The sequence below is a fragment of the Arachis ipaensis genome, chromosome B8 (genome assembly GCF_059453495.1).
Source record: "Arachis ipaensis isolate K30076 ecotype BB chromosome B8, ASM5945349v1, whole genome shotgun sequence".
In the NCBI taxonomy this organism is placed as follows: domain Eukaryota; kingdom Viridiplantae; phylum Streptophyta; class Magnoliopsida; order Fabales; family Fabaceae; genus Arachis; species Arachis ipaensis.
The window spans coordinates 107,300,791-107,372,879 of NC_142443.1; the positions used below are offsets into that span (position 1 = coordinate 107,300,791).

At 35.4% G+C, this 72,089-nt stretch overlaps 6 protein-coding genes, 1 long non-coding RNA gene and 1 pseudogene across 8 annotated transcripts; 7 read left to right on the forward strand and 1 right to left on the reverse strand.

Moving 5' to 3' along the window:
• Positions 1–11,226: 11,226 nt before the first annotated feature.
• LOC110265980 (uncharacterized) lies at positions 11,227–13,140 on the reverse strand. The gene is made up of 3 exons (XR_002352732.2): positions 12,892–13,140; positions 12,540–12,714; positions 11,227–11,543 (listed from the first exon to the last, which is right to left on the reverse strand). It is a non-coding gene; the product is annotated as an uncharacterized LOC110265980 (long non-coding RNA).
• A 6,509-nt stretch (positions 13,141–19,649) lies between these two features.
• Positions 19,650–21,504, forward strand: LOC148549161 (caffeoylshikimate esterase-like; annotated as a pseudogene).
• An 8,864-nt stretch (positions 21,505–30,368) lies between these two features.
• On the forward strand, positions 30,369–31,372 carry LOC148549162 (uncharacterized). Its single transcript, XM_088495692.1, has 2 exons — positions 30,369–30,860; positions 30,995–31,372. Exons 1-2 carry the CDS (start codon positions 30,369–30,371, stop codon positions 31,370–31,372), a joined length of 870 nt encoding a protein of 289 aa, XP_088351818.1.
• A 1,330-nt stretch (positions 31,373–32,702) lies between these two features.
• LOC148549163 (uncharacterized) lies at positions 32,703–33,338 on the forward strand. The gene is made up of 2 exons (XM_088495693.1): positions 32,703–32,974; positions 33,053–33,338. Exons 1-2 carry the CDS (start codon positions 32,703–32,705, stop codon positions 33,336–33,338), a joined length of 558 nt encoding a protein of 185 aa, XP_088351819.1.
• A 2,798-nt stretch (positions 33,339–36,136) lies between these two features.
• On the forward strand, positions 36,137–50,966 carry LOC107612827 (glycoside hydrolase family 2 protein). 2 transcript variants are annotated; one of them, XM_016314580.3, is made up of 17 exons: positions 36,137–36,512; positions 37,424–37,663; positions 38,527–38,673; positions 39,056–39,134; positions 39,506–39,689; positions 40,239–40,304; positions 42,098–42,337; positions 42,731–42,937; positions 43,326–43,629; positions 44,031–44,190; positions 44,328–44,436; positions 45,014–45,149; positions 45,258–45,313; positions 45,391–45,690; positions 45,804–45,926; positions 48,363–49,028; positions 50,628–50,966. In XM_016314580.3, exons 1-17 carry the CDS (start codon positions 36,365–36,367, stop codon positions 50,799–50,801), a joined length of 3,339 nt encoding a protein of 1,112 aa, XP_016170066.1. In that variant the 5' UTR covers positions 36,137–36,364; the 3' UTR covers positions 50,802–50,966. The 2 variants fall into 2 exon arrangements, with proteins under 2 accessions (XP_016170066.1, XP_016170067.1); XM_016314581.3 differs by lacking the exon at positions 37,424–37,663 and having other exon boundaries at positions 36,163–36,512.
• Positions 50,967–52,314: 1,348 nt separating this feature from the next.
• LOC107611196 (uncharacterized) lies at positions 52,315–54,141 on the forward strand. The gene has a single exon (XM_016313151.1). It carries the CDS (start codon positions 52,315–52,317, stop codon positions 54,139–54,141), a length of 1,827 nt encoding a protein of 608 aa, XP_016168637.1.
• A 329-nt stretch (positions 54,142–54,470) lies between these two features.
• On the forward strand, positions 54,471–54,968 carry LOC107611195 (uncharacterized). The gene has a single exon (XM_016313150.1). The coding sequence runs from the start codon at positions 54,471–54,473 to the stop codon at positions 54,966–54,968; it is 498 nt and encodes a 165-aa protein (XP_016168636.1).
• Positions 54,969–62,609: 7,641 nt separating this feature from the next.
• Positions 62,610–63,527, forward strand: LOC148549164 (uncharacterized). Its single transcript, XM_088496492.1, has 2 exons — positions 62,610–62,711; positions 63,147–63,527. Exons 1-2 carry the CDS (start codon positions 62,610–62,612, stop codon positions 63,525–63,527), a joined length of 483 nt encoding a protein of 160 aa, XP_088352618.1.
• The last annotated feature ends 8,562 nt before the right edge of the window (positions 63,528–72,089 follow it).

Here is a 72,089-nt window from a genome sequence, read left to right on the forward strand (position 1 = left end):
TTCGGCTTTCCCAGAACATTACATGTTAGATATTTGGGCACTGTTACCATGCTGAGAACCTCCAGTTCTCACCCATGCAGATTTTGTGATTTTCAGATGCAGGACATGAGGCCTCTCGCTGAGGCATGCTAGAGACTTCTATTTTGGCGAAGATCCTTAGCTCTCGGGACTTTATTTTGATCTTATATACTTGTTTAGATACTTATATTCTCCACTGTATATTGTATTAACTCCTCTTGGAGGTTATGTTTGGAGAAACAGGTTTTGTATCTTGTGTTTTGGGTTCTTTTGGGATTTCCTACTTTATATATATGTATACCTTTATGATGGTTTATGGCTGATAATAAATTATAATTTTTAAGCCGGATGGCTGAGATGAATGTTAATGTATGGCTGAGATTGAATGCATATATGCTGAATTATTGATATTGTGATTGTTGCACTCCACCTATTTGAGATACAAGTTTCCCTGGGTGAAAGCAGTGGCTAGCCACCACGTGCTCCAGGTGAAGACTCGATACTCTGCTGACCCTATGTCGTAAGTGTGGCCGGATACTGAAAGTTTCGGATGAGCTCGCCCCCGTGAATATACACCAGTGAGGGTGTTGGATGTGAATTATGATTTATCCACGACAGAAGGACAGTCCAATAGTTAGCTACCAGGACATGTCGGGTTGGCTTTATAATTGACAGATGAGACTTATCAGCCACTAGGACAGGCATACACATTTGCATTATATGTAATTTGTTTGGAATGCCTAATTGATTGCATCATTACTTGCTAATTGCCTAACTGTCATATCTGATTCCTACTTGTGCATTTCCTTATGTGAAATAATTGTGTTTGCATATCAAGTTACTGTTGGCGGTTGGGAGGTTTGCAGGATTTGGAAAGGGAAGTTTTAGTTAGACTGAAGATCCTTAGTTAGTCGCCTATTTTTATTCATCATTGTTTAGTTGTAATTATACACTTTGATTTATAAATTGGGAGTTCTAGGATTGCCTTCGGCTTTTCCAGGACATAACATGTTAGATATTTGGGCACTGTTACCATGCTAAGAACCTCCGGTTCTCACCCATGCGGATTTTGTGATTTTCAAATGCAGGACATGAGGCCCCTCGCTGAGGCATGCTGGAGACTTCTATTTTGGCGAAGATCCTTAGCTCTCGGGACTTTATTTTGATCTTATATACTTGTTTAGATACTTATATTCTCCACTGTGTGTGTGTGTATATATATATATATATATATATATATATATATATTGTATTAACTCCTCTTAGAGGTTATGTTTGGAGAAACAGGTTTTGTATCTTATGTTTTGCGTTCTTTTGGGATTTCCTACTTTATATATATGTATGTATACCTTTATGCTCGGACCGGTTACCTTCGAAAACTGAGTCTCAAGCCTTGATATCTGTATTTTTGGCACTCTCTTGTATATCTTCTCGTGTTAGCTTATCCTTTATCTGTTTCGCTTATATTATCAATCGGAGTGTTACGCTTTTCGATTTAACGATTTTGATTTACCCTTTTTTTAAAGGCTCCTAGTTATAAACATTTTTCACACTACTATATATAATAAATTTATTTCTAGAGGTCGTAATACCTCGCCACCTCTGTTTTATGACTTAAGCATAAGACTCTGTGTGGTAGGGTGTTACAAGCACAAGCCAACTTTAAAAGCTCTCTCTTAGGTGCTTTCAAAAGCATCTTAACTTTTAAAAGCCGCAAGCAAAAGCAGTTGGGCTTTTTAATTTACCAAATGTAAAATGAAGTGTTTGTGCTTTTAAAAAGCACAAGCACCTCTTCAAAAGACGTTACCAAACCAAGCCTTAGTTCGGAAATGCTATTGTGTTATAACTTATAATCAACTCTTGATGAAGTTGTTTAAATAAGATAAATAGTTCTTACCTAAATAAGATTGAAACTAGAGGTGGGTGTACGAACCAGCTCAGTCTATTTAGCCCATACCACAATGGGCTAAATATTAACAGACCGAGCTGGACTAGCTTGCAATATATAGGGGCTTCTTTGAGAAAAGCCTGTGTCCGTATCACGTTGGTCTACAGTTTTACGGGCCAGTCTAAACCGCAAATTTTTTTCTTTGTCTCTTTTTTTTTTTTTGCAATGCTATTATCAAATTCATGAGTTATGACGAAAAAAAATTATATTAATAGCATGAAGAAAAGAACTTCACACTCTAAATTAGGAAATTTAAGAGAAAGAAAAACTCCTATAAAAGCTCCAATAAAAATTATTAATTTTATATCAAAAATTTCAATCTCTAAATCAACATAATGAAAACTCCAATGACAATTACATATCAAAAGTCTATAATATGCATAAATAAAAATAGATAAGAAAGTGCTTCAACTTCAATTTTAATTTAAGAACATAAATAAATTAAGAAATATAAATGCTTCCAAAATCTACTACTCCTCTATAGCCATAGTTGAAGAATCTTTATTATGCTTAATCTTTTTGTCTTTTATTGACAAGGTTGAATTTTCATCTTGCTCTATAACATAACCAAAATTATAAATTAAAAACACAATCAATTACAATATATATACATAGAAAATAAGAATGTGATTCATTAAAAGTAAATTAATTACCTTGTAAATCAAACCCATGTAACCAATTCCTAGTGCTTATCAAAGCTTGCACATTTTTAGAAAGAAGTGAACTTCTATATTTATTGAGAACATGAGAACCAATGCTAAATACCGATTCAGAAGCCACAGTTGTTATTGGAATGCTCAAGCTATCACAAGCTAATAATGCTAAATCTGGAAATCGATGACTATTATCCTTCCAATATTGCAATACACTGAGATTCTTATTGGATTGAAACTCAAACTTTTACTCATCCACATAAAGATCCAAGTGAGACTTTTCAATTTGTGAAACGTCATGACTCTCAAACTCAATATAATCCTACATTAGTTTTTAAACCATAATAATTAATAATTAAAAAGATGTTGGAAAGAATAAAGAATTAATAAAATACTCAAGTAAACACAAAAATTTATATTAGAAAACCATACTTACAAAATGAAATTCAATTAATTACTTAATTAAATGACTTAGCGCCCGACGCTCTGCTAGGATTTCACTGCGCCGTCTCCATGGTTACACCTTTCTTTGTCTTTTCTTTGTCAAATTCTTTCCATCTTCTTCTACTTTCTTTTCTTAATTTCTTTTCCACTTAGCTCCCTAATTTTTATTTTCTCTCCCAATTCATTCCTCTTTTAATTCATTCCGTTTTGTATGTATGTATTATTATTATGTGTGGTCTAGCATTGGAAACATATAAAACACACACAGAACACGATGTGATTAGATTATCATTGGTTCCGGTTAGTTTATGTTTGTTGTCTGGGAGTACCTAAGGAGTACCTAATTAACAAGAAAGCATGAGGGAGCGATCAAGCATAGCGAAAGACCCCAGAGTCTGGAATCGGGAGGAGTACGTTCGGCTTGAACGAGATTCATTCAGTGTTTTCGTGGACAGTTTACCAGCGGATATCTCGAAACGCGAGTTGTTTGGGTTATTCTCTTGGACGGGACGGATCAACGACATATACCTCTCAAGAAAGACGAGAAATGGGAAGATCTACCTATTTGCCTTCATACGATATACTACGAAGGGAGGAGCGCTGAAGGCTATTGCTGAAATGAATCACATGCTGTTAAGGGGGAAAGAGCTTTATGTAGGGGAGGCTAAGTATAGGAGAGATGCTTCTAAGGGACGAAGAGTGGCAGAGGTGGTGGCGGAGGGAAGGCCACACCACCGCCAGGCTGAGGTCAATAATGCGGTAAGGGAGCACACAGTTGGGATCCAGCCATCTCCAAACATGGTGCATGGGGCACGGCCGAGTGCTCTAGATATTGCAACACATGCCATAGAGGAGGATTCCAAGAAAATGGGGGCAATGTTGCTGAAAGCCTCTGTTGCCAAGACCAATCTCGAATGGTTGCAAAGGAGTGTGATTGGGAGTACTGTGAGACCAATTGACTTCAGACTATTGAATGAACTCAGCAGGAAGGCTTGGCCTCATGTTGTTAAAATCTGTGAGCTGGGGAGGTATAAGGCCTTGCTGATATTTGAGAGTACAAAGAGTGCGGAGGAGGCGTTGGAGGGTTGTGGGGATGGCCGCTGGCAGTTTTTCCATAGTATGTGCCGTTGGAATGATCAGGAACGGAGTGTGAGGAGAAGAGTGTGGATTGAGTGTTCTGGCGTTCCACTACATGCCTGGTCCGAGGATACTTTTCGTGCGATTGTTAGCCAGTGGGGTGAGGTTGTGGCTTGTGCTAACATTACAGCCCCAAGTTTGTCGCTCCGGGCTGGTCGCATGCTGATCGATACCTAGAGGGTGGCATCTATCTCGGAAAGGTTTTATTTAACTGTAGGGTCGACGGAGTTTGAGGTAATTGTTGAGGAACTTGGCAGTGATGAACATGGCTCTTTGGAGGGGGTGGTGGTGACTGATGTGATGCCAGGGGTTGCTGGGAGCATGGAGGGCATTAACGGTACTCGAAATCCGATGAAGAGGGGGTGGCCGGGTCCGGCGGCTGAGGAGGTAGCCTTGCCGCATAGGATGGAAGGGGATCCGGAGGGCAGAAGCGTAATTACGACCGATATTTTGGATGAATGGAGCAACGGTTCTTTGAATTCAAATTCTGTAACGGCCAAGAATACGGTTGCTGAGCTCAGGGGAGGAAGTGCTGAGATTGAAGAAGATGCGTCAGAGAGGACTCAGTCGTGGGACTTTGATGCGGACCGGGTGGTTGCTGTGGGAGAAATCACAAGTCAGATTTGTTTGGGCTCTAATAGCTCTAAGGCCCAGCTTGTTTACTCTAAGCCAAAGGGGGCAACGTTGGGCTTGACTTCCCGAGGCCCATCTACTCCTCATGCTGGTTCCGTGAAGGGGATGCAGATTGGGCCTGTTGCGAAGCGGGTTGTGGGTAATGCGGAGGGAGGATCTAAATCGGGTAGGTATGGGAGTGGTGATCCGTTTACATTGGGCGATGAGGCTGGGGAAGGAGACCATGGCGGCGTGGTCAGGTGTGATGCGGGGAGGAGAAGAGACGCAGATCGGGGCTTCGCCTTGGTGAGTACGACGCTGACTGTGGAGGCGGATGCTCACCCTGGGTCGCCGTACATGATGATGGGGATGGGTGGCGTGTGCAAGGCTGTTGACGTCGCGGGTGAGGTTGCTGAGGCGAGTCTGGGGGCACGGGGGTTGAGCGGGGCACCGGTGAGGGAGGTAGGCAATGCTCTCGCGGAAGGGATGGTGCTGATGATGCCGCGGCTGGTGGAGGGAGGAGGGGCAGTGGATCTCGTTGGGGGGAATCCAGGTCGTGCAAGGGATGGCACTAGTTCTTTTGAGGTCAGCGACAAGGGAGTGTCGCGCTCTCCGTTGGAAGGGGATGGGGCTAGCTTGGGAGATGAGTTGGCAGAGGGTAGGGACAGTGGCTGTCAGGGAGAGTTAGATACTGGTGTTCAGGGGAGAGTTTCAGCGGGTGTACAAGGGGCCCCTTCTGATGCAGTGAGCGAAGCTGAGACGGAAACATTAGAGAACAAATGGACAGCTGATATGCAAGAAAACCGGGAAGCCTGGAAGTTTGCAGTAGAATCTGGAGCGGTGCAGTATGATGAGGAAGATGACATCATGGCCATTCTAGAGGCACAGAATGAGTTAATTGCGCAGAAGAAAAAAATAGGCTAAGCGAAAGGAGAAAGCACGGAGGAGTCGACCGAAGAATCGGAAAAAGGTGTGTATAAGTGCTATACGATGATTTTTAGTTCTTGGAATATTAGGGGGTTGAAGGGGGTTGGTAAACTAAGTATGATTAAGAACTTTCGGAGAAAGTTTAATGTGCATATGCTAGGCTTGATAGAGACTAAGACAAAGATGGTGACAAATTTTGATATAGCACAACTGTGGGGAAATGGCGCAGTTAAATGGGAGTTAGTTGGTTCGGTTGGTGCTGCGGGAGGACTGGTATTAATGTGGGACGACATGGTGTTTCGGATGAACAACTGTTATAAAGGGGCTCGCTGGATATGCTTGGAAGGTGTGCTGCTAAAAACTAACTTTCCCTATGCTTTCTGTCTAGTTTATGGGCCACATGAAAGGGCGGAAAAACTCATTATGTGGGAAGAGTTGAGCTTCCTATCTGGGTTATGCCAAGTATCGTTCTGTTATATGGGGGATTTTAACGAGGTAACTCATGTAGAAGAGAGAAAGGGTGCTACCTCTTTAACAGTGTCCGCAGAAGAGTTTAAATCGTGGATACAGGATATGGAGTTAGTGGACTTGGCAATACCTGATCGCTTATTCACCTGGTTCAGAGGGCAATCATGTAGCCGCATTGATAGGGGATTGGTTAGTTTAGAGTGGTTAGAAGAGTTTCCTGATACAAGACTGAGAGGGGACCTAGAGGGTTATCAGACCATTGCCCAATGATCTTGGAGGTTACCCGGATTAGCGGGGGACCAAGACCGTTTTGGAGCTTGGATTCGTGGTTTACCCATGATGGGTTCTTGAGAATGGTGAAGGAGGAGTGGAGGAACTTGGGGGAGGGACAGTTCATTGATAAACTAAAGGCTCTGACGACTCCGCTGAGCAGATGGCATAGAGCCAATTTTGGGAATATGGACCAAAGGATTACACAGCTGGAGGATGAAATTAAGAAAGTAGATGACATGGTAAGTACTGGCACGGCTGATGGGACTACTGAAGCAAGAAGGAGAGCGTTGGTAAGCTTCTGTAGAAAATGGTATATCAGGAAGGAGCTTCATTGGAAGCAAATGTCCAGATCGCGGCACGTGAAGGAAATGGATAAAAATACCCGCTACTTCCACAATCTAGCCTCAGCACGAAGAAGGTCGAATATGATTGATTCCTTAATGGTTAATGGGAAGTTGATAAGGAACCAGGCGAGGATCAAGACGGCTATTCGAGACTTCTATAAGGGGTTGTACCACCAGGAGACATCGCCAGTGATTGGGTTCAGGGACGGGCTTGTAAAGCAGATCAACGAGGAAAAGGCACTGGAGCTAGAGATGCTGCCAACTGTTGAAGAAATAAAGGAGGCAGTGTGGGATTGTGAGTCAACAAAGGCGCCAGGTAGTGATGGGTACAACATGAACTTCATAAAAAAATGCTGGGATGACTTAGGAAGGGAGTTCACTGATGCGGTGCTAGGCTTCTTCCTTTCGGCTACACTTCCTAGAGACTCGAATGTTACGTGGGTTACGCTGGTGCCAAAGTTTACTGGAGCCAAAGAAATAAAGGACCTTAGGCCGATTAGTATGGTGGGGTGTGTCTATAAGGTCATATCCAAGGTGTTGGTTAGGAGGATGCGAAAGGTAATGCCGGGGTTGGTAGGAGAGACTCAGAGCGCCTTCGTTAAGGGCAGGAAAATCCATGATGGGGTCCTGATCGCCTGTGAAACAGTGCACTGGCTAAAAACACGAAAAAAGAGTGCCGCAATAATAAAGCTGGACTTCCAAAAGGCTTATGATAGAGTCAAGTGGGGCTTTGTGGATATTGCCTTGCAGAAGATGGGGTTTGGCCAGAGGTGGAGAGGTTGGATAAAGGAGTGTGTCACCACTGCATCTATGTCATTGCTTGTCAATGGATCACCTTCAAAGCCTTTCAAAATGGAACGGGGTCTACGGCAAGGTGACCCGTTGTCCCCATTTCTGTTCGTGTTAGTTGTGGATGTTTTGCATCGAATGATTGGAGAGGCGGTGAGGAATGGCCGTATAACTCCGTTACTGCTTGGTAGAGATAATATTGAGTTGTCTCACTTGCAGTTTGCAGATGATACTATTCTTTTCTGTCCGCCTGATGAGGGGACCATCAGGAATTATCATCGGCTACTCAGATGCTTCGAGCTCATGTTGGGATTGGCCATTAATTTTGAAAAGTCCAGCCTTATACCGGTCAGCTGTGAGAGGATGTGGGTCCGGAGGATGTGTCGGTTACTGGGTTGTAAAGAGGCTTCATTACCAGTCAGATATTTGGGCATTCCCCTGGGAGCAAATCCGAGAGTGGTTAAGACATGAAAACTGGTGATTGATAAGGTGGAAGACAAACTGAGTTTGTGGAAAGCAAAAACTCTTAACAAAGCAGGTAAGCTGGTCCTAATTAAGGCGGTTCTTAGTAGCTTGCCGATTTACTACCTCAGTTTATATAAGATGCCAAAGACAGTGGCAGAGAAGCTGATTTCCCTGCAACGATGGTTCCTGTGGAGTACTGAGGATGGGAGATACGGGGTACCGCTCGTGAAGTGGGAAGTGGTTATGGCTCCAAAGAAGGCAGGTGGGTTGGGAGTTGGGGATGCGGTGATTCGAAATACTGCATTGCTGTTTAAGTGGTGGTGGAGGTTCTCGAAAGAAGACTGTCCCTTATGGAAGAAAGTGGTGTGCTCTTGTAATAATATGCATCCTGCAAGAATGGTGGGAGGACAGCCTACTCCCACGCGAGGGGGTCCTTGGAAGGATATATGCCAGCTACAAGTTAGTAAGCCGGGGCTGAGAGATCAGATGATCAGTGGGTTTTCGATGGAGTTAGGGAATGGCAGAACAATCCGATTCTGGGAGGATAGATGGCTACCGGCTGGAGTATTGAAAGATATGTTTCCTAGGCTTTTCTCGGTCTCAACTCTTCATGAATCTGTGATAGCAGACTGTGGCTTTTGGGATGGCCTAGTGTGGATTTGGAGTTTCCAGTGGAGGAGAGAGTTGTTCCAGTGGGAGTTGGACTTAGTACACCAGCTTCATGAGATCTTACAGTCATTCAAGCTTACAAATGGGAGGGAAGATAGTGTGGTATGGAAATTTGATAAAACAGGTGACTACTCGACAAAATCCTTTGTGCGAGTGATGCAGGAGGAAGTCCTACCGGAGGAGGTTCCCAGATATAGCTTCACTAGTGCTGTTTGGAAAGGATTTGTCCCCCCGAGGGTTGAACTCCTTTCTTGGTTTGCGTTAGTCGGAAGGGTCAACACAAAAGATCGACTGTGCAGATTACGGGTTATTGACCAGCAGGACAATAGGTGTCTTCTCTATGGTAAGCCTGTGGAAACCGCGTATCATCTGTTTCTTAGTTGTAAGATTACATGGAAGGTGTGGTGTGCTTGGCTAATGGCCTTTCAGCAAAGGTGGAGCTTTCCAGGTACTTTGAAGGAACATTTTGAGAGTTGGACAAGCTTTACAGGAAGGAAGGTAGATAGGAAGAGATGGTTCACTGGATTCTTTGCTGTTATCTAGACAATTTGGCTAGAAAGGAATGACAGGCTCTTCCGAAATAAGAGTTCAAGAGTAGGGGACATTATTAACAGATCGTTTACGTTCTACGAAGAATGGAGTGGTGCTGAGCCCTTTGGGTGTTGATGGTCGGGTCACAGTGTCTAGGAGTTGTATGTTATCTTGTTTTATTCTTATTATAGTTTTGCTATCTGCTCCACTCTGCTGTGTTGAGCTCCCTTTGATTCAAAAAGAAGAAAAGCATGCTTACATCCATATCGAGCCAAGGTGATGGATCTTGAATACGACTTCAACTTGCTGGTTAACTAACTTGGCGAGTTGGGGTTGACTTGGATTTGGCCATCAGAAGGACTTGATTCTTTAGAAGAAATTTGAACATACTCATTGAAAAGAGTAGTCAATTTTTGTTTTACCATATAAGATTTTCTTGACATGATAATACATTAAGACCAAGCTTATGGTAACAAAACTCAAAAATGAAAACTTCATACGAGGATCAAGAACTGTTCTAAGAGCAAGCACAATGTAACATTTTTACTATTAGAATGTCATGCTTTCGGCTACGCCACTCTAATAGCGAGGATATATATTACGACGACTTCTATGTACTAAATAATAAAATAGGAGCCTTTAACATAAAATTTTTTGTTTGAAAACGTAAATACTTTTTCTTATAAAAATGTACATACATACATACATACATATAAATCAATCATAACACTTTATATATATGTGTGTGTGTGTGTGTGTGTGTGTGTGTGTGTGTGTGTGAGTGCGATGCACCTTTTGTTCTATTATCTTCCTTCACAGGTTCCTAGTTGTATTTATATCTTTCAACTATATGTATGTATTTTTGTTTCTAGAGGTCATAATGTCTCACCACCTCTGATTTACGACTATACCGTAAGGCTTTGTTTGGTAGGGTGTTACAGAATTCCCCCCAAGCTTGCATGGTTCGGCCAAAGTGAGGAGAATGTGGAGTAGCCGATTTTCGATGTTTTCTTCTTCAATTGTTCGGTCAAAAATATTCCATGGAGCTTCAGTTGTTGTGATTGTCGTACGGAGGTAGGTTTTGGTAAATTAATTAAGAATTAAATGTGTTCTTGAAGTTTTATTGATGATTGGTTGCCTAGTGATTGAAATTGAGTGGTTATATGTTGATTTGACATGTTTCTTTGATGAAATAAAGCTTCGAATTCAAGTGACTTAGAAGTCACTACTGCTGCTATTGAACCGTGAGCTTCCAAGACTTGAATTCAAGCTTAATTTATCTATTTTGTTGTGTTTATGATGGTTGAAATGTTGCTCTTTGTTTTGAAAAAATTTGGGTAAAAATCAGTAACCGAAAAGTTCAAAAATAGATTAAAAATCAAGCATATATTTTAAAAGATTACAAGAAAAGATTTTGGTTCTGAGAAGAAGTGTTAGTCACTAACACAAAAATTATTTTTGAGTATGAAAATGTGGTTTGATAAAAGATCAAGATTAAAAATAGTAATTATATAAGTTTTGGAGTACTGTAGATAATAAGTAAAAGTTCAGGGGTAAAAGGAGTATTTTATAAAAATATGGAGTTAAAAGTAAAAATATTTAAAAATTTAGAGTTAAAAATATAATTTCTAAGAGTTTAAGAATAAAGCTTTAATAAGATAAGTTTTTAATAATTAAAATAAAAAATTGTTAATACTCTATATTTACTAATATAATTTTGCTTATACTAAATTAATTATTATCTTTAATTAAAGATATTATTTTATTAACAATAATAAAACAGAAGGATAAGACCGTAACAAATCCTAAAAGTTTAAGAAAAAACTAAGGTTTTGAGAATTGGACCGGTCATCAAACCACTCTAATAACTGGTTCACAAGTTTAACTGGTCCAACCGAAAAAATCGTTTTAGAATAGAATAATAAATAAATTATAAATAAACATCCTAAAATATAATTATAGCCTAGTATAAATCTTAAAATATCTTCGACATTTAAAACACTACATAAAATATCATCAACCAAATCCATATGATCTTATCAAAATACAAACTCAAAAGTTAAATAGTAAAAAAACATAGCTAAATATTAAATGCCAACATGAAGATTTATCAATCATCAAAATTTGCAAGAACTTGTTGCAAATTTGCTTCGATGGGATCATCTTCACCTTCATTTCTACCCTCTTGAGTAGAAGAATCAAGAGATGCACCATAAAGACCACTGCTACTACCGCCACTTTGATATAAATCAGCATCAATATCACCTAACAAAATACACATTACCATTAGGAAAAGTCTAGGGGGCCAGCAACTTTTGTGTTTTCTGACAATCACTTAACCATCAAAATAAAAGTGAGTGATCTCCCACCATTAGATGTAATCTCACACCGTTAAAAACACTATTGATGGCCAATTGATGGTTACAAAACACCAAAATTGCTGGCCCCTAGCATTCCTCTTTATATTATAAACTAACAACATTCTAATAAATCATTAGAAAATAAACTATAATACTCAAGCAATAAGTCATCTACATATTTAATTGTATGTACCGTAAGAAATCGAAAAAAAGTTTATACTTTATACACATAACAAATCATGAGTTTATCATATTCACAAAAATGTCTGATTCAACCAAACAAATATCTCAATAATGAACATAAAATGAATCATAATGAAACTGAATAAATGCCCTGTCCCTTAATAACTACCTCAGAGAGTGGCTGATTCCAACAATAAAAAAAACATGCATAAATATAATTCTCTCAAGTGTTGTTATCACTTGAAACACTTGAAAAGTAACAAATGTATATGTATTACTTAGAAAAACATGCATTATCCAGTAAATTATAACAATGTTTCACTAGCCTTAATTCTTTGAAGTTTCTCATGAACTAGATGTTTAGCACATAAAGTAAGATAAGAAATGTGACTACAAGTGTAGAAATAGAATATAACAAGAGGCGGGGTAGATCTTCATAGCTAGGATAGATAATTTCAAAGGCATATAATATATAGGACACACAGTATGAAGACGAATGGGTTTATCTCCTCTTAAGTGCAGCCTTTGGCAAGTTGCACTTTAGAGCATAAAGTACATCATCTAAACTTTAGATGTAATAAGATATAAACATATCTTAACTACCCATATAATCTAAAATTATATTTTTTCATCAATGGTTTAGATGCTAAACTTCAGAGAAGCTAAAGAAATAAAGATATTTGATAGGGATATCAGATAGAACTACTGACATAACTACCTTAAAATAAGTAATTTTGCAGTTGCAATCTTCCCTCTAAATTGTAGGAGCAGCTCCACCATTCCAGCATCAAATACAAGGCATGCCAAGTGAAGCACAATTAAGCCATCCTTTATGTCCTCCATTAGTTGGCTTTCAGATTCAGATAACATGCTTGAGCAAAATAGTAATGACACTAAATTAAACAAAGCATTAGCAAGGCAGAAGAAGAAGAACGTTAGCAACATTAGCAACATTATTTGAGCAAAAATTTCAGAAATTAAAAGGAAGAAGAAGAACCAAGCATTCAGTAACCAGAGCCATCGGTAACCAGAGCAAAATTAAAAAGAAGAAGCAAAGCACGGCCACTCACCTTCGACGGAGGCACGGACGGCAACCGGCGATAGACGAGACGACGACGACAGGTGAGACGACGGCAAACGGCGAGCTGCTCCAAGCCACAAACAGAGAAGCCAGTGGACGAAGTGCCGAGCTACCTGGGTTCCGGACCTGGGGAAGAAGAAGAAGCGGAGGTGTCGAGAACGGAGAACCTGGAGACGGCGGCGGCAAGGAACCTAGGGCTAGGGTTTTACTTCAAAGGGGATTTGCACTTTTCTAGTGTGCACGAATGAAGGGGAAGGGGGGTTCAGGCGAATGGTTTTGGGGCTTGTTTGGGTGAGCTTTTAAGAAAAGATCTTTTTTCGAGTTATCTTTTTTTAAAAGATCTTATAGAAAAGTAAAAGTAATTTTATGTTTGGATATCTCATGTAAAAAGGTCTTTTTATCAATCAATTATGTTTGAGTATAACAATATAAAAGTACTTTTTTGTTTATTTATTACATGAAAAACATCTTTTTATTAAGAAAAAAAGATCTTTTAAAAAAAGATGTAAATTACAGCTTCTCAAAAAAGATTTTTTTTTTATTTTATTAGTGCTTTTACTTTTACTACTAGAAATTTGTCAAACACGTTAAAAAATAAAAAAAGATCTTTTTTCATTGAAAAAAGATCTTTTTTTAACAAAATAATGGCACCCAAATATGCACTCAGCTTGTTTTGGTTTTCTTTTTTTTCTTTTTTTTTCAAAAAACACAAAATGGCATTGTTTTTATAGAACCGGCCGGTTACCGATTCGGTTCAACAAGCAGATTCTCGGCCGGTTCAACGATTTTCAAACAATTTTTTGATCAGTGGTTATTAGTAGCAGGCCATACCGTTTTCATTGCCGGTTCCCGGTTAAACCGGTTCGACCGGCCGGTCCAGTCCGGTTTTCAGAACCATGAATAAAACTTTAATTAACAAGTTTTGAATAATAACATAATAGTACCATTACTCTTTTATTATTAATATTAGGCATTAGGCATTAGCTTACTTATATCAATATAATGTACTAGTATTTTATTTGAAAGATATTATTATATTTATAATAATATAGCAGAAGAGTAAAATAGTAATCTTTCCTAAAATCTCTAGTAAGACAAATCTAAGCTAAGGAAAAGAACCTTAGGATTCTCTTGTCACAAAACACCTAGAGCAAGGTCTGAGCAAGGTTTTAAAAACTGGATCGATCATCGAACCATTCTAGTTATTAGTTTACTGGTCCTACCGGTTTAATCATAATTCATCCAAAAAAACTATTTTATAATAAACTAATAAAAAAATTATAAATAAACATCCTAAAATATAATTTCATAATCCAGCAGCACATCACTATATATAAAAATCATAACATAATAGCAGTATAACAGAGTAACCATCCTAATCAATAATCAATTAATCATTCAATCTAAGCACAGTTAAATAAATGAACATCCTAAAATATAATTTCACAATCCAGCAACACATCACTATATATAAAAATCATAACATAATAGCAGCTTAGTAGAACAACCATCCTAAGCAACAATTAATTAATCATTCAATTTAAGCACAATTAAATCAGTAAGACAATCATAATTTAAGCACAATTAAGTCACAAAACACAAAATAATAGCACATCACTATATATAAAAATCACAAAACACAAAACAGCAACACAATAACACAGCATAGCTAATCAATAATCAATTAATCATTCAACCTAAGCACAATTAAAATATCAAGATAGTCATAATCTAAGCACAATCGAGTCAGAAAACAAAAAACAAAAAATAGCAGCACAATTTTAATGAAGATTAACAAGGTTAACCAATGAACTAAATTAATTGAATCAGCACAATTTTAACAAAAATTAACTAGCAAAATAAATTAACTAATCATTCAATGATTCAATCCAAAACAAGAAAATAGAGTATAATATAACTAGATTCAAATTTCAATCTGAGTAACATTAGCAAAATCCCAAAAAAATCAATGTTCTGAGTAAAGAGTGAAGAACAGAGAACGAAAATTTAAAAAAAAATGAAGCCATTGCCTTCGTTCTGAGCAATATGAGTAGAGGGGCAGAAGCACAACAGAGATGGAGCCCATGCGATGAGCAAGATAATGGACGGCACAGAAGCGTAGCTGAGCAAATGAAGAACAGGCACTAGCAGTGAGCACTAGCTAACCTTCAAAGGACGACTGCGAGCAGATGACACCGACAGTAGAGAACCAAGATTGAGAGCCAACAGGGATTCTTCTTTGGAGCATGCCGACAGAACAAAGAGAGAAGCCCTTGACTGCGACGGATGGTGGCAGTGGCTCACTCCTTGTGGCAGTGAGGCTAGGATTTCTGTTTTTGTGTGGAGAGAAGGAATGAGATAAGAAAAATCAAAGAAGGGGCTTTAAGGTTGGGAGGAGAGGCTTCTGTGCTTCACATATGCCGCTGACTGCGATGGACGGCGGTGGTGGCTCACTCCTTGTGACTTGCGGCGGTGAGGCTAAGGTTTCGTTTCTTTGGAGAGGAGGAAGGAAATCGGAGAATTGGAAAAAGGGTTGGAACTTGGGAGGAGAGGCTTTCCATCACACATACTTTCTTTTTTATGTTTAAAGCGAAATAGCATCGTTTCATGAGAACTGGCCAGGCACAATCCGGTCTGACCGACCAATTTCCAACCAGTTCAGCAGTTTAAGTTCGGCTTTAAGATTAGCAATTTTACCTGGCAAACCGAACCGTTTAAGCTATCGGTTCAGATTGAATCGGTCAGAGGGGTCGGTTCGATTTTCAGAACCATGGGTATGAGGGAGAATCAAGCTAGGGAAAACATTGAGATAAGACTTAAAAGATGTGAAAAGTATTAATGAAAGAGGAAAGATACAAAGATGATAAAGATGGGCTTAGCCCTAAAGATTAAAGTAACTTAGAGACGGTGAGATAGGAATTGTTGGTAGAGGCTGATGTTTGTTGACTTGGCTTTGGGCCGAACACTAGAACGGAGACGGTCGTAAACTTTGTACTGATTTTCCATTAGTCTTAGACGTGTTGTTGGCCAAAATTCACCTATAGTGGATATCATTTGTGTACCTCGGGATGTTGCTCCTATAGACCGAAGTTCACCTATAGAGAGTTGTCATTCCTGTAAGCCAAAATTCACTTACAAGGGTGCCATTTCTGTAGGCCGAGTTTCACCTACAGAGGGTTGTTATGTTGTTCTAGAAAAGCCATATCCGACTAAGAATGTTAGATTATGTTAGGAGCGGGTAGACCGACACATGAGCTCATGACCTGCATTAAGACTAGACATGCATCATACTTATTTGCGCACATTTTTCTGTGATATTTGTTTGTGATTGTGTGTGCTTTCTGATTTGGTTGTTTATCTGTATCTTTTGAATGGATTGTCGTTGTTGGCTAAAAATATACTAAAATGAACTTAACTGCAACCTCGACCCTATTAAGGACTCCCGAGTTCTTACCTCTTCTTTTTCAACCCTTTCAGTTACAAGTGCGAAGGCTTATTGCGAAGCTATAGAAGCATAGAAGAATTAGTGTTGTGAAGTTGGGTTGTTGTTAGAATTTATTTTTCCATCGCCTTGTTAGTTGAAGCTTTTATTTCAGAGGGGTAGGCATGTATATGTTGTTCATTGATTAACTATAATGTATTACTAGTAATTATGTGATTATTATTGATTGAAAGTCTTTGATGAACGATTTTTAATGGATAAAAATAAAATTTACTAGCTTTTTCCTAAAACTGGGAACATGTTAACGTCGTAAAGGCTTATTATTAAATAGATAATAAAAGAAAACAGGTCAGTAACACCTTATTTTTGGTACGATCATGACATGCTAGAAGTTAGGTCGTTACATATTATTTATTATTGCTTCTTAATGTTGATTTTAAGCTTTTGCAAATTTGATTATATTAGAAATAAATTTTAGTTCATTGTAAGTTTTATTTTGAGTGAACTACCAACCCAGCCCCTATCCATTTTCAAGAATAACAACGCGACCCCTCAAAATAAAAACGATCTACTTCATTCCCTTTCCCCTAATTCCGTCACACAACCCGGTCCCTGTGGGTTATTTTTCGGCAAGGCTTGATGGAAAATGATGAGCTGTCATGATTGAAGCATGACCAATCACATGAGCTCGCTGACGTGTTCATTCGATGCCTAGTTGGACAAGTTCAAATGGACAGGGGATCAGTTGTCCACTTTCTTCACTCTAAAAATGATGTCGCTCGTGCGGGAAGTAACTCTTTAATTGCTTCTCAAACGTTGTGTTTCCATAAAATCCCATCAACAAGCCTTCATATTTACAAGAAAACCAGAGGCATGAGCAGCAGTAAGGATCATGCATCGAGTTCCATTGGTGGGAGTAGAAGAGAAGCTTTTAAAGAGGAAGGCAGAAGTGCTATAGGCGTATTTGCAGGGAGTATTGGTGCACCAAAGAAGAAGAAGATGTTTATTGCTCCACGATGCCATTGTGGGGCGCATGCAATGCTATTTCTCTCTTCAACAGAACTAAACCCTAACAGGTTATTTTATGGATGTCCACACTTCAAGGTAATCTCAAATTTAATTTAAGTTTCTTTCATTTTAACTCCTTGTGACATCTTCTTAGTTGTGGGTATATTGTACAGAGTTCAACACCTCATTGCAAATACTTTGCATGGTTGGATGATTATGTTGCATCATTTGATGAGTTACCCAGAAATTATTTTATGGAGGGTTGGAAGCCAGATCAAAATCAGATACCTGATGCTGCTGTTGTTAATGCTGAAAAACTCAGGGAACTAGAGGGTAGAGTTACTGGGTTAGAATTTGAAGCTAGAAATTGTAATGCCAATAGTGGTACTAACTGCGTTAGTGTTAAAGCTATGGTTATTGCTTTTGTATTTGAAATTGTAATCTCAAAATTTGTTTAACGCATTTAGCTAGCATGAAACCTTATGTGATACTAGGTTTAAAGTTATGTTGTTTTAAAAAAGTGTATATTGTTTAAGGCATTTGGAGTAAAGTGTATGTCTACCATTTAAATTGTATTATTAACTTTAGAAGAATGTATGTTGTTTGAGATGAGATAATACTTTGATTCAATGAAAATGATCTGTTACTACTTTGATGCATTTTAGTATGTAGTTACACAAATTTCTCAATGGACAATATTGGATAAACAAACTAAACAGATGCTTTATATAAAACAACTACAGAAAACAACCAATCATGTCCTTGTTCAGCATGAGAAAGGGACAACATATAGCCCTTTAACAACAAAAAGAAGGCCAACATGTAGCCTTAAATAAAAACATCTTCCAAGTCAGTCTAGTAGAGTTTCAAAATCACCTAAACATGCATACATACACTTAATTAAAGCAAAAATTTTCCTAAATTTGTAAACACCAACATCAAAGTAACAACAAAAGGAGTTCAGTTTGATATCATCTAAGTCAACAGCAACATATCAAAGATCATGTCTGCCTCGAAGGTATAAATCAAGGGGTAAGAATAAACTTGAAAAGTCTTACTACAAGCTCGGAACTTGCTGCAGCCATGGTCTCTGTAGAAATAGCACTTTGTTGAGAGGGGACATTAGTAGTTGTTGTCCTCGAGTTCACATTTTGTTTAGTTGGAACATAGGGTTTGAGACCTGATACTGGAGGACCAGGTGGTAGAGTAGATAGTCCAAATAAAGGTGGAGCCAAAATAAGAGCAATCGGGGGCCTAACAATAGGGTGTTTTCTTCTCTGGGCATGATTGAAATTGGGGGTGGAGTTGGACTGAGGAGGTGATTGATTTAGGTTGATAGAGTCTGTTGCAACCTGTAACAAAAAATCAATGAGTTAATTAGGACAAATAGGTTAAACAACAGTGACAAACCATTATACCACTTCTGCATGGGGTACAGTTTGTGAAAGGGGAATTTCGTCTCTCTGTTCCTAAGACTCCGAATTACCCTTCCTTGGTAATGTCTTTCGAATTTTCTTCTTGTTCTTCTTTGCTTTTGTCTATCACCGTAACACAAACATGTGAGTATAGGGAGATTCTAATTTGTAACTTGAGCAGCAATATAGACATATAACAATTTCATAGATACTACCAGTAGATTCATAGGTGGTGCAGGTTATACATTATCATTGTTCAGATTAGAACTTTCATCCTATTTATATAAACAAGCTAAAATAAGTGGTATTTCACAATTTTCACAGGTGACTCTTAAACCCCTAACAATTTACAAAGTGGTATAGTTCAAACCCCAATTACCTAGCCTTTGTTCTGGCTTGGGTCAAAGGGAACAATCTACAACCCCTTCCTCTTAGCACCTCAACTTACCCTCTTTCATTTGATTAATCTCCATATCTCCTTTAATTACATGAAGTCCAGCTTCCATGTTAGGTGCTCCCATATCAAGCCAGAACATCTGCTTATACTCCCGGTAACCCAATTCTTTAAACAATTCAACGAAGTCAAAGAAATTTATGTAATCCAAGTCTAAAGGGGGAAACCTCTTCACTTTACCATCCAAGTAGCAGAGAACTCCCTCAGAGTCTTTGACAAATCTTCTCCCACGGTGAAACACAGGAATGACCATATATTCAGACATTTGCAATCATATTTATTCAAACTTTAAGAATATATCCTAACACTAAAAATATTTAAACAAACAGTTAACCATAACTACATTATTTAACTTTTATGAAAATACACAAAATTTATTCCTATTTAAACTTTTCTATAAATAGGACCACAAAGGGTTGCAGACAACAATGGTGCATTGTCAGAATCAGAATCAGAATGTTGGACCACACAAAACACAAGGGACAAACACTTTCTAGAAAGTCACTAACCTGAACTATGTGAAACGTCCCCAAAGGATTCCGTCCAACTCCGTCAACAACACCACCAACCCGCCATCAACTGTGACGTCGTCAGCACTATTTTAAGCAGCAACATCAACACTTCCCCCCCAACAACCCAGCATCCACAGTAGTCTCGAGAAATGAGGAACCTTTTCTTCTAGGGTTTTCTTATAAATGTGAAGGCTCATTGATGGGGTTTTATGGAAACACAACGTTTGAGAAGCAACTGAAGCGCTACTTCCCGCGCGAATGACATCGTTTTTACAACTGAGCCCCTGTCCATTTGAACTTGTCCAACTAGGCATTGAATGAACACGTCAGCGAGCTCATGTGGTTGGTCACACTTCAAACGTGACAGCTCAGCATTTTTTGTCAAGCCTTGTCGGAAAATAACCCACAGAATCGCGTTGTGTGACAGAATTATGGGACATGGACCGAAGTGAATCATTTTTATTTTGAGGGGTCACATTGTCATTCTTGAAAATGGACAGGGGCCGAGTTGGTAGTTCACTCTTTTATTTTTGGATATACTTAGATTCAATAATTTAATTCCTTAACTTGAACATATAACCTAATTAATCTTAAATAACATATTTTGATTTAATTAATTACAATTAAAGTAGTTAAATTTACCTAATCTATACCAATATATAATGGGGATACAGAAGTTTGGTATCCAATTTCTTCTTCCTATTTTACTCCTATTTCTTTTTTATTAAAAAATGACTTTATCCCATGACAGAGTTTAAAACCTGATTCACTTTTAATAAAGAGTAAACTACCCTTTCTACCCACGAAAGTTGAAAACGCTGACATATCTACCTATAGAAAAAGAAAATTACCATTTGTACCCATGAAATATGGGTTCCACACAACAAAATTATCCAAACACTAAAAAATTACCTAAAATTCCTAAATTACCCTTATCTTCACCACCACACCACCTCCTTCACCCAATCACCTTTCTAACCCTAACCTTCTTCACCCAGCCACCATCCCTCTTTCCCTTTCTAATCTCAAATCCCACTATCCCCCTTCACCTACCACCACCCCTCAAGCTCTTCACTCAATGGTGGCTCCCGCTACCCCCGCAACCGTCACCGGAACCCTCGCCCTCGTTCACGGATTTACCGGTGAATCCAGCTGGTTCCTCCAGCTCACTGCCATCTACTTCGCCAAGGCTGGATTCGCCACTTGCTCCATTGACCATCAGGGCCACGGCTTCTCCGACGGCCTCATCGCCCACATCCCTGACATCAACCCCGTCGTCGACGACTGCATCGCCTTCTTTGACGAATTCCACTCTCGCTTCGATCCTTCTCTTCCTTCCTTCCTCTACTCCGAATCCCTTGGCGGCGCAATTGCGCTATTAATCACTCTCCGCCACCGCGACTCACCGGAAAATGTCTCATCCGGGAAGCCATGGAATGGTCTGATTCTTAACGACGCCATGTGCGGGATCAGCGAGAAGTTCAAGCCACCGTGGCCATTGGAACATTTTCTTTCTATAGCTGCGGCTATAATCCCTACGTGGCGCGTGGTTCCAACGCGTGGATCGATCCCGGACGTTTCCTTCAAAGTGGAGTGGAAGCGGAAGCTGGCGCTGGTGAGCCCGCGGAGGAAGGTGGCGCGTCCCCGAGCTTCGACGGCGCAGGAGCTGCTGCGGATATGCAAAGGGGTGGTGGTGAGATTTGAGATTAGAAAGGGAAAGAGGGGTGGTGGCTGGGTGAAGAGGGTTAGGGTTAGAAAGGTGATTGGGTGAAGGAGGTGGTGTGGTGGTGAAGATAACGGTAATTTAGGGATTTTAGGTAATTTTTTAATGTTTGGATAATTTTGTTGTGCGGAACCCATATTTCATGGGTACAAATGGTAATTTCCTTTTTCTATGGGTAGATATGTCAGCGTTTTCAACTTTCGTGGGTAGAAATGGTAGTTTACTCTTTAATAAAAAAACTGGCACTATGTACTCAATTCTTTTTGTTTTTTTTTTTAATTGAAAAAATGACTTTATCCCACGATAGAGTTTAAAGTTGGTTCATTTTATTTCAGGTAACAACAAACTTAACATGTATTATGATAATTTTTTTTGAAATAATTAAAATAATAAATAATTAAAAAATTAAAATAAATAATGTATTCATAAAATTAATAATAACAAATAGAATAAAAAAATATAAATATATCTCTTATTTTTTATCATGCGTATTTTTGAATCTGGGTGAATAGGTATATCTTATAAGGTAATAACTATAAAATGAAAATAAATTTATTATTCTAAATTATAAAAGAAGTACTGAGTACTCTTTAACTACAACTTTTATTATAAATTTATTACAAAAAATGTATTTATGTTTCAAATTAATGTAAATGTTTGGGATAAAAAATAAAAAAATATGTCTTTATATTCTTATATTAAAAAATAAATAAAATTATTTTATATACAAAAATACTATTTTATAAGATAATTCCAAAAATCTCTCAAACACTCTGAATTCAATTCGTTGATCTAGCATAACACACAATACTTGATAAGATATTAAATAGTATTCTTATATTAAAGTTTATCATAATGATTTTATTATCAAAATAATATTTATACATTGTGATAAATTAATGCAGCATGATAATTTTTAATATACTTTAATTTAATTTTTTATTTTAATTTATATTTTTATGTTTTAAAATTTTAGTAATAATATATATTTTTATAATTTAAAATAAAACTAGAAAAAATCTAACTTAAATACAAATACAACGATAGAAGAAGAGTACAAGAATATTAATATTTTATCTCATGTATTTAAAAATACATGGAACAAATAAAGATTAATCCTTCTTATTATAAAATCTTTGTCCAATTAAAATTTAACAAATGACAAAATTTGATAACGGTAAAATGTGGCATAATTTTTTAAAATGTCTAAATACTATATTAAATATTACAAGTAGTGAATGGATAAATAATTTTCAAATTCTAGAATTAAAAATATAGATAACGCTTTATGTATTTATATGAGTTACTGAACCAATTTTATTGAATAACTATTTGAATACTAACTATAAAAAAATACTACTAAATCAGCCAATGACAATAATCATGAGATACGTAAATTAAAAAATACATATCAATTTAATAATAGTAAGTATGTAATCATTCCGGATATTTTTTTCACTACGATATGCAATCCATCATGATCAGAAATAACTTTGGAACTCAGTCATATTCAAACTCCACAGGATCGTTCGGATATAACAATTAGGATTTTCAGAGCCAAATTTGAACCATTAAAGGAGGATGTTATTACCAAGGGTGTATTGAAAAATGTGAAAAGTTATATTTATGTCACTGAGTTTTAAAAAAGAGGATTGCCACACTTGCATATGTTGTTAATCTTAGAAAATAATGACAACTTGAGTGATCCCAACCAGTATGATAGTTTGGTACGAGCAAAAATACCATCTAAAGAAGCAGAATCACACTTACATGAGGCCGTGCTAAGGCATATGATCCATAGTATTTGTAAAACGCTTAATCAATCTTCACTATGCATGAAAAATGGTTAATGTAAACGCAACTACTCAAAAGAGTTCGTAGCAGATACACGACGAGGTGATGACTCATATTCTCAATATAGGAGGCAATTTGATACTCCAATCCCTATAAACCAAAATGTGACAATTGACAACAGATGGTTAGTTCCGTACAATCCTTAGCTACTACTAAAGTATGATTGCCATATCAATGTAGAGATATATAGCAGTATCAAGAGTATAAAGTATCTATACAAGTATTGCTATAAGGGACCAGATCGTGTTGTAATGGAGGTTCATAAAAGTTCACATTATGATGAGGTGAAACAGTTTATTGATGCAAGATGGATTGCCGCTCCAGAGGCATGCTGGAGAATATTTAAATTCAACCTTTACCGAATGTACCCATCAGTTGAAAGGTCACAAATTCATTTGCCAAACCAATATCAAGTGAGGTTTTATGAGCACCAAACTATTTCTGAAATATTTAATGATGACTATTTTTCAAAAACAATGCTCATTGAATTCTTTGCACTTAATCAGGAAGATGACCAAAAATCTATGCATCTTTTGTATAGGAAAATCCCATAATATTACACTTGGCACAACAAGGAAATAGAATGGCGTCGGCGCAAGTCACAAAAGAGAGCTATCGGTCGAATCTATACTGTTTCACAACAGAAGGAGAAAAATTCTATGTGCGTATTCTGTTGTCAAATGTAAGAGGACTAACTGATTGGGATGACTTGCTAACAGTGAATGGTGTCTAATATCGTCCTTTAAGCAATTCGCTCAGCACCGAGGACTGTTAGAGAGTGACAACAGCATAAAAGCGTGTTTGGTTGAGGCATTTATTTTAAGAAAGCCATGTGCTTTAAGAAAGTTGTTTGCAACCATCTTAATATTTTGTGACCCAACAAATGTAAGAAGGTTGTGGGACGAGTTTTTTTTCATATATGGTGGATGATTATCCATCAACAAGCACTACAACATGCCATGGGTTGACAAATTGCCTACTCAGGGATTTCAATGACATCTTCCTTCAACATGGAAAATGCATTGAATAATACGATTTACCAGCTCTAACTTCGAACAACGACAATGACAACTTGATGCCTATATTATCCAAGAAGAGTTATCCATCAAAGTACTTCAAGAAGACCTGTGTTCTATAGAAAGATTGAATCATGACCAGTCTATAACTTTCAAGTGCATTATGAATACAGTTGATTGGAGAGAAAGTGGAGTGTTCTTCGTTGATGGGTTAGGGGAGTAGGCAAAATATTTCTATATAAAGCTATAATTGCAGACTTAAGAAGTAAAGCACATATGGTCTTGGTAACTGCATTATCAGGAATAGCTACAACTTTACTGCCTGGGGGTCGAACAATTCATTCTAGATTTAAAATCCCAATTAATATAGAACCATCCTCCATATACAATATAAGTAAACAATGTGATCTTGCAAAACTAATTAGGCAAACAACAACGATATTTTAGGAGGAAGCACCAATGGCTAATAAAGAGACAATGAAATCATTAGACTGCATATTACGAGACATATTAGAAAATAATAATCCATTTAGAGGAAAAGTGATGGTGATGGGATGAAATTTTCACGAAGTACTACTTGTTGTGCCGAAAGGAAGTATGTCGCAATTGATTTAAGCTTTTATTGTTAAATCACATTTGTGGGTATTCACCAAAATTCTCCACTTGCAACAAAATATGCGATCTCTTAATGATTATGATTTTGCGGAGTATCTTATGAGCATAGGGGATGGGATTGATCCTAGTATATGTGAGGACTTGGTATAAATAAAAGCACATATGACAATACCATGGGAAGGTGAGGCATCATTACACAAATTAATAGAACTCTTTCTAAATTTACAAGCTCATGAGTGAGATACATCTTACATGGTAGAGAGAGCTATATTGACACTCAAAAATAATGATGTACAATAGCTCAATCATATAATCATCAACAAATTTTCGGGAGACGAACAAATTTTAGCATCCTTTAATGAAGTAGAAGCAGATACTAATAATTTGTATCAACAAGAATAATATCTTAACTCAATCTCCACAGGTAGATTGCCACTTCATACAATGAAAGTAAAAAACAAATGCTCCTTTGATGTTACTAAGAAACATAGATCCTAAGACAGGCTTATACAATGACACAAGGTTATTGTGTCGAGAAACTTTTCAAAACATGTTAGACGTGGAAATCTTAACCGGCCATCACTCTGAACAAAGAGTTTTTCTGCCTCGGATAAAATATAAAACAACTGAGAACTCAGGATTATTCTTTGTGCTTATTAGGAGGCAATTTCCTGTCAGGCAATCACAAGGGCAAACTATTCTTAAGATAGGGATCTATTTTCCTAAACATGTGTTCAGCCATGGTCAATTATATGTTGTTCTATCTCGAAGTATTTCTTAGTCAACCACAAAACTCTTAGTCAAAGAAGAAAAAATAGATAGAAAAAGCGAACAATACACAAGGAATGTGGTATTCAAAGAAATTTTGTTACCTACACCTCAAGTAATTTATGCGCTTAGTAAATACGTGAACCTTTTCCTTGATATAAACAGTGTATTATATAATTTTAACATTGGAATAAATATCTTTGTTCACTAATTTTAACTATTAATGACTAAGATTTTTGAACAGATAAATTAATATCACATGAGCTCATCAAGATATGTCAAGAGATAAGAGAAATGAATTCGAACATCATTGAAATATAATAAAAATTAAAAATGATATGATACATCATTAAAATATATCAATAATGATTTTTTAAGAAATTAAATTATGCATTGTTTATATTTATTTTGAAAAAAATCAATTTTTTTTAAATATTGATATCAATTTTATAATTTTAGAAATAAAATTTGAGATGTATAATTATTTAATTCAAAAGTAATATACGAAATATTATTTAAATATATTGTGACACATATATGCAATAAATAACAGGAAGAATGATTCCCACCGTTATGGAGTAGAGTTATTCTCTACGTACAAGCGTTTTCCCATACAAGTCATACAAGTCATTTATATTCACGCGCTTTCACGTTTTTCTCCGTGCCTTTTCTTCTTCTTCTTCTTCTTCTTCTTCTTTCTTCGTGCTTCTTCTTCTTCTTCTTCTTCTTCTTCTTCTTCTTCTTCTTCTTCTTCTTCTTCTTCTTCTTCTTCTTCTTCTTCATAATTTTTTTCTCTCATTATCGTCGTCATCAACACCACCTCTTCCTCCTCCTCCTCTTCTTCCTTCTTTTTTCATTGAAATTTCTTCTCCACTTTTCTTTTTCTATTTCTCCTTCATCATCAGTTATCTCATTTTTAAAGATAATAAAAAATTCAGGTTCAGATTGTCAATTGAACCAAAATAAAATTGATTATTGTTTTGAATCCAATCAAGTGGTTAAGGTGTGGTTCAATTTAGAAGAAAAAATATAGCATTAGAATAAACATTTTTCTGCAGCAAATTTGGGTGTAACACGAAGATATTTGGGTGTAACAGGAAGATATTTGGGTATATTTTAAGAATTTTTAGGTGTATTTTTATTCTGATAAGTTCTGCATAATTCAAAACTGTTCCTCTTCTTCCTTCTCATCTTCTACTGTTTCTTCTTTTTTTATCATCATCACCATCTTCTTCTTCTTCTTTTTCTTATTCATCTTTTCCTTTTTATTTTACCTTCTCAAGTTTCTTCTTGTTTTACTCTCTTAACAAAAATAAAAATAAAAAATCAAACAAAGAAGAAGAAGAAATACATAATGCTGCAAAATTACTTGGAAGAGGATCAACTTACATTCATTTAACTAAAAGAAAGAAAGAAATAAGGAAAAAAAGAAGAAGAAAAAATGCAGCATTAGAGAAAATATTTTTCTGTATTTGCAGCAAATTTGGGTGTAACACAAAGATATTTAGGTGTATTTTAAGAAATTTTGGGTGTATTTTTATTCTGATAAGTTCTGCATAATTTAAAATTCTTCCTCTTCCTCCTCTTCATCTTCTACTGCTTCTTCTTCTTCTTCATCTTCTTATTTCGTTTTCTTATGGTGAGAGAGAGCGTATTTTGGAATTGGTTGAGGGACGCGCATGTTATCACGCTCCAGTGGGTGAATGTAGTTTTTGTTAGACTTGGCCCAACTTGTAAGACTTGTAAGCTAAAAAGACTTAACAATTAATGGTACCAATGAGACCAATCGATAATAAAGTAAGTATTACTATATTAATGACGGTGACAATTGCATTGATGATACATATTTCTATTTTAATATTATTAATCAAACATGATATTTAAATCAGGTTTATCCACTCAAAATTTATTCTATTGGTTGGGAAGGTACAGTTAAAGCAGATAAAATTCAGTTATGAAAGATGATAAAAAAAGAAATATTATATCAAAAGAATGAAAGTTAATGAAATAAACTTTTATATTACAAAATAATACCATCTATTTAGACATATATACTAATTATGTTAAAAATTTAACTTTTTCTTTTTCAGCCATAAACTCAAAAAAGCACAATTAGCTGATTTTGGTGATAAACAATATCATTATAGGTAACTGTTATTAAATATAAATTTCTAACAAATCAGACGTAATGTCATTTAATTTACATTTTGTCATAGATAAAAAAGGATTAATGTCATTTTTTTGTCTTCTCAGAAAATTCAGTGCAAAACAAGATAACTTAATTCTACAGGTTTTAATTGAATTAATTGAATTCGTCCCTGTAATAAGGAATCAATTTAATTGAATAATCTTAAATTATTTATATATTTATTTTTATGGTCAATAAATCTGACAGATTTTTAAGACTCAAAAAATTATTAATAAGGAGATATATGATGAATTACGAAGAATTTTTTTAGGTACACAATTTTTATATTCTCTTATTTTGTTTATTAATTATTCTTATAGTTTGATATTTAAAAACAAAAAAAATAGGCATATTTCTTCCGTTTTTTCACTATTTATAGGAAAATGAAGGCCTCTTCAGATTCAGATCTATATTTTGGCGTACTACTTAAAAAAGATGAAGACAAATATGAATATCTATGACATTTAAGCAAAAATTATCTTTTGTAAATAATTAATATGTATTTTAGTTTTTATATACTCTTTTTGAATTAAAATAATAATAATAATATTATTATTATTATTTGAATTATATTTTTTTCTGATAATATATATACCTCTTTATAGTATTTTTTATAATTTAACATTTTAAACTTTTTTTATAGTAATTTTAATTTTAATAAAATATGATATAAATAAGGCCACGTCAATATTAAAATAATAAAAAAATACTTATTTAATAAATTTAAAAAGTGAATAATATATTAACAAAAAAATAAAATTAATTTATTAAAAAATAATAGAAAAGCGGCTGAGGCATCGTGCCTGTTGAGCCACTAGTAAACATAACTCTAACCCACTTACACTCAAATTGATTAAAATTTTATGTAATAAATTTTTGTACAATTAAATCAAATAATTTTTGTTTTAGAAACCAACCCATACCGTACCACTAACCATGGTTCTGAAAATCGGATCGGATCGGCTGATCGAATCAGTTCAACCAAGAACTAGCAGTAATAGCAGTCCGGTCTACTACCTATAACTACTTAAGAGAGAACTGCTGAACCGGCTAAGAATTGGTCGGTTGGACCGGATCGGTAACCGATCGGTTCATAGAAAACGACGCCGTTTTGTTTATTTGTAACAAAAAAAAAAACCAGAACCATTCGCGAACAACCCTCCTTCTTCCCTCAATCATTCGTGAGCCGTCCATTGCGCCGCCGTCCCCAGGTCTTCAGCGCCTCCGCCCTGTCCCTGTCCGAAACCCAGATAGCACATCATCCCCATCTTCGCTGGCTTCTCTATTTGTGGCTTAGAGCAGCTTGCCATTAGGTCGCCGCTTGCCAGTCGTCTCGCCTATTACCTCGTTGTCACCGCTTGCCAGTCGTCTCCGTGGCCTTCTCCTTCTCCTTCTCCGCAGTGTCTCCCCCTTCTAGCTCAGCACGCGTCATCCATTCCCAGGTGAAATTGCTGCCCGAGGCCTCCAGCTGGTGCGTCGTGGTGTCGCCATCTTCTGGCCGTCGTGTCTTCGTCGTCCCGCCGTCGTCTTTCTACTGTCAGTGGAAGGTTAGTGAAACTGTGATTTACTGATTTCTGTTGAGTCTGCTACTCTGTTTCAGGGTTTTGAGGTTGAATTTGTGATTTGTGATTTCTTGGGTCTTTTGTAATGTTGCTGATTTATGATTTCTGTTACTTGTTATGCTGTTGTTGTTGTTGTTGTTGTTGTTGTTGTTGTTGTTGTTGTTGTTGTTATGGCACTGTGATTCTGTGATCACTGATCAGTGTTTTGAATTTGGAGTTTGTGATTACTAATTAGTGACAGACATCTGGCATACCCCTATAAAGAATATATGATTGCATTTGCTTGTCACTGCATAACAGAGAAGCCTCCCTCAGCCGATCTTGCTGCTCTCTGTTCCTAATAAATGGATTTGTCTGACCAAAAGTCATGACTATTTGAGAGAGTCGCTGAGTTGCTTCTTGTGCTCCTTTTTTCGTTGAACAAAATATAAGCGCAGATTTTCCTCTTGAGTATTGCATTAGAATATCTAAATGAGATTATAAAAAAATGATAATTCTTTACCTTGTACAGAGATGTCAACAGCAGAAAATAAGTTACAAACCAAAACAAATTTGTTAAGCAGTAAGCTGAAGTATCCTTACCAAAAATATAGTTTTGAAGGCACTGCATGGAAGTATAAACAATAAATTTGTGATTCTATGATCATTGATCAGTGTTTTGAATTTGGCATTAGTAATTAGTGATTTATGATTTTGATTAGTGATTTTGTTATGCTGCTGTTTTGAATTAATTTAGGGGTAATTATTTGTAATGTTGCTGTTTTGAATTAATTTAGGGGTGATTATTTGTTATGCTGCTGTTTGAATTAATTTTGCTGTTTGAATTAATTTAGGAGTGATTAATGATTATTTCTAGTTGTACTGATGCTGTTTGATAAGATCATATGATTTTTAAGATACTTAGGGAGAATGAGAGAAGGAGAGAGCGGGAGAGAGCGTTTGAGGGTGAAACACGGTGAGGAAGATGGCCATGCCATCGAAAGAGATAAGGGGAAGAGCGTGGGAGGGTTTGCATTAGGTGTGAAGGAGAGATCAAGTAAGGGCGACCTTAGTTCTAGGGTGACTTCCAAGATTTCTTTCCGTGACAAGGTTATTGGTTCTACGGTAGCCTCAGGGATAAACCTGGCCGAAGCTTTAGATGAGGATTCCATGGCAGTGGTCACCAAAAACCAAGGAGATCCTATGCCTCCGAGAGTTTGCTTCTCCGAAGAGGCTAGAAACATCCTTTCTGAACCATACATGGAGGCAATTGTGATTAAGGTTCTTGAAAAAAACCTTAGTTACACGGCCATGTTTCACAAACTGAAAGGGCTATGGAGGATCACCGGTGGATATGAAATCTTGGATGTGGGTTTTGGGTACTTCCTCGTTAAATTTGATCGCATGGACGATCGAGAGAAGGTTTTACTAGGGGGCCATGGATGATCTTCAGCCATTATATTGCGGTCAAGCCATGGATACCAGATTTTAAACCTTGTGAGGACACTTTCGGGGAGACTATGGTTTGGATTCAAATTGCTGGTTTGAGCATATAGTACTATCAGGATAAAGCCATGATGAGAATTGCTTCTGTTGTGGGGAGACCAGTCAGGCTGGATCTGGCTACTAAGTCGGCAGAGCGGGGGAAATTTGCTCGGGCTTGCATGCAAATTAATCTTGGTTTGCCGGTAGTCCAGAGTGTGATTGTCAATGAGTTTGAATATAAGGTGGAGTATGAATGCTTATACCTTATTTGTGACAAGTGCAATTGTTTTGGGCATCCAACAACTGACTGCAAAATGACCCCAATAGAGTCGAAAAAGGTTGATCAAAAGGAAACATCAGTGACCGAGACGGCGGCCCGGGTGGTGCAGCCACAGGAAGCCTCAAAGGAAAAAATTTTAAATTTGGATGCAATCCCGAAGATTCAGTGATAGTTGCAGAAATTGGAGAGGAATTAGGTGATACGTTGCATAGGAAGGAAGTGGAATCCCAGCATTTGGAAAATGAGGCTGGCTGGACCAAAGTCAGCAGTAAAAAGAGAAGAAATTTGAGTCAATCAAACAAAGCCCAACAAACCTCTAAAGACAAAGTGCCGGTGCACTCGAATCAGAAATTGGACCAGAACCGTGACTTTAGGCTACGTATGAGAGGAGCCGAATCAGGGGTGAAGACCGGGTCGGTTGGCGGATCTCAAGCACGCATGGCGTCTACCAAACAGCAAGGGGTGAAGGGCAAAGCTGTCTCCGTTGTGGTACTGACTTTCACTGCCATTATCAAAAACAGACACAAGAGGTTGCGCCCTTCTTCTTTGCAGAATTCGCCATCGACTCTGAACTGCCTTGGCAACACCAGCAAGCAGCAAATCAGTGAATTGAAAGGGTTGTCAATGGAAGGACACAGACAAACCGGGCAACAACCGGGTAAGGACAAGCAAGTCTCAAGGGGATATGATGGTGGATCTTCATCATCTCATTAGGGACTTCGGCTGAGGTTGGTCCTTTTTACAGTACAATTGTTTTATGGATTATTTAGATTTAAGCTTTCTATTTTGGAATATTAGAGGGGCCTCTAATAAATTGGCCCGGTTTCATAGTAAGGAGTTAGTGAATAAATTTCGCCCTACTTTTTTCATTCTGTTTGAAACCCATATTCCTTTCGAGATGATGAAATCTTTTTGGAATAATCTAGGTTACCAGGTTGTTGGTATTGTTGAGGCTAATGGTCATAGTGGGGTATCTGGGTTCTATGTTCTAATTCAAATATTTCTGTGAGAGTATTGGAAGTAGTTGATCAATGTATTAGTTTTGAAATTACTATGGGCAATACTTCTAGTTACTGCAATACGGTGTATGCTAATCCGCATATACATCGGCGTAAAGAACTGTAGGGTGACTTGACAAGGATTGCTAATATGATCCATCTACCTTAGATTGTGTTAGGGGACTTTAATGATATTCTGTTGCAGAGTGAAGTTAGAGGGGGGCAGTTTAGACTTGCCAGAACAGAAAAATTTGTGGAAACATTGGAGGATTGTGGGCTGTTTGATATGGGGGCTATTGGGAGAAGATTCACTTGGTACAAGAAGGTGAAAGGTGGGGTGCAGCTGGCTAAGAAGCTTGATAGAGCAATCATCAACCAGGAGGCTTATACTGAGGTGTTGGCGCGCCTTTTCACTCTGATCATTGCCCGTTATTCACTAGGTGCAAGATGGCAGAGAGGGCTACCAAGGGCCATCGTCCGTTCAGATTCCAGGCTGCATGGATGACTCATCCTCTGTTTAGGAATGTTGTTCATACAGCTTGGAATAAAGGAGCTCCAGATGTGGTCAAATGTTTGTTGGAGGTTCAAAAAGATGCAACTAGCTTCAATAAAAAGGTTTTTGGCAATATTTTTGTTAAGAAAAGGGAGCTAGAGAGGCTTTTGAATGACGTTCAGATTACTCTGGAGAGTCGGGAGGATCAACAGCTTAGGATCAAAGAGCAAGTTTTGCGTCAGGAACTGAATGTTGTCCTTCTTCAAGAAGAGCTGCTGTGGTATCAAAAATCTAGAGAACATTGAGTGAGATGTGGAGACAGAAATACAAAATTTTTTCATCTGCAAACGGTTATCAGGCGAAAGAGGAACAAAATTCATGGGTTGTTTTTGGTGGATGGGTCTTGGGCCATGGAGACTTCGACTCTAGAAATGGCGGCAAATTCTTTTCAAAAACTCTTTTCTACAAGGGAGGATATTGACTTGGACGCCATGGGGCATTTTCCTTACCCGTCTCTTAGTACCGAGACTTGTCAAAAGCTAGTGGAACCAGTGACGTCTGAAGAGGTTAAAGGAGCTGCCATGAGTTCGTTTAAAGCGCCAGGGCCAGATGGATTTCAAGCAATTTTCTACAAAGAGTTCTGAGACTCTCTTAGCAATGATGTATGTGGACTGATCAAGCGAGCCTTTGAGGGTGAGCCAATGAATGCGGCTATTTTCGATACTCTCGTTGTTCTAATTCCTAAAGTGGAAGTTCCCTCTTCCTTACGAGAGTTTTGGCCTATTAGCTTATGTAATGTAATTTATAAAATTGTCACAAAGGTTCTAGTTAACAGGTTCAGACCTTTCCTCTCAGAGATCATTGGTCCTTTGCAAGGAGGGTTCATTCCAAGAAGAGGAACTACAGAGAATATTATCATTGCTCAGGAGATTATTCACTTCATAAGGAACACCAAGTCTCGAAAAGGAACAATGGCGTTCAAGATTGATTTGGAAAAAGCTTATGACAGGGTAGACTGGCATTTTTTGGAAGCTACTTTGGTCCGGTTTGGGTTTCCAAAGGCTACCATTAATCTTATATTGAATTGTGTGACTTCCTCTTCGTTGGCAGTTTTGTGGAATGGGAACAAGCTCCAAAATTTAAACCCAAAGAGAGGGTTAAGGCAAGGAGATCCCATGACTCCTTATCTATTTGTACTCTGTATGAAAATGCTTGCCTGCTTTATCTCTCATAGAGTTTCCCAAGGTTTGTGGAGCTCAGTAGCGGTTTCTAGGAGCGGACCACGACTCTCTCATTTGATGTTTGCAGATGATCTTTTGCTTTTCTGTAAAGCATCGAAAGCTCAAGTAATAGAGGTTATGCATTGCCTGGACTTATTTTCTAGAGTGTCAAGTTTAAAGGTAAATCTTCATAAGTCAAAGGCCCAGTGTTCCAAGAGGGTGTTAGAGAGGAGGAAAGAGGTTCTCTCAAGGGTCTCTAACATCCGGTTCTGCAATGATTTGGGTAAATACATGGGAATTAACATCGGTCATGCCAGAGCTTCCAGGAAGACGGCTCAGGAGGTTGTTGAAAAAATTTTGAGGAAGCTCTCCAGTTGGAAAGGATGCCTGCTGAATAAGGTAGGGAGGCTTTGTCTTGTTAAATCAGTTATAGCCTCTATCCCAGTTTATGAAATGCAAATTTCTCTTCTCTCGAAGTATGCATGTAATAAAATTGATTCCTTGATGAGACAGTTCTTGTGGAAAGGCCAAGCAACCGGCAAATAGCTGCCTCTGGTCAGGTGGGAGGTCGCCATAACTCCTAAAAGGGCAGGAGAATTGGGTATTAGGGATACTTCCTTTGCTAACATGGCGCTTCTGGGAAATTTGGTATGAGATTGTCTAAATAATAGTGAGAAGTTGTGGGTGCAGGTTCTGAAGCATAAATATCTCAGGAATCAATCTGGTATGAACAAAAATAGTAGAAATTCTTCATCGGCTACCTGGAAGAACATTGTTAGTGCCTATGAGCATCTCAAGGAAGGGCTTCATTGGAATATTGGGGATGTCCACAAATCAGTTTGGTATGATGAGTGGACTCTTTTTGGTAAGCTTTGCAACCTTGTTCCTTATGTACATATTTCTAAATCAGATTTCATAGTGGCTGACTTGTAGAAAGGGGTGTCTTGGGAGGTTGATAGTCTTACCACGCCTATTCCGCATGAGATTAAGCAGTTTATTTGTGGTCTGAGATATCCTAGTTCGACTGAGTTAGAGCCACAGTGGGAGTGGTGGCCTGTAGCAACAAAAAAGTATAGTGCAAGGGAGGGTTATAGATGGTTATTAGAGAAAACATTAAATTGGAATGCCAATAGTAATTAGAACTGGTTGTGGAATACAAACATTCCGGAGAAGTTCAAATTTACTATGTGGCTTGGCTTATATGATGCTCTACCAACTGAGACCTTTCGATTCAAGCGGCATTTAGCTTCTTCAGATATGTGTAAAAGATGTAACAAGACGGAGGATACTATGGAGCATTGCCTTAGAGACTGTGAACGATCAAAGGCAATTTGGCATATGTTGGATCCTAGTATCCTGGACTCGACGGCTAGTACTGCTCTTGAAGAGTGGTTTCGGAAGGCCTTGGCTAACAATGAGGCGTCTTTTGGTGCAGGGCTTTGGTGGGTATGGAGACATAGGTGCAATGACATATTCAATACTGACAACCCTTGGACAGACCACAAGGTTGTTGCCTTGTCCAGAATTACCGCCAAGGGCTTACAGGTTTACAGGAATTGAAACAATGCCTTTAGGTCTCTCCGAAATTGCCTGTATTGGGAACCACCGGTAGGCAACAGTTTTAAAGTTAATTGTGATGTAAGCTTGTATTTAGATTCAAATTTAGCGAAATTTGGGTGTATTATTAGAGATTCTAAGGGAGATCAGATCTCGAACTGCTCTGGAAGCATTCCCCCTGGTCTATCATCAGATGTGAATTATTTGCTTCTTGGAGGGGGCTGGTTTTAGCCTGAAATTGCGACTTGAGGGATATTATATGTTAAACGGATTGCCTTGACATTTTGCCCATCATGCATGAGCTTACAAGTCTGAAGTAACAAATTTGGTTCACAAGATTCAGGAGCTTTTATCTCGTCCTTGGTTTGTTCATGTTGAGTGGGTGTCCCGAAAAACAAATAGAGCTGCGAATTGGATGGCTAGATATGGTGCCAAGAGTAACTTTCATGTTATTTGGTCTGAGTCTTGTGTTGATCTCCAGCAAATCATCCGCTCGGATATATGATAGTGTTTGCTTTGTTTCTTTCCATGTTTAGACACAAAAAAATTATTTTTATGATATTTATTTATAATTGATTTATTATTTTATTTTAAAACGATTCTCAACTATCGATTAAACCAATTAGACTAATAAATCAATAAATCAGTGGCTAGAGGGATTTGATGAGTAGTCCGATTTTGGGAGCCTTGCCACTGACTAGTAACTACCATCTTTGTTTTCCCCCAATATCATAAAAATACTCCCTCGGTCCCTCCGCTACACCATTGCATCGAGTCATTGACCCCTTTTCTTTTCCATTATTATTTATTTATTTATAATATAATTCACTCTCACTACTCAGTGTGTGTTCTCTCTCTCTCGCGCTCTCTCTCTCTCTCTGTGTATGTAGGTGATGGCTGCTTCTTCATCTTCTAAGTCTCTGGTGGGGCCTCTTGCGCTTGTCTCAGAGAATGGTTGCAGAGTTTGGGAGGATCCTTCGTTCATCAAGTGGAGGAAAAGGGATGCACATGTCACGTTGCGTTCTCATGAATCTGTTGAAGGTGTCACACGATCCCGCAATTATTTACCTTCATCACTTATTATTTTTTCTTGGATAATTGATGATGATTGGCATGCTTTCTTCTTGAGTTTATTTATTTATATTTTAATTTATGGGATTCAAATGCATTTTGCTGAAATGCAATTCGTCGACCTGGGTTTGGATTCGTTTGATGCAAATTTGTTCCTTTCTAAATTTGTAAGCATCATTTGTGATTGGAAATTATCCTTTGGACTTTCTTTTTAAAAATAATTTTTTAAATAATTATCTAGGGAAAATTTCATGGGCAATTTTCGTATTTTTGTATTTAGGGAGATTTGGTGTGCTATTATTTCTGCAAAACTATCAATTGATTGAAATTAAGTTATAATATGATATAGTGAAGTCTGCATGTATATTGTATACAGATAATATTGTCCAATTATAAGTATTTGATGGAATCTGAATTAATATGAATGTATTTAGATTCATTTCACTGCTACATGAACTTGTCTTTAGGATCAGAAAAGTTTATGCGATTTCTGAGTTTTGAAGAATGGTTCCTGGTGCCTACAGGATATGGCTAAATCAATGATTGTGGTTTTTGAAGTTTGAACTAGTTGGTCTCCCTTGTACATATGTTTTCAAAAAATTCCCGCTACGTCTATGCCCTTTATAATAAACACGTTTTGACACCAGTATTTTCTTAATAACCAAACATACATTCTCTTTATTTTCTTAATTAAAAAATAATTTAAATACACAATTAATTCAATAACAACTGGATTTTTATATGGGTGTCAAGAGTGTTTGGTGTATGAATAGTGTTTTTCTTTTCAAAATAAACATGTGAACTTTACATTGTGTTTGTGGTAAGCTTTGCAATATGCACTTCTTATTTATGTTGGACAACCTGAATTTTGTGATGAGTAGAATCTCTTAGATATTGGTATAAACGCAACAAAGTGGATTTTCTGGCATCAAAATTTGCTGTTTGGAATGATGATGCTATTCAAGGATCTCTTGATTGTGCCGCATTTTGGGTAAAAGATTTACCCTTTGTCAAGTCCTTGTCTGGATATTGGAAGTTTTTCTTAGCTAACAATCCGGACAATGTCCCTAATGAATTTTATGGAAATGAATTCCAAGATTCAGAGTGGAAAACTTTACCTGGTAAGTTTATCTTAATTTTGAGTATGCCATATGTTTTAAAAAATTTATTTTGCTTCTAGAGCTTTACTTTCTTTAAGTCTCCTAGTTTTGAAGCATGTCCTTTATGATTTGATATTTGAAAATGAATACTTTTAAGGAAAATTAGTATGAAATACTTTTGGAAATGACAACTTTGTCTTTGTTTTAGAACAAGAGTTTCATTTTGATGCATTGACAATATAATTTTTTACAATGTCATCCAACCAAATTAGATGATTGATTCAAGTAGTATATATGAAACCTTTTTACACTAACAATGCATACTGTTAAATCCTTATAACAATCATGAACTATATATGCCATTGTTACATAATTTTTGCCTGACTTTTTGTTGTTTATTGGTTGAGGGACTAAAATTAGTATTCCTAATCCTCTCTGTTCAAACTTTCCTTTTCTCTGTTGCAGCTTCAGTTTGTTAACAAATGAATTATTAATAAATGAATTATTATTTAATATCATATTAGTTTGTTATAGTTTTATATTGGAAAGTTTGTTATATTTGTCATGATTATATCAACTGGATGGTGCTTCACATAATGGGTTCCCTTTGTGTATTTTGATACATTCAGTAGGCTCCTAGGTCATACTTTGAAATTGTTGCTAGTTATACTGTTCGGTTTTTATAGACAATTTTGTGCGTGGTTAATGAATGTAATCAACTTGGGGGAGATCTCACCTTTTTTATTTGTTAATATTTATGTTACCATTCATATAATTTTTTCTAAATCCATTTTTGTTAATTGACTTATCAATTGTCGTTTTTGCCATTTACTGTATTCACAAGTGCTGATATTGTCTATGTCTAAATTTCCAAACTTTGGCAGTTCCTTCGAATTGGCAGTTGCATGGATTTGACCGCCCGATTTATACAAACGTAACATATCCATTTCCACTAAATCCTCCTTTTGTTCCTATGGAAAATCCAACTGGCTGCTACAGAATAAACTTCCACATTCCCAAAGAATGGGAGGGTATGTCTATCTTTTGTTAACCAGTCTACAGTATAGAGGAATCTTGTGTTGTTTTTCTCTCTCTATTTCCATTCACTTCTAACTGTTGTTATTTATAACTATGATGCATTGCGCTTTACCTGCAATTTATGATGTATTATAAAGTACAAGTCACATGTGTCCATTGATACACCATTAAATGAAAAGGTTATTTAATAGTATAAGAATTGCTTAAAGTTACACCGTTATAATTTAACACACACACACACACATTGCAACAGTGAAGTAGATTTGTTTTGTTCTTTGTTTCTTTTCAAATCACCTTCTGTCATTCCCTCATTTATAAACCATGTTTTAGTTTTAATTTTTTTTTGTGCGTACCAACCATTAATTTATTTCATAGGTAGAAGAATTTTGCTCCATTTTGAAGCAGTTGATTCTGCATTTTGTGCTTGGATAAATGGGCATCCTATTGGATATAGGTATCTCTCCCTCTCCCTCTCCTTCTTCATCATTCCATCTCTTCCTCCCTCCATGTGGCTTCTGGAAGTTCCAGGTTCTGGAGGTGGATGTATACATTATGGATCGGTATGTTGCTGTGTTAACACTGATGCCATATGACAAGGAGGCATTTTGTGAAATTGATGATAAGTTGATAACTTTTTTCTCCAGTAATGAAAAATATTATCACGTGTTCATATCTTGCTCCAAATATAGCAGTGGAAAACACCAACCTAAATTGGAAAGGCATACATATTTATCTTATAGTCCAAATTGCATTAAATGCCTTAGCTTTTAAATTAACTAACTCTTGGTCTCATTGACAGAAATTTTGATTATTTTGCAAGGACAGCCAAGATAGCAGGGTACCTGCAGAGTTTGAAATCACTGATTTTTGTCATCCATTTGGTTCAGACCATATGAATGTTCTAGCTGTTCAAGTGTTTAGATGGAGTGACGGCTCTTACCTTGAAGATCAAGACCACTGGAGGTTATCTGGCATACACCGTGATGTACTTCTTCTAGCCAAGCCAAAGGTTTGTTTTCTCTAAATTGCTTGTCTCCTACTTATGCTGTCTCATTTGGTAGATGCTTTTGTGGGTAAAATTCTAATAATGCAGATTCTAGAAAGATGAAACATAAGTCAGCACTATATGCATATGATATCAAAATGCAATGTTGAAGTTATTTTAATCACCAGTGTTACAAGTTTATGAAATCTCTAGTAGAATACATTAAGCATCTTGTGTCTACCTGGTATGAGGGACGTGGAATATTTAGAGGTATATGTCTCTTTGATATGCAGAGAGATTTGAGAGCTTTGCTTTTTTAAATTTTTATGTATTCCAAATGTGCATTAATGCAATTTCTTCTTCATCCAAAAGGTTAAAGTTGGATTAGGTCCTTAAGGCACCTCAATTATGATTTAGGCGTCCTAGAAAAATCCAAGTTTTAGAATAATATGGATTTATATTTTATAAATTTATTATTGTTTTTAATATAAGTCGAATCTACTGTTTGATGAGTTCATCCAACACCCTTCCTTCGTCTTGCTTGACGCTAATATCTAATAATGTGTGACATAGGTGTTTATAATGGATTATTTTTTCAAAACAAACATTGCCGAGGACTTTTCATCTGCAGATATATTGGTAAGCATAATATCTTGTGAATAATATTTTTCATGTTACAAATGTACATCATGTTTGAAAATAATCTTATATGTGGAAGATTTTACCTTATTCCAATTACTTTTAAGTCTTTCTTTCTTTTTATTTTTTATTTTTTTATATTTTGGGTACAAGTTGAATGCGAATACCATAATTTATTTCAATACGAAACTTGTGATGGTTTATTTTCACAAAATACATTTAATCTTTGTTGCCCTTATTCTACATGATTGTACACTTATTTCGTCATTTTCTTTTTCTTGAAAATCTATATATTATTATTATAATATATCAAAAAGAGACCAAAGTAATATTATAGTGTGCTAATAACATCTTAAGTTCTTAAGGTATTTATAAATTGTCAACACTAGACTTAGTTTGTAATAACTTAGAGAAAAACATGTATCTATACAGCCACATTTGTTATGATATTATAGAGAATATCATCTATGTAACCAATCTAAGATTAAGCTCGTTTAGTTTGTAATAACATAGAAAAAATAAATCTATCAACATAGCCACATTTATAATACATAGAGAATAACATCTATTAAACTAATTCAGTATCAATTTCATAATCTTTCACATTAAGTTCTCCAATTATAAAAAAAAAATTATATTATAGAGGATGCTAATTCATATCAATAATTTAAATTCGAATATTGCATGTCTTATTTGTTGAGCAAACTTCATTTATGAAAATTATATAAAAGAAGAGACTAAAGTAATACTATAATGAGTTAATGACACCTATGTTCTTAAGTTTTCTATAGATATGACATGCTATCACTAAACTTATTTTGTAACAACATAAAAAATAACATCTTTCTACATAGTGACCGTTATAATATCATATCGAATAGCATCTATATAACCAACTTAACTGTTCTAACATTAATCTCATAAGTTCTCCGATTATGTAAAATTTTATATTGTATAAAGGATGTTAGTTTATATCAAGGGCATAATTGTAATAGTTTTAATTCTAGTTAGTCCATATACCTGACACTTTGCAATATATCGTCATACATACGAGAAAGTTAGCCATATCATTGTTCAAATGAGCAAAATATCATACTCATTTAGAATATTTTGTTAATGACAATGAAATTTGAATACCAATTATATTGATAAGTGTTAAGGCTGAAAATGCTATGTAAATACTGAGAATTTTTTTGCATTTTAGATAAGTAGAATTAAAAAAGAAAAAGGCAAAATTCATTTATTTTTTTTATCTTTTATTATTTGAGTATATATATATATATATGGTTCCCCTCTATTAAAACTATCAGAGTTCAAGTAAGTTCATATATTTGTGAATTATTTCTAGGTCAATATTTGGAAAAGAAAAAAAACATGGGTCAAACATGTTATACTCTAGGCTTATATAAAATATATAAAAATATTTGTATATAATGCATCATTTACTAATATATTTTTAAAATTAGACTAAATAATTCTATTGAAAAAAGTTTGATTAAATAATTTTAAATTACTTAATTTTTAGCAAAAAGAGTGTTCTAATTTGTATTCTGGTTTAAATCTAGTTGATGATAATTCTTGGGCCAAAGGTAGAGGTTAGCTAAAGTTTCTGCCAAAGTTCAAATACAGATTTGTAATATCATAGGCCAGGTCTGCCTGGGTTCATGGTTCACTTTGATTGCCACTAACCACTATTGTGTTTAAATTGATGTTGTAATTTTTTTATTATTTTATATATTCATGTTTGTATTTGGGGCATCATATTTTATTAATATCTCTTACCTATGATCCAGGTAGAAGTTAAAGTAGATAATTCCTTAGAGACATCCAAGGATAATCTCCTAACAAACTACAGCATTGAAGCTGCATTGTATGATTCTGGAAGCTGGTATACCAGTAATGGGAATCCTGATCTCCTCTCATCTAATGTAGTGGACTTAAAATTTCAACCATCAAGTGCACCAACATTAGGTTTCCATGGTTACGTGTTTGGTGGGAAATTGCAAGCACCAAAGCTTTGGTCTGCAGAGCATGTGAGTAATTTCAATCACTTTCTACATGTTTAGACCGAACTCTTCTTATTGAGACATGAACCAATGATTTTAATCTGAAGATCTGAGCATTCATGTCTTAAACGATCACTGATTCTGTAAAAGTTTTGTGCTTTGATCTCAATTCAGTATTGAGCTAAAGATTTGGTATTTTCAAATTCTTTCATTTCATACTTACTCTATGGCTGTTATCTGCAGATATGCTCAAAGTTTATTGTTTCTCACATTCTTCCCTCTCATTGTTTCCCAATCAGTACATTTTTGTTTACCTTATCATCCCCATATGGTTTTTGAATACAGCTCTGTACCTTTTTCTGCGAACTTTGAAGACTTTTGTCCTCATTTGACATCTTATATTATTTGAATTTATCTCAGCCATACCTCTATACCTTAGTTGTCGTCCTCAAAGATAAAACTGGAAATACTGTTGATTGCGAGTCATGTCCAGTGGGCTTTAGGAAAGTATCTACAGCCTACAAACAATTGCTTGTCAATGGAAAAGCTGTCGTAATAAGAGGTGTGAACAGGCATGAACATCATCCACGAGTGGGAAAGGCAAATATAGAATCCTGCATGATCAAGGTAATGTTTGTCAATTTATCCTCTCATATAGTAATTAAGAGAAAACAATATAATTAAGCTCTCCTGATCTTTCAAAAAGTGCAATGACACCCTAAAGTTATCAAATGGCGAAGAGACGCCCTTTCGTGAACTTTTCTTAAGGGGGTAATTTTGTCAATAAGATATCACGTGAAGGGGTAATTTCGAAGAAAATTTAGCAAATCTTTTTGCACCATTTGATAATTCCAAAGCGTTCATTGCACACTATGAACGTTTAAGGGAGATGTCACAAGACCCAATGTTTAAGGGGTTAATTGCATTTTTCCCTTTAATTAATTTGGTGGTTAGTTTTTACCTTTATTATGGGAACTTTTCATACACTGATTACCACTTTGCTAGTTTGCTACAGGATTTGGTTTTGATGAAACAAAATAATATTAATGCTGTTAGGAATAGCCACTATCCTCAACATCCACGCTGGTATGAACTATGTGATCTGTTCGGCATGTACATGATAGATGAAGCCAACATTGAGACTCATGGTTTTGATTATTGTACACATTTCAAGCATCCTACTTTGGAACCGATTTGGGCAGCTGCAATGCTGGATCGAGTGATCAGCATGGTCGAGAGAGATAAAAACCACGCATGCATTATTTCTTGGTCTTTAGGGAATGAATCTGGATTTGGGCCAAATCATTTTTCTTTAGCTGGTACCACACTTACAGCTCGATTTTGTGCATAACTGTATCAACTTATTACTTTATCCTGCCAGTTAATTTTTGGAAAATTTGCTTAGTAAATTTATCTTGTACCCTGCGAATAAATTGCTTCCGAAAAATTGCGTTCTCTTTTTCAGAGCTTATTAATAACCATTTTAAGCATATGCAAGGCAAGTCGCTTACTGTAGTTAAACATTCACATGTTGGTAGGAAAAATCAACAATTATTCGCCGAGAATAACTTTGAAAAGAATAAGTAGGACAGCATTATTAAATGCATCTTATTTGGCTTTATTACCTTTTGAATTGTCATAAGGGAGTTAATTCTTTCAAATGATACAATAGGTTTATTTTTTAATTTTTATCTCCATTCAATGATGAGATATTCGTCAGGTTGGATTCGTGGAAGAGACCCATCGCGGGTAGTGCATTACGAAGGTGGTGGATCTAGAACTCCTTGCACAGATATTGTGTGCCCCATGTATATGCGTGTTTGGGACATGCTGAAAATTGCAAATGATCCAAATGAATCACGACCTCTCATTCTTTGCGAGTATGCATTATCATCATCATCATAATCATTATTACTTATTTATTTTTGACATTTCTATATTTGGATATTGGGATTTGTATCAACAATGCAGTGTTGATATTTACTTTCCATTTTTCCTTTTGATGCCCAAATGCCAGGTATTCACATGCAATGGGTAACAGCAATGGGAATCTACATATATATTGGGAAGCAATTGACAACACATTTGGACTTCAAGGAGGCTTTATTTGGGATTGGGTTGATCAGGTGAGCGGTCCATCAAGATTTGATTTGATTCTGTTACTGAATAAGGTGTATGTTAGGAGGGAATATAGAGGGTGAGTGGCTTTCATGCGCTAGTTCCCAGCTAACTTTGAATACTGAGAAACAAATACTCATTAATATTGAGCCATCTTTGTCAAGGGTCTCTTTATTCTTGAAGTTCATGATCAAGGTCCACCTACTATGATTTTTTGCCTGTATGATAATCTCTTGTTAATCTTTATGTGGACCAAGTTATGTGGCCTTATGTGATTAGGCATGCTTATGAAGTGGGCTCATTGCCTGTACTCATTGAGTTCAGTTATGATCATCAGCTTTTTTGGGAGTGATTATACTTATCCAAGGAACAAAAAACCCTGCAACTTCTATTTTCCTCTATTGATTGACCTCTTGAAATTAGATTCAATCTTCATTTCCTTGTTTCCTACCTTTTACCCTGGATTTTCAATTTGGATGTTTGTTAATATCAGTTCTGGTATATTGTCTTCATGACATCGTAGGAGTGTCTACAGATTATTATGATGAAGTCTTTTGATTAGTAGGTTTGGTACTTTGCATGTAGGCCCTGATAAAAATTGATGAAAGTGGCAGACAGAGATGGGCGTATGGAGGTGAATTTGGGGATGTTCCTAATGACTCAAATTTTTGTTTGAATGGCCTCACATTTCCTGATCGAACTGCTCATCCTGTTTTACAAGGTAAACTGACATCATAGTTTTACTTTTGTATGCACCATTGTTGAGCTGGGTGCATCCTCCATTTGTTTAGTCTCTTTAGAAAGGTAGTCATGGTTTTTCTTCTTTCAGAAGTCAAGTATCTATACCAACCAATCAAGGTGGCTTTGCATGAAGGGAAAATTGAGGTACACATATTACGTTGTGGTTTTTGTATTTGATTGATCAAATCTGTGCTTGCTTATTTATATATATAATTTTGCAGATTAAAAATGGGCATTTTTTTCAAACAACAGAAGGACTGGAGTTTAGTTGGTATGCTTCTGCAGATGGGTGTAACCTCGGATCTGGAAGTTTAAGTCTTGAACCAATTAAGCCCCAAAGTAGTTATACCATCGATTGGCAATCAGGTCCATGGTATTCTTTGTGGACTTCGTCGTCATCCGAAGAAATGTTCCTCACTATAACTGCAAAGCTTTTGAGTTCTACACGCTGGGTTGAAGCTGGTCATATTGTTTCATCCTCACAAGTTCAACTGCCCACAAAGAGAGGCTTCGTTCCTCATGTAATCATTTTAACAAATGATATATCGCTATGAATGGATCTTGGTGTTTGGATGTCATTTACTGCAGTAACTGAATTTTAAATTTTCTGTGTCATGCATGATTATTGTTCCAGGCTATCAATGTTAGTGGTGGCACCTTGGTGGCTGAAACTCTGGGTGATAAAATTAAAGTTAACCAGCAAGATATTTGGGACATAACATTGAGCACTAAAACAGGAACGGTTGAAAGCTGGAAGGTAACTTTTTTAATTTGGCTATTATGTGTGGAATCTCAAATTGCACGATATCTTAATTTATTTATTTGAGTATATTAAGAAAACTTCTATAATCTTTATAATTACTGTAATCCATATTTATGATATAAGTTATTAATATAAATTTGTTATATTAAAATTAATATTCAGGAAGATTTCTCAAAAAAAAAAAAAAGCGGATTATTTGGTTAACCTTTGAGAAATAGTTTTCTTTTTATATTAATGTAAGGGAAACATAATCAATTTGTTTAGATTTTAGAAACCAGGCGGATAGGAGGAGTTATTGGAATTGGAAAAGTTGAATATTTATTTCTCTTTTAAGGGATAGTTTAGATACTTGATTGAGAGTTATTTGGAGCAACATAGTCTTAAAACCTGGTTTTAAAGATTGAAAGTATTCTTGCTGATTAAGATATCTCTATTCTCTATTATTTTGTTCATCTAAAGTGTGTGTGTTACAATGAGGGAACTTTTGCATTGTTGTGTTAAATCCTTCCCACAATAACAACGAACAAAATATCTATCTATCTATGTATCTATCTATCTATTTTTATTATATAGAAATTGATACCAACTTCTTTTACATTAAGTTTAGGCCATGTTTTCTCCTCTAATAATTGCCATGTCAGCATTTTGATTACTTGGCAAAAATTAAAAGAAAAAAAATACTTATCTATTATTATTCAACTAAAACATAAAGTACTAATTAAATACAATAAGCATATATTAAAAGTGCCATAATAATAATAATTAAAAAATTTTCAGTTATAAATATTGAAATTCTACAACTTATACATGTTAAGACTCTTATTATTACATTAGTTGGTCTACTTATACATGCTATATAAGGCTCTTGCTACTTTTTATTTCTTAATCTCTCGTACCAATTGACGAAAACTCCTCCAAGTAAGTTTAAATTTGGCACATTTCTTTACTAAATACATTCAAATATATCATGATTATAAAATTAATTCATAATTTTATTACATTTCTGGTATTTTTCATTCTCTTTCATTTTTCCTAACCCAAGTAAGTTCAAATTTGGCACATCTTTTTATTAGGTATATTCAAATATATATGATTGATTATAAAGTTAATTTATAATTTTATATTATATTTTTGGTATTTCTCATCTCATTCATTTTTTCCTATTTTTTTTTCTTTAATTATTTGCAAACCTAAGAATAGTATATAAGAAGACAAAGTATGACAACTAAAAAAAATGTGAAAATAGAAGCAACAAATGAAGATTTAGTTTTGTACAACTCTAATATAAAAAGGCCTATGCCTTTTTTAAAATTAAATGAATTCAAATTCTTAAAATAATAAATTATATTTCAATTTGTATTTTACATTTTAGTTGAATAATTATATGGAATTATATACAAATTATCAAATAAATGTTTTGCAAAATATTTTTAATATAAAACAATTCAAATTTAACATTAGTTTACATATTATCTAATCAACTTTTAAATAATATAACACTTATTAGAATATACTATATACTATAATTAATTTATCTCTCTGCGCATCGCACGGGTCTCACTCTAGTAGAATAGAGAAAGGGATGAAGGTAGAAAGAGCTAGAACAGAAGAGAAGAGAGAAATAGAATAGAATAAAATAGAAATATGGGAATGTTGCAGCCAAGGATATCAGTGTGATATTCCTGGGTCTAAGAGTATATTCAAGTGTGATGTATGAGTAATATGTGTAAAGTATAACTTGGCTTTCAAGAGGCCAAGACTCTTACTAATTCTATCCACTACTTTCCTCAATACAAATGCATTTCCCTTTTTCTATTTATATCACTCATTCCTTCTAACAGATTCCCTAAAAGCTCGGTCCCCACTCCCTCAATTAGTTATTTTTCTTCCTGCTATGATATGTAAATTCCAGAGGAAGGATACTCCCTTTCTGCCCTTCCACTACTCTGCTGTTTGGGTTTCTAACAATGTTCCACCTTAATTAATTTGCTAGACTTTGGGACATTGCTTTTCCCAAAAATTTGCTTTTGTATTGGGATATGATCTAAAGGTTGTTTACAGTTTCTCTAGTTTTCAAAGAGATTGAGAATGAAATGACCTCTTGCATTTCAGGTGTCTTTGTTCATATGGTTTTCATATTCTGTGACATTTTTGTTTTAGTTTTGGTATGATCTTGATGTTAAGTTGTAATTAGTAATTGCCCCTAGTGCACTTTGTTTTGTTCTCATTTTTTCTAATAAGATCTTATTTCTAAGCAGTTTTCAATCAGTTATATTTGAAAAGCAAAAATTATCATGTTTCTATTCTTTATCAACGATTTGTAGAAAGTTCATGATGTCTTTGATTTTCAATTTTTGCAGTTTTCTGTTCAGTTATTTTTGTTTCTTTACTAAATATTCATTCTAATATTATGTTGATATATAATGCTAGGTCAAAGGAGTTGATGTTCTCAGTAAAGGTATATATCCATGTTTCTGGAGAGCTCCTACTGATAACGATAAAGGCGGAGGACCAGCTAGTTATTTGTCTAAATGGAAAGATGCTGGAATCGACAGCCTCCACTTTGTTACTGAAAGCTGTTCCCTCCAGAATACAACTAACAGCTCGGTTCAAATATTGGTTGTTTTTCTTGGTGTTTCCAGGCAAGACAAGTCAAAGGTTTTATTCACAACGGATATAAAATATTCAATTCATGCTTCTGGCGATGTCATTGTGGAATGCAGTGTTAAACCAAACCTGGATCTTCCTCCTTTGCCACGTGTGGGAGTAGAATTCAATGTGGAAAAATCGTTTGATCAAGTGACTTGGTATGGCAGAGGGCCATTTGAGTGTTATCCAGATCGAAAGGCTTCTGCACAGGTTGCGATATATGAGTCGAATGTTAGTGACTTGCATGTTCCGTATGTTGTTCCAGGGGAAAGTTCCGGTAGGGCAGATGTTAGATGGGCAACATTCAAAAATAAAAATGGTTTTGGTATATATGCTTCTAGGTATGGTAGCTCTCCACCAATGCAAATGAGTGCAAGCTACTACAGCACTTCGGAGCTTCACCGAGCAATGCACAATGAAGAGCTTATTGCAGGAGATAGCATTGAGGTATTTAATTTCTGTTGGTATTTCAGCAATATTTTGATTCAATTGTAGTTTGCTACATAATTATTTTAGGGCGTGATCGCTAGTTGTGAGGGAATGAAAAGGGAAGACTTTAGAAGGTTGGAAATGTTTTAGGTATTCCACACTAAATGAAAGCTCTTGGTCTTGATGAGCCTGTGAAGAAGCGTGTTCTAAGCCTTCAAAAGAGGCTAAGAAGACACATTTCTTTACATGAAGAGTGCCTCTTCTTTCCGAAGGAGAAGGTGTTAGGGGTTGGGGACTGATGTGTGAGCTCGTGGAAGAGGGAGGAATGTGATGAGAGAGCTTTTGAGAAGTTGGTTTGGCAAGCAGTAAGGATGTGAGAGATGGTGGCGGTTGAAGAGGGAAAGGGCGTGTGGGAGAGTGGTGGATTTAGAACTTGGACGACCAACAAGGTTCGGCACTGGATTGTTGATCAGATAATGATGATTATGATGATGGTGGTTGAGCAGAGGGGAGATTGATGGTGGCAGTGGTGGTTATGATCGTGGGAAAGAGAAGGTGGTGATAGTGGCAGCAGCAGCATCAGTGTTGGTTTTAGTGTAGAGCTATGAAATCCGGACACTTCGCTGAATTGTCGTGTCTGCGTGGGATACGACACTCGTCAATAATCGTCAGACATGTATGTCTATTGTGTCCAACTATGTCTTAATAAAAAATAAAAAATTATTCGCCGGACACACCTAAATACCGTCACGTGTCAGCAACTCCAGTTTTATTCTTAACATGTGTTCTTGAAATGAATTTGAAAATAATATATATTATTTATTAATTATTTTAAATACTTTATATAATTAAAAGAAGACATTAAAAATAGTTAAAAAATATAATATCAATAAAATATCAAAATATAATTGTAATTTATCAAAAAAATACTTTATATATATATATATATATATATATATATATTGTGTTCCTGTGTCTTATAAGATTTTAAAATTCATGTGTCTGTATGTCCCATATCGTGTTCGTGTCAGTGTCTGTGCATCATAGGTGAAGAGAAATAAAATATGAATTAAATTTTGATGTTCTGACAATATACAGAATTTTATATGGGCATTCAACAGGATTAATGTGTTTAAATAACTTTTTTAAGTAATAGCTTTGAAGATTAGTTACTTTTGTTAATATGATAATACGCTATTAGATGTCTGAGTAATTCACTTTTAACAATTTTAACACATTTGACGAATGGAAGGGATAAATGAGTAACTTTTAGCAAATGTTAGGGTAATACTGTGCTATTTCATAGATTACACAGGAAATTGCGCATGGGTCCGGCCTTTACCAAAAATTTATGTATGCTCTCAGAATATATTGGTTTTGTGCTTTAAGAGAATTCGTAACTATTCATTCTTCATTTTTCACTTTTCTTGTCAATTTTTTAATATTGTAAACTAAACTGAGTGGTAGGCTACTGTCATTAAACCAAACAGGTTTCCATTGTCTTTGTATTTCTGTGTTAGAATCTGAACCCAAGAACATCCTCTTTTACCATTTTTTTCTATTTAGTTCTTCTAACTATTCTGTTTATTTATAATTTTATTTTGGTATTATATGCAGATTCATTTTGACCACAAACACATGGGTTTGGGTGGAGATGATAGTTGGTCCCCATGTGTGCACAACCAGTATTTGGTTCCTGCTGTGCCATACTCTTTCTCTCTAAGGCTATCTCCAGTTACTCCTGCTTCTTCTGGTCATGACATCTACAAATCTCAGCTTCAAATCTCTTGATTTCTCTGATATTCGACTAATTTGTCTACGAATGAGTAGGAATAAACTTCAAAGCTCTTGTGATGTGAGAAAGAAACATTAACATGCAATCTCTGTTGGTACCTATTTGAATCTATTTATTTATCTATTATATAAAAAAAAGAAAAACCAAGCTAGTTTTGACAATCACTAGCAAGAGGCCGGTAGGGGTGGCAAAGCCCGTCATTTGGTGGGCTGCCCCATTCCGTCTCGCTTAGTGAGGCGGTCTTAAATTTGTCTCCCGCTCTACTTAATGTAAGCCCGGCAATTCTCTTTTATTATTATTATTATTATTATTATTATTATTATTATTAAATGTAATACAATGTATATATAATTTTACCATCATTTTAATAAATTTATAATTTTTAAAGACAAAAAATTATCACTTCTAAATTCACAAATATTAAAAGCTTTATAATTTTAAATATGTAATAGATATAATTATTAACCAAATTTTTTGAAACAAAATAATAAAACTAACATTGTAAAAAATAAAACAAATATTGTTCAAAATATATAATTAAACCTCTTCAGGTCTCTAATAAATCAAACATAGAATATAATCTAAATTATAACTTAAAATACCTTAAATTACAAAAAAAATGGTGGCCCCTGGGGAAGCCGTCCCGTCTTGTCGAAATCCGCCGAAGTCCGCGAATTAGGTGATGTGGGTTAGGTGGACTTTTTAATTATGGCGGTTTCAAATTTTTAGTTTGGCCCTTCTTTTTTGGCGAGTTACACGGTCGGCTCGTCGAATTTTGCCCTATTTGTCACCTCTACATGCAAGTGAATGACTAAGTTTGTACAATTAATAAGAGGTATAAAAAGAATACGCAGAAAGTTGAATAATGATATGTTTGTCATATACATATATTGAGCTTAGAAAGATAAACACTGATGTAACTAATAATCTTAGATCATGTATTAAGTAAAGGGTTTTTTATTTAAATAAATTATTTGCCCTCCTATTTTACCTGAATCCCCTAAATAATTTTTTTGAACGTGAATCCCCTAAACCATATAATATATAAATCGTCCTAGGCTCGTGTGTTTTAATCAATATATAAATCATTGTACTCCGGGACGATTTATGCATGAATTGCAAAGGTGAATAAGGCATAAATCGTCCCACCCTACTGTGTATTAAAAGTAACACATAAATCGTCTTAGGCTAGTTTGATTTATGCGTTTTACCCTAAAACCCCATACCCTGGCATGATTTACGTGCTTCTCCATAACCCTCAACCCCCTAGCACGATTTACGTGCAAATCCCAAACCCACAAGCCCCTAGGACGATTTATGTGGAAAACTTTATCCCTCAATACCCTAGGACGAGTTATGTGTTACTATGATAAGACACGTTAGTATGGGACGATTTACATGTAAAAACACAATACCAGACACCATGAAACGATTTATGTGCTGGAAGAGCCTATAAATACAGGAGGAACATCATTGTCGAGCCATATTTCAGCTGAGGGTTGCGGGAAGATGGCTGAGAGTGTGTTCTTGTTAGTTCATCATCGGGGAAAGATCGATGAAAACACAAGTGAGGGTGTAAGGTTCAGTAGCAAGAAACAGATTGGAGTGTTCATAAATCCATCAACGAGTTTAGATGATTTACGAAATAGCATACTACAAAAGTTAGGTAAGTGCGGTAAGAAGCTTGTGAAGCAAATGTTCTTCAGGATCCCTATCTCACTCAGGCAAGGTTATGTGAAGTTTGGAAAATATGAGATGCTAGGCGATGACGACATTCGCGTTATATTTCACAGTCAATCAAGATTTTCAGATTTGGGAGCTATGGAGTTGTTCGCGAAAATGGCTGATGTGGAGGGTAGCTCCGGTGGATCTGCTCCAAATCCGCCCACAGTCGGGGTAGATGGTGCTTCAAGTGCCATTCCTATTCGTCACGACGTCACCGCCCACGTTTCATCTCCGTCATTTGCAGCCGATCTGGCAGTTCATGCCGAAGATGGGGATTGCTTGGGTGATGTACGAACCTTCGGGGAGCTTGCAGCGGAAATCAGAGAGGGACCGGTATTGGATGGTGCAACTACGTTCATGGAGGTCAGAGATAGGGATCCAGTTACTGAGGCCATTGGTGATGATGATTCAGATTCGGAACCACCCGTTAGCGGTGATGAATCTGACGATGAGGATGACACAAGACCAGTTGCGAGATCGCAAGGCCAAACAAGTTCTCAGACACAACAGTACCATCCACACTTCTCTACATTGGATCTTGAGGCAATGAATCAACCAGCATTTCCAGGTCAACAAATGTCAAGTATTCACAGAGACGAGCACGGTATGCATGCGGCAGAGGAGTTTGAGGTCGGGCAGCGGTTCCAGAGCAAGGAGGAGGCAGTGTTGATGGTGAAGAATTATAATATCCGCCGTGGTGTTCAGTATAAGGTGTTTAAGTCGGACCAGTTGAAGTATCACGGGAAGTGCGTCCAGTTTGGGAATGGGTGTAATTGGCTGATACGCGTGACTATGCGGCAGCGGAAAGGATACTGGGAAGTCCGGAAGTACAATGGGCCTCACACATGTCTTGCAACCGAGCTGTCCACCAACCACAGGCAGCTTGATTATCATGTGATCTGTGCATCAATTCTATCGCTGGTTAGGGCGGATGCGGCAATCTCGGTGAAAGTACTGCAGAATGTGGTGTCAACGACATATGGATTCAAGCCCAGCTACCAGAAGGTGTGGATGGCTAAGCAGAAGGCGATTGCACAGATTTATGGTGATTGGGAGGAATCTTACAACATAATTCCGAGGTGGATAATCGGGGTTCAGATGTACATGCTGGGCAGTATTGCAGTATTGCGCACTTCACCTGTAAGGTCTGGTAATACGGTTGATGAGTCGAGGGTGTTTTTTCATCGATTGTTTTGGACGTTTTCGCCATACATTGAGGCATTCAAGTATTGTAAGCCACTGATATCCATTGACGGTACCCATCTGTATGGCAAGTACGGCGAAACGTTACTCATGGCGATTGCACAAGATGGAAACTCGAACATACTCCCAGTGGCATTTGGACTTGTCGAAGGTGAGAACACTGAGTCATGGAAGTTCTTCCTTACTCACCTTCGCCAACATGTGACCCCGCAACCCGGCATTCTAGTTATATCTGACCGCCACAATGCAATCAAGGCCACGTTAGTTGCAGAAGACGGTGGGTGGCTCCCACCGGCAGCCTATCGTGCATATTGTGCTAGGCACATAGCTGCTAATTTTGCGCTTAACTTTAAATCCAAGGATGCACGGAAGATTCTGGTGAACGCAGCCTACGCAAAGTCTGAATAGGAGCATCAATATTGCATGGAGATATTGAGGTCCGAAGACCCGGCTATGGTTGAGTGGTGTAACTGGATTGGGTTAGGGTTATGGACCCAATATCGGGATGGTGGGCGCCAGTACGGTCACATGACAACCAACATATCTGAGTGTATCAATGCCGTCTTGAAGGGTAGATGGAACTTACCGGTGGGGTCACTTGTGAAGTCAACATATGGGCGATTGGCTGAGCTCTTTGTTAGAAAAGGAAAGGAAGCGGAGATGCAACTCGGGGCAAGGCAGGAATTTCGCAGATGCTTATGAGGGCGATTGAGAAGAACCAACAGGCCTCCAGAAACATGCGGGTTGAGCTATACGATAGAAGGAACACAGAGTTTGTTGTGGACGAGATTGCTCCGACGGGAGGGAGAATCGCTCTGACTGCATGTAGGGTATCGCTTTCGGCCAGGACATGTGACTATGGCTATTTTCAGGCCCTCCATTACCCATGTCGTCATGTGCTTGCAGCTTGTTCGTATTTCAGACTAGATTGGAGGATTTACGTGGATGACGTGTATCGCTTGACAACCATCTTCAATGTTTATAAGATAGGTTTCTCCCCTCCGATGGCAGACGACTTGCTTCCCTTGTACGAGGGTCCTCAAGTTATCCCAGACCCCGGCATGATGCGAGCGACCGTGGGTCGTCCTAGGACTACACGGATAAGAAACAGTATGGATGAGCCCAAACCGGACAGGACGAAGAGATGTGGTATGTGTAGGGTTCCAGGTCATACTAGAAGACAGTGTCCCCTTCGCGCATGTGCATCCGGTCCTCATGAAGGGACTAATGCATAGAGCCTCGAGTAGCGTTATAGTTTATGTTATTTTATTTGCCTTAGCATAGTTAGATTGTTGCTTGATGTCGTCCCTTACACTTTGCATTTAATGGTGTTCTTTGTCGTTCACTTCATTTGTTGTTAAAGACCTCGTGTTAGTCGGTTTAAGTTTCACTTTTCATTTACTTTCAAAATAGTCCTTTAATCTTACCATAGTACTAGATAATAACATAACAATAACGAAATTGTAACAGTGCTTAATAACAACATAACAATATCGAAACGACAAGAGTACTAAATAACACAACATCAACAATAGTAAAAAGTACTAGCTGAATACCATAACAATAACATAAGAATACCCCACTATCTAACACATATGTGACCCGGTGCCACACTTGGCTGGCCTGATGATGCGCTTCCTCCTCTGCGTGACCGGTACATATGTCTCCGGTGGCTGCACCTCCATCCCAGCAGCACGATCGGGCTCGTCAGGCAACTGTGTGTGCGTCTATCCCTGCACGGCAGATGCCGGAGTACCACCCATGGCAAACGGACCTCCCTGATAAGTAGTCGGTGATTCATTCGAATTGACATTAAGATCCACTGCCCTTCCCTCAAACTGAGGCCTATAATCACCATCTGTGCTGGCAAACTCCCGTATCTCAGCAAAAAAATCACTCCCCGCACCAAAAACCTGCTCCATCTGGTTCGGGCTGTAGAAGTCAGAGAATAGTGTCGTGGTCTCAACCCCCCTCCGAAACCCCCACCTCCAAACCCACTAGGTAGCGAACCACAACCACATCCAGACCTACCTGCACCACCCCCCCCGACTAGATCCCTCAGCTGCCCAACTCCCCCAGCCAGACCCAGCTGCACCACCTCCCCGGCCAGACCCTCCAGCACCACCCCCCCCCAACCATACCCCGCTCCACCACCCCAACCAGAGCCTCCAGACTGACTCCCCCAACCAAAGCCACCTGCACCACCCCCTCGACCAGACCATCCACCACCACCACCCCAACCCCAGCCGGATCCCCCCCCCCCCCCGCCGTGTCTCCATCCAACCTGATGACTCTGGCTCCCTCCATGGTCTTCATCGCCACCCTGTGTCTCATCCAACTCCAAGGCATCGTCGCCCCCCTGGCGCATTGGTTGGCTATATCGCATTCCAACCCGCTCACACGTAGCCCTCCTACGGTTGTCCGGGAAGTTTGGTCCCTGCTGTCTAGCGGGCACATCGATATTACCTTGAACTGGAGCATCTGCAGGGATCCCGACCTGGCGAGGGTCAACTAAATCCCGGTCATGCAACAGAAATCTATGGGCTACCCTGTACCACCAATCAAGATACTCCACCGAGGGTCCTGGATCTGGTACCAACTGAAACGTCAACATGCTCTGATGCCTCTGATCCCAACACTCATGCCATGTGGCAAAGACCTCAAGAAACCAGCGGGTAGGTCCCCGACCATCCTTCGATAATAGAAAATCAATTTTGATGGCTGGTTCAGGTACGTGCTGAACTCCTCCAAGCTGGGAAAGGACTCGGTCAACCTGGTGCCACTCGATGGAGGAAAAGTAAATCAATGCAGTTGTCGACTTCCATAAATGCGTGTGCTCAGGTCTAAGGATATCAGGGTGGACAACTTGAATAACCTCCAGTGCCGAGTATGGCATCCAAATAAACTGCAACATGTAGGATCGTTATGTCAGAAGACAGTACGTGATGCATACACTTAACCATATAAAACGTGAAACTATAACAAATTTTATGGGAGATTATACTTACATCATCCACTCTCACCCTGTTCAATCTGTGTCGGGTAGCAATGACCCGAGGACCCTTCTCATCTGATGACGGCATGTATCTACCCCACCTGCAAGATTCAGTGTCGGCACCATTAGACATACTTTAAAAGTGATTCAGGCATTAATAATATACGTTATGTTTGGAGTTAAAGTATATCAAACTAAATAATAAGCATTATACTCACCTTGATGCAAGCGGCCAGAGAATAACATCAAACCCTCTTGGCCTGAATGTGGGAAACCTCCAGAATATCTAGGACTGCAGCAATGCTAGTGGCCCAGCTAAGTTTTTTACATTCCGATTAGCTACTCTGCAGAGACACCTATATAACCAAGATAATGCGGCCGAACCCCAGCTATACTTTTCGAGTCCGTCGAGATCCGCAACATACGGGAGCCAGCGTAAGTGAACTCTGGCCCCAGACTTGTCGCCAAAAAGCATCGTGGACAACAACATCATGATGTAACCACGAGCATAGACCTGTACCGTGGCCTCTGTAGCATCATTTGGCATGACTCTGAACCTGTTTTGGAACCAGCCATATGATACGGTGAACTCATCAATATAGTCCTCAGGAGGAAGTTCACCGAACAACTCTTCAAACCACTGCCACGCAGGCTTACCCCCTTCCATCAACTGCTCAAAGTCATTGAGACAACCACTAACTGGAAATCCATCAATAGGGAGGCCGAATTGATATGCCACATCCTGTAAAGTGACAGTGCACTCCCCAAATGGCATATGGAAAGTGTGAGTCTTTGGACGCCATCGCTCAACAAAGGCACTAATCAGTGGCTCATCCAGCTTAAACCAATAATCATTCAGCCTAGCAACATGCAGCAATCCGGCGCTATCTAGGTAAGGCATAATACGGTCATGCAATATCATCTTTTGTTGCCTACGGATAGTCCGTACACACCGGGTTGGCTGATAACAGAATAACAAGCACAGTCACAACTCAACATCGCACAACAACCAAAAACATGTATCAGAAATCAACCAAACCCCTAAACCAAACATGACCCTAACCTATCCTAAACATGTTAACCTTAACATTTCACTAATTTCTAACACAACAAGCATTTTTTTTCAAAAGAATCACATTCTTGTAACTAAACACATCAACTACATTGACTATATCAGTTGTAAACCAAATTAACTACTAACCTCTTCGTCAATAAAACCTGCCACGTGCGCGATGCCGTTCAATCGGTACATGTCGTTCCTCGCCATCTTCGACCGCCCCCCAAAGCCACCAAATCAGCCTCCAACCGCTGCCAACCCAACCTTCAGAAGCCACCCTCCGCCGCCGTCAACGCCGTCCACCGGAGGCCACCTTTTCCGAACCTTAACCAACCCTCCACCGCCGCCGACCACACCCTTCCTTGAATTTTTTCCCGTAGCTCTCCTCCCCTCCACTACCCTCCTCGCCGCTAATGGAGTCTCTCACGAATGAGACTTTACTCGTGGAAGGTAAGTAGGGTTTGGGTCTTTACACATGAATCGTTCTAGGCTGCTGAGGGGTATATATGCACGTAAATCGTGCTGGGTAGGTGGGGGTTAGGTTTCCACATAAATCATCCTAGGGGCTTGTGGGTTTGGGATTTGCACATAAATCGTGCTAGGGGGTTGAGGGTTATGGAGAAGCACGTAAATTGTGCCAGGGTATAGGATTTTAGGGTAAAATGCATAAATCAAACTAGCCTATGATGATTTATGTGTTACTTTTAATACACAGTAGGGTGGGACGATTTATGCCTTATTCACCTATGCAATTCATGCATAAATCGTCTCAGAGTACAATGGTTTATATATTGATTAAAACACACGAGCCTAGGACGATTTATATATTATATGGTTTAGGAGATTCACGTTCAAAAAAACCATTTAGGGGATTCAGGTAAAATAGGAGGGCAAATAATTTATTTAAATAAAAAACCCTTAAGTAAACATGCTTAATTAATATGAATACATGACAAGAATAAGAAGATTTGTTCTTGAATCAAAAGTGCACATGTTCCATGTCAGAATTTGATTGTTATGTTGCAATAAATTGAAAAACGCCGAATGAGTTTGTAAATTAATAATGTGGGTAACTAGGTACAATGATAAGGATAAAGTATGGTCAAAATTAAAAAACAAAAGCTTGACATGAATAAGTAATAAATAGTTAAAGAAAGAATTTAAAGGGATTGAGAATATGATTCTTACAAATCCTATGGGTGTGTGTGGTTGAAGGGAATACAAGTGTATTCCCAGGAATGTTGAGATGAGAATATCTTATTCCCATGTTTGGTTCAAGAGTTAAAAAATTATTCCTGGGTATATTTTATTCCCTGGAATCAAAATCCCACCCATTTCATTCCCATATCCTCCCTAGGTATCTCTAATTCCAATGGGAATGGAATGTTAATAATAAAGTAAAAAGACCAAAAACACCCTTGTTAATTTCACTCCAACCCTTCTCTTCAGATTTTTTTCAATTCATTTCAAACAAAACGAAACCCTAGCAGAGACCCCTCCTCCATGAAAACCAATCCCTAGCGGGGCTTTTCTTCAAATTCACGGAGGTTCCACCGGCGTCGGCGCCGCCTCGCCGCCGATTTCGATTTGCACGACCACTGCGCTCCTTATTCTAGAAGAAAATCGTTCGCGTTCGTGTCATCATCACAGCTCACAGTTCCTATTCGTGTTTCCTGTCCGTGTTCATCATCTCGAGTGGTGCTTTCTGTTCGTGTCGTCTCCTTCGCTTCTCTCCCTCCTCGCGGCTCAGCAATAGCCATCAAAGAAAGTTTAATTTGTCTTCTGCAACCTTGTTCATCTTTTTCAAGCACAAAATCTTCTTCTTCAGGTAAGGATCTTTTATTTGTTATTTATTTATTTTTCCTGAACTATGTTTGTGATACTGAATAAAATATATGGTTCTTTGAAATGCAATGTCATTAAGGAAGCATAACAAGAGGTTCTTTGATGATTACTACAACACTCAAAGCCCTTTGAAAAATGAAAGCAATTCTTTTTTGAAATTGGAAAAGGCTTTTTTTAACCTTTTGATCAATGTATATATAAGACAAAGACTATGGTGGATTGAATCAAAGGTTGAATGCTGAGGTTATAAAATAGAGTTGTGTTTATTTTTTTCTCTATTGATTCTATTTTCAGTCATATGCTGTAATTTAGAATTGTTATTATTTTTTGGTCTGCATTATGAAATTTTGGGTTTGATTCTTGTGGCATAAGGATTCATAAAGACTGTGGAGTAAACACGCTAGTCCCTTTGCTTTGTATTCTCATAGCTTGTTCATAGAATAGAGTAGGATGTGGAGGAGCATGAATTGCTCCAGAGAAAGACTGAAAAAGTAGTAGTTACAAGCTAACATGTTAGAAACAAATAATAATTATATAACCTCTTATCAAGGACTAGTAATCATTCAAGTGTAACTGTGAGAGTAAATAATAATAATAATAATAATAATAATAATAATAATAATACCATCCAAAGAAAGGATTGTGTCTTGGCCCCTCCCAATTTCGTAATCTTAATTAATTATAACATTACATAAGTGTGATCATGACCTTGTACCCTGTAGCTTTCTCCTTTCATATCCAACAATTCTTATTTTCGGTTTGGTTTTATTTTCAACTCCTCACTAGTTACTAGGTTTGTTCCTTTAGAATTTTCAATAAAGGCATATACATAGATAGATAGATAGATAGATAGATAGATAGATAGATAGATAGATAGAAGGGTGAAAGTGAAAGCAGGTAGAGAGGCTAATTAACAAGATAGATATATGGCTGATGCATTTGATGAGGAGTGTGATTATCTATTCAAAGCTGTTCTGATTGGGGACTCAGGGGTTGGGAAATCAAATCTGCTATCAAGGTTTTTGAGTCTGTATTATAAAATTTTGGGTTTGATTCTTGTGGCATAAGGATTCATAAGGACTGTGGAGTAAACACGCTAGTCCCTTTACTTTGTATTCTCATAGCTTGTTCATAGAACAGAGCAGGATGTGGAGGAGCTTTCTTTGCTTTAAATCCTTGTGTTAAATTTTTATGCTGTTTGACTAATATTGTGATTCATCCTTCATCTATTTAGAAGAGAAAAAGAGAAAGCAGGAACAAATAAAAGAAGGGCAGGGGTAGAAACTTTATCTTTATACAACTAGCTCTAGTCCACTTCCAATTAAACTCATTTATATATCACCAACACACACCCATAGGCCAGAATGAATAAGCTACTAGAAGTGATTGAGTAACTTTGGGAGTAAAAAAGTTTGATTTGAATTGAGGAAGTAAAATGACTATGCAACAATGCAGCAACAACAAGTGAAGTACGTATGATAATGAACCAAAAAAAGCAAATAAGCATGCATTCATTCAATTTTTCTTTCCATGTATTTTCAATACTATCTAACTTTCTATATTGACTCCTAACATTCTTCATAATATATATTATATATGATTTCTTGCTTGTGTGATTTCTTGCTTCAAGATGATGAAAAATTGTCTTGTGTTATTTTCTGCTTATTAGTCTATAGAAAATGGAAGAGAATACTCGACCTAATTCAAAGCAAACTAAGCGTCAATGGACGCCACACGAAGATGCAAAATTAGTTGAGTGTTTGGTGGAGCTTGCAACTACTTCTTGGAAGTGTGACAATGGCACGTTTAAATCCGGTTATGGAAAACATTTGGAAAAAATGCTGCATGAAAAAATCCCTGGATGTGATCTTAAGGTACAATTTTTTTACATAATACTTGTTTTCTTTGTTTACAATTTTATATTTGTGTTATAATTGTATAGCTTACAAAATATTTATGCTTCTATATTGGGATGTTTTACTACTGTGCTCTCATTGATCTGTTCTCTGGGTTGGGTTGTAGTCCAGCCCAAAACCGTGACAAAAAAATGGCATTTTCAACTGGAACTATTGAACTAAGTCCTTCAACAGAAAATTTGTTCATAGACAAGGCTTGAATTTAAAACTATTTAATGAAAATTAATTACATTTCATTTGAGCTAATCATGTTGGTGCTTCAGTATTTTATATTTTTTACTTGGAACAGATTAAAATAGATAAAATAAATAAAATAAAAATTCCCTTGTTATTTAATTAAGAGTATATTTCCAGTTCTCTTGTTAATTTTTTTCTTCTTGAAAATCTGAATGGTGAACCAAGCAACCAGGCCAGACTGTATTCTCTATCTCGTTATCAGTAAGTGGTTAGAAGAGTTTGATTAAACTGTCAAAAAAAAAAAAACCAAAGGAAAGAGAAAAGTTTAAGACTTTAAGTCATGGTAGACTATTTTATGATTATTTCAGATACTGTATGCGAAAACTAAATGATTATTACTGCTCCATACATTCACTATATTTAGTTATGCTTGGATGAATTGTGGTGTCATTGTATTAAAATTCAGTTTATTGAATTTAATCTGAGTAGTAATAATTTTAAATTGTTTTGCTATGTTTAGGCTAATCCACACATTGAATCAAGGGTGAAATTGCTAAAAAGATAATATTTTGCAATAGTTGATATGATGGGCACAGCTGGGAGTGGATTTGGTTGGAATGACAAAGATAAAATGATTGTGGTGGAGCGACAAATTTTCAATGAATGGAAGAGTGTAAATTCTAAATAACTTTCTTAATACAAGTTTATTTATCTTAAGTTTTTTAATATTAATTGCTTATTTATTTTCTTTTAATTTCAGTCACATCCTAATGCTAATGGCCTCTATAATAAACCATTTCCACATTTTGAGGAGTTGAGAATAGCATTTGGTAGAGATAGGGCTCAAGGAGGCAATGCGGAAAATGTAACTCAAGCAGTTGCTACAATGGAGGCTGAGCGCGAAGCAACCTTGAGTGATCGGCAAGTGAATGAAAACACCCAAGTAAATTTGGAAGAAACCGAAATGGAATATGAAGCTGATTCTCAAGTACGTAAGCAATTGACTCTAATTCATGTACATAAATTCACTTATTGTTGATCCTACTGCTGTGTATTTTCTTGGATTTTGGAGTGATTCTTCATTAGTTCATTTACTTTAATCTGTGCCTGTGACTAGCCTTAACTATTCCCATCATGTTGAGCAGTTAGATAGAAATACTGATCTTCATTTCTGTGGAGTATAATAACAAAGAAAAAAAGGATATGAATGTAATTATGCAAACAGAATGAGAATCAGGGTAGTTAATATTCTATTAGGTTCTGTTTAGTTAGTTAATGTTGTTAGTCTTGCTGGCCAAGGCAGAGATAATGCTTGTATATACAAGTGTAGAGCATGTATAATCAGTTAGGCTACTTGTTCTTCATTTCTATCAATATTGAATAATCTTCTGATGTTCCTGCTGGTGTTGCTTTCAATTTTTAGGAGCCTCCAACTCCTGGTGTTTCTGTTGCTCCCGGTGCTTCTGCTGCTCCTAGTGCTTCATATATAGAAAGGAATAAAAGAAAAAGAGGGAGCAAAAGTGAGGAAGTGATTGACATAGTAGTAGAATCAATGAGAGATATGAAAGGTGCTTATCAAGAACACACAGCCGTTTTAGTTGATATGGTTTCTTGTTTTAAGCATGAGAAAGAAGGAGCTGAGCGCAGAATGAAGCTAATGGAACTGTTGAGAGATGTTCCTGGTTTGAGCGGTGATGATAGAATGAAGGCTGGCCTTAGCATTCTAAGGGACAATAGTCTGATCGACATGGTGTTCCAACTTCAGCCGGGGGAACTTTTGCCATTTTTGAAGAAATTGCTTTAAATATTGCTATTTTTGAATTTTTATTGAATATTATAGTGACTTGATAGGAAGACATTTGTGCCAATTGTTGCTGTTGTTTTGTGAGGAATATAAGTAGCTAAAACCCTAGTTCCTGATGCCATTATATCAGGTTTTAAGATCCATGGAAAATTAGTTAAAGTTCCTCTTGAACTAGAATGTGTAGCAACTGGTGATGGCTTGATTCCAAGAAATGTTTGTTGACAATTGATGGTGGATTTTGGAATTTTGTTGCTTTGTATATAATTGATCATAGATTTTGCATCTTTGGAAGTAATTACAATGCTAGGAGAATAGAGATGCCGCCATTCAGTTAGTTGAGGATCATCTGAGATGAACACTGCTCCTTTTACATTGTCATAGTCACTAATTTAATTATGATAATATTGATTTTAATTAAACATTTGTTATTAAGGGTATTATAGTAAATTTATTAGTAGAGATAAAATTTAGAGTCGATAATAATTTAACTAAAGATATTTGTTATTAGGAATATTTTAGTAAATTTAAAAAAATTTAGAATCAATAATAATTTAACTAAAGATATTTGATATTAGGGGTATTTTAGTAAATTTAAAAAAATTTAGAGTCAATAATAATTTTAACTAAACATATTTGTTATTAGGGGTATTTTAGTAAAAAATTTAGAGTCAATAATAATTTAATTAAACATATTTGTTATTAGGGGTATTTTAGTAAATTTAAAAAAATTAAAATCAATAATAATTTTAACTAAACATATTTGTTATTAGGGGTATTTTAATAAATTTAAAAAAATTTAGAATTAATAATAATTTTAACTAAGATATTTGTTATTAGGAGTATTTTAGTAAATTTAAAAAATATTTAATTTTTAGTCATTAATATTTTAATTTGAATGATTAAGGGTAATTTTGACATATTACATAATATGACCAAGATATTTAAACTCAACCAAACAAAAATTTAGTCATTCCTAGGATTATTACATAATATTCCAATGTATTAAATTTTACAACCAAATATGGGAATCATATATTCCAAGTAATCACATTCCTAGGAATATAATGCCTAGGAATAAGATTACTTGGTAATAAAATTTAATCTTTGAACCACACACATCCTAAGACTTAATCACAATCAGAGTTGAGAAAGGTTTGAAAAATGCTAACAATACAAATATTTTTTATTTTTAATACCCAATAATAAATATATAAATTAAAACTAATATTGTTTCGTATAAAGTCATAAGATGTATAGCATACTCAAAATATATCAAATTCGTATTAACTGTCATTCTTTATCAGTTACGTTATGACAAATTTGGTTATTAAAAAATATTAAAATTAACTTAAATATACACAATATTATTTCATTTTTTCATTTTTATTTTATCATAAAAAATCATACATATTATAGAGAATCTCATCTTTTTACCAACGGTTCTTCCATTCAATAGTTTCTATAAAGAAAAAAAGGCATAATAATGTTGTGTTTGACAGAAAATATAGAATTTTGAAAGGTTGAAGCATAGGTTTAGTTCTTAACATATTTGAAGATGAAGTGTAGAGCAGACAAAAAGATAGCTAATAAAAGAATAAATGATTAAAGCTTCCTCAATACTAAGAGTCATAGTGTATGATAGGTGTTCTATAATTTTTTTTGAATTTGATTGTTTCTTTATTATTATTATATGTTGTTTTGTTTAATTTATGTTAAAAAGACTTATGATAATCATCTTATCGTGGTAGTGTAAAAGTTGTAGGTATTATATTTACTTTGTATGCTTTTAAATCTCATGTTCTTGATGGATATTTGTGACTGAGTAATTATTAAAAGAAATTAGTTTAATATCTATTTTATATTCTATTTAAATTATAATAGTGAGTAAATATTTTTTTAAAATAAATAATAAAATTTTTTCATAAAAACAACGTTTAAATAACTGTGAAATTAGATTATACCACAGATGATGATTAATATCTTGACATTAGATTTATTATAAAACAAATTTTTAGAAATATTATGTTGTATTATATAATTTAGTTATATTTTTCTTATCTTCAATCTATATTATTTAGATTAGCATATATATTTCTAAAAAGGGTTATTCAAGAGTTTTTTAAAATAATTAAATCAAATCAGTTACAAACTAATTAATTAAATTGATTAAATATTTAGATATCTTATAATTTAATATAATTTAATTTATATAAATACATGACTTTTATAATTTTATTATTTATTGTAATAAATTCTAGAGATAATTTTTGTAAGTTATAACTTATTTTTTATCTTTCAACTTTTAAGAATAATTTTTTTAATTTTGTTTTTATAATTAAAATATTTTCTACTTTAATATATGAATTTTTTTATGAACTTTTTATTGTGCAACTCACTTTAACAAAAATAAATTAATTTATGAAAATTTAAACTTGAGCGCTTGCTATGGTTAAACTCAAACTTTAATTTATTTTGTCATATTATTATATCAATATTAAATTCTTTGATAAACATTTATTTGATTACGAAATGATGTTATATGTTACTTTCATATTGACAATTAAATTTCAGTTACTACACAAATATTATATTTCAGGTAATTGTATATTTTTTTTGTTATTTTGAAAATTATTATATAATTTTAAGATCATTTAATTATGTTTATTTTTTTAAAAGCATTGTCATTATTGGAAAGTAACTAATGTTTATAATAATCTAAAATTGAGAAATAAAAATACAAAATATTAATATACTGAATTTTTGAAGTATAAATCTTGAAGTAAATATATGTAATTATAATTAATGATCATAATTAAAAGTCTTTATTTTATTTCAATTTGTTCAAGACATGTTTATCTTAAATTTTATTTCTTTATTAATTAGTATTTTTTTGTACATTTAATTGTCTTTAATTTATATAAATTAAAATGTATAACTTAAAAAAATAGATACGTGTCTAAAAAATAAAAAAAAATATTATTTTTTGTTAATAAAAAATTTATGTCGCTTTAGCTTTTTTTTTTAGCATCATATCTTATATTTTTACTATAATTAAAAGTTAGAGATAAATTATTAAATATAAATTAGTAAAAAAATATAATACTTAATGAATTATCATAATCACATTTAAAGGTATTTAAGTTATTTTCATATAATAAAAGTGATATGCTTCAAAAAATATTTGTATATAATTTACTAACGAATATATGAGATATTTATGATAATTTTTATTTTTATTAAAAATATCATTGTATTAAAGTGATGCATTTTAAAAATGTATAAATAAGATTTTTATTTAAAAAAAATTACAAGATAGCAAATACAATTTCATTTTAATTTTATCCTTAACATTTAGTTTTAATTTTATCTTTAGAGTTTTAACATGTTTCAATTATATTATTTGATTTAATCAAAATTAAATAAACATTAAATTATTTAATAAATAATAAAATAAATTAATTTAATTTAAATTATTCTCTTATTATTTTTTATATGTAGGAATCAGAATGTACTTTTATGTATTTTGATTAATAGTTCTTAAATGAGTTACTATTTTATTTATTAACATTTTAAATTTTTTATAATATTTTCACAAAACTTGATTAATAGGTAGTTCTTCTTCACAATTTTTTTTAAAAATTTTTTGACAAAAATATATCTTAATTTTTGCCTTTCATCTTTTATATTCATTGATTATACTAATTTTTTTACAGTGTATTTTTATCAACTATATGCATTATTTTTCTGTCTTTTTTAATTTTTTTAATTATTTTATTACCTTATTTTTAATTATATATTTTACTTTCACTCCTCATATATTTTTTGTATTTCACTTCATCTTATTTTCAATTTCATAGTTAACTTTCAATTATATAAAATTCAATAGTTTCTTTTAAAACATGCTTAAATATATTATCTATTATATACAATCATTAGGATAAACAAACAAATATAAATTGAATATATAATTTAATTTTAATTTAAACTAAAAATTAAATGAATTATCAGAAAAATAGCAACTAATTTTGTTTTTAGTTTTTCTATAATTTATTTAAAGATAAAAATCTCTCTATAACCACTAACATCGCCGATAACAAAATTATAAGTCTCTATAAAATAAAAAGAAATATATAAAATAAATAACATATATATAATTTTAAAGTTATTAATCATAGACTATGGATAACTTTTTTTAAAAAAAATCCTTATGGATCAAAATGTAATTTTTTGATATTTTTATTTTTTTCTAAATTTTTTAAAACTTATCAACATTTAAGTTGTCTATACATCACTTCTCAAAATATTATGATTTCATAAGTTATAATATGTGGGATAAATCATCCTTTATAAACCATTTACAAACCAATTTTACGTATATCTCCAAAGTAAAAAAGACTACAAGCATGTCTCAATTTACATATCTATGTAAATCAAATTTATGGAGTTTGAATTATGTGTTTTCGTAGTAAATCGAATCTATAAGATTCAAATTACTTGAATGCTATCTATGCTACTAAATCGAATGAAGGAGATTCGATTTACAATGAACTGAATTGCTACTAAGTGAGTATAAATCGAATTTTATTGCTTCGATTTAGCATGGACCAAATAAATCGAAATTTATAGATTCGATTTAGTAGGAGATGACATAATTCTAATTCTTTAAATTCAATTTACTTTCGAATCACAATGTCAAGTAATTCGAATTTTATAGATTCGATTTATTACTTATTACCCTAATTTGAATTCATTAAATTTGATTTATATAGAAATGTAAATGGAGACAACTAGGTAATATTTTTGGGTTTGGGGGATTCAGGTAATTTTGGAGTGGCTTTGGTTTATCAACATAAATTAACCTAATATATGATATTAGTTATTGTTATATATATGAAAAATGTGACTTATTTATGCATTATTTGGATTAGAAGAATTTGTAGGAAAATAAAATATTGGAAAAGAAAATGGATAAAAAAATCAATTTTTCATTGTTTGAATCAACAAAAAAATTGAATGGGCAACATAAAAGTATATGTGGAGCTCATGTGAAACTTTTCTCTTCAAAGTTGCAAAGAAAACTGATGCAGAAGTATAAATATGGGTAAAAATACAGAGTTAGCATTTGAATTATAATTTATATATAATATATAAAAACATTAATATAATTTTACTCTATTATAATTTTTTCTCTTGTTACTTTTCCTTCCATCCAAGTAAAAAAAAAATTTTTCTTTATTTTTTTATTCATTTTTTCTTCATCAAAACAACACACAAAAATATACTTTTCTTTTCATTTTCTTTCTTCTCATTTTCTTTCTTTCCATTTTCTTTCCTCTTATTTTTCATCTTATATCCAAACAATAGCTTAGTGTTTATCCATTTATCTTCTATTAATATTGTCATAACAAGGATACATGTGACTTTATAAAAATGATATAACCTAAACTTTGATTATCTGAGAATTTATTGAGTGGCTAGAATAGCTCCATGTCACGAACCAATGAATGCTAGCAATAGGGATGATCACAAAAACAGTCAAAACAGGTATTTTCAGGGATTACTTGCGTTTTGGAGATAGATGGGTGCTCGTAAAATCCTCACGATCTGCTATGCGAAAATGGATGGGGACTAGGGGTGACAAACGGGTCGAAACCCGTCGAGTTGACCTGCATATATAACCCTCCAAAAAAGACAGGTTGGGTTAAAAATTTGAGACCGCCAAACTTAAAAGGCCCGCCTACTCCGCACCGCCTAATCCATGGCCTTTGGCGGGCTTCGGCGGGACGGGGACGGGGCAGGGCAGGCTTTCCCATTGGGTCAAGCTTTTATTTTGTGAAGGCCATTTTTTTTACAAATTTCTATAATGTTATTGATTTACAAGAGGATAAAGATGATAATTGAAGATGTTCTAAATTATATTTTGAATTATGTTTTATGTTTGATTGATTATAAACTTGAAGATATTTAATTATATATTTTGGACAATATTTATTTTGCTTTGGACAATGTTGATTTTATTATTTTGTTTCAAAAAATTTGGTTTATAATTATGTTTATTACGGATCTGAACCACAGATCCCGGACCCGGGACTGCACCCGACCCCGGCTACCTGGGTCCGACCCGCACCTCGCTCAAAAGGCCCAAAAATCGGCCCTCCAGAGCTCCTAACCAACTTTCGAATTCACTCGTCCATCTTATCTTAACCAGATAAGATAAGATAAGATACTTATCACCACCTATAAATAGAGGACCCAAGCCCCTCCAGGTATTCATTCATTCCTCACACCTTATACCTCTTAGATCCATTCTGATTTGAGCGTCAGAGTGTCTTTGCAGATACCTCCCCCCATTACTCCAGTCAAGCGACCCGGCTTCAGCCTAGATCCGCAGGTTCCCGATCCACCCTTCAACCCGTACCAGAGACATCTCGTACAATGTTTATTACATATTTATAATTATAAAGACTTTAATGTGTGTAAATTATTTAAAAATTATAATTTTTTTATGTTTTTAGAAATTATAAATTTATTGAAATTATATATTATTTAATATTTAATGGTTTATAAAAAAAGAGAGCCCACCAACCCGCCAGCCTACTATTAGGCGGAGCGGGGCGGGCCAGCCCACCAGATGACGGGCTTTTGGCGAGACAGGGCGGGCTTTTTCGTTTGCCACCCCTAATGGGACACGGACATAAGTACCCACCCCATGGAACCTATTAAATATATGCAAATATAAAATTATTAATTTATCCTAATTTATATATATATAAATCCATTTCTTGAATTTAGTAACCCTAATTTCTGCCTCCAATTCGAATTCTTCTATTTTCTTTCAGACTCATTCTCAGCCTCGATCCTCTCTCTCTCTCTAACTCACTTTCTCTACCCCTCAAGTCCGTCACTACGTCGCTCAGTATCATCCAAAAAATATTGTGTTATGTTATCATGTTGGAATATATATTTATGTTTCTCCTTTTGAAATGTTATTTCCCATAACGAATATGTTAGAAATTGTGTTGAATTATATTGAATTGATTATTATATTATGTCTTTTTGTGTTAATTTTTTTTCAAAGTTTTCAAAGAATATTCGTAGATATCCAAGGAGATCTGCGTTTTCTAAGGGATAATAAACAGGAGCTTGCAATGACGGAGAAGGAACGAGAGCATTTTTTTTTAAAATAGGAGTGAGGGATGGGAAGGGGGCTTCTCACGCTCCTTTGAGTACTCATTACCATATCTAACTAGCAACGAAGATCCAATCTGAGCCGATTTAAGAGGAGACACGTGGACTTCATCTGTATTGGGCCTTTAAGGTAATGAACCTAAATTGGATTTGGGACCCTAACAATGAATTTTAGTTGATCTTGCTTGCTTTGAGGTTTTACTAGGTCCAAATATATCTTGGATTAATATTTTGAGTCATTGTTATAACAAATACTATACTATTTAATATTATAACACTTAGTATATGTAAAAGTTGGATGTATTTACAAGACATTTTTTAATTCAAATTAAAAAAATTAATTATCTCTATTTTAGTTTTAAATATTATTTTTAATGTAACAAAAAAGTGAAAATAACAATAATCACTTACATAATTAAAATAGATAATCATAATATATACATGACACTATATATATCAAGGATTATTATATATGATATATAATTTTTTTTCTTTTCTATAATGACTATTTATATAATTTATTGAACAATTTTTTCATCTTAATATTTAATAAATTTAACATACAAAATATTATTTAACATACAAATAAGTAACTTAAGTCATTATCTAGGACAATAAGTATAATATTGTAAATACTTATTTATTTATTGGTAGTAAAAAAATATGTAAATAGTATAAATTGATATTTTTTAGTATAAAAGTAATAATAAAAGTTATTAATTAAGTTAATTATATAATTAAAAAATTATGAAGAATTTTTTAAATAATAATAAAAAATAAAATTACTATTTTCACATATTACAAAGTTTATGAAAAAAATTTTGGATAATAAACCAATCCTCAACCGATTATACATTAATTCTGTCAAAAAATTAAATAATCAATACATTAAATATTATTATTTACTTACTAATATAATATATATTATCAATTATTAAGTTTATAATTAAATTTTAACCCAATTTTTGGTAATTAAAATTTAAATGATTGAAATTATTAAATGCTAAATATTTTGTATCTAACCAATTTATTTTTTTATTGAAATTAAAAAAGGATGAGTTGTTAATCAATTTTAAATTTAAATTAAAATTTGAGTAAGAAAATAAAAAAATATTTTAAATTTTATCTCACTAATCAGAATTAATTTCAAGATAAGAAATTACTTTATACATTATATATATTGTAGAATAGTATAGTCATTTGCTATTTTATAATGGTAAATATTGTCAAATAAAATGGTGTAAGAAATTAGAAAAAAATGTATTTACAAATTTAGGAAATATTAATTTATTTTTCAATAGAATAAATTATATATTGAATAATAAAAGTTGTTATTGGTTTTTCTTCACACTAACTAATACTTGACGATGGTGT

Coding starts and splice junctions, on each gene's coding strand:
- LOC148549162 (XM_088495692.1), top strand. CDS start 30,369: ATGAGAGAAGGAGAGAGCGGGAGAGAGCGTTTGAGGGTGAAACACGGT. Junction 30,861..30,994: donor GCATGGACGATCGAGAGAAG/GTTTTACTAGGG, acceptor TTGAGCATATAG/TACTATCAGGATAAAGCCAT.
- LOC148549163 (XM_088495693.1), top strand. CDS start 32,703: ATGACTCATCCTCTGTTTAGGAATGTTGTTCATACAGCTTGGAATAAA. Junction 32,975..33,052: donor CTTCAAGAAGAGCTGCTGTG/GTATCAAAAATC, acceptor AACGGTTATCAG/GCGAAAGAGGAACAAAATTC.
- LOC107612827 (XM_016314580.3), top strand. CDS start 36,365: ATGGCTGCTTCTTCATCTTCTAAGTCTCTGGTGGGGCCTCTTGCGCTT. Junction 43,630..44,030: donor AAATCATTTTTCTTTAGCTG/GTACCACACTTA, acceptor GATATTCGTCAG/GTTGGATTCGTGGAAGAGAC. Junction 45,150..45,257: donor TGCTCATCCTGTTTTACAAG/GTAAACTGACAT, acceptor TTCTTCTTTCAG/AAGTCAAGTATCTATACCAA.
- LOC107611196 (XM_016313151.1), top strand. CDS start 52,315: ATGGCTGAGAGTGTGTTCTTGTTAGTTCATCATCGGGGAAAGATCGAT.
- LOC107611195 (XM_016313150.1), top strand. CDS start 54,471: ATGCGGGTTGAGCTATACGATAGAAGGAACACAGAGTTTGTTGTGGAC.
- LOC148549164 (XM_088496492.1), top strand. CDS start 62,610: ATGGAGGCTGAGCGCGAAGCAACCTTGAGTGATCGGCAAGTGAATGAA. Junction 62,712..63,146: donor AATATGAAGCTGATTCTCAA/GTACGTAAGCAA, acceptor TTCAATTTTTAG/GAGCCTCCAACTCCTGGTGT.